Source organism: Salvelinus namaycush, chromosome 27 (assembly GCF_016432855.1).
Source record: "Salvelinus namaycush isolate Seneca chromosome 27, SaNama_1.0, whole genome shotgun sequence".
In the NCBI taxonomy this organism is placed as follows: domain Eukaryota; kingdom Metazoa; phylum Chordata; class Actinopteri; order Salmoniformes; family Salmonidae; genus Salvelinus; species Salvelinus namaycush.
This window is the reverse complement of record NC_052333.1, coordinates 23,734,578-23,804,512: the sequence shown is the minus strand read 5'-3', so window position 1 is coordinate 23,804,512 and position 69,935 is coordinate 23,734,578. Positions and strand designations below refer to the sequence as shown.

The window sequence follows — 69,935 nt, the reverse complement described above, 5'->3', positions numbered from 1 at the left end:
TAGATAGTGAGTGTAGAGAGAGAGTAGAGAGAGTGTAGAGAGAGATTAATGAGAGAGTAGAGAGAGTAGAGAGAGTGTAGAGAGAGTAGAGAGAAAGAGAGTACAGAGCGAGAAAGTGAGGTAGAGAGATAGTAGAGAGAGGGAGAGAGAGAGGGAGAGATAGTAGAGAGAGAGAGAGGGAGAGAGAGAGTAGAGAGAGTAGAGAGACAGTAGAGATGAAAGAGTACAAAAAGAGAGAAAGAAAGAAAGAAAGAGAGTAGAGAGAGTAGAGAGACAGGGAGAGAGTAGATAGAGAGTAGAGAGAGGGGAGAGAGATTAGATAGAGAGTAGAGAGAGTAGAGAGAGAGTAGAGCAAGAGAGAGAGTAGAGAGAGAGCAGATAGAGAGCAGAGAGAGAGTAGAGCAAGAGAGAGAGTAGAGAGAGAATAGAGAGAGAGTAGAGAGAATAGAGAGAGTAGAGAGAGAGTAGAGAGAGAGTAGAGCAAGAGAGAAAGTAGAGAGAAAATAGATAGAGAGCAGAGATAGAGTAGAGAGAGTAGAGATAGAGTAGAGAGTAGATCGAGAGTAGATCGAGAATAGAGAGAGAGTAGAGAGAGAGTATAGAGAATAGAGAGAGTAGATAGAGAGTAGAGAGATTATATAGAGAGTAGAGAGAGAGTAGAGAGAGGAGAGAGAGAGTAGAGAGAGAGTGGAGAGATGGAGAGAGTAGAGCGAGTGAGAGAGTAGAGTAGAGAGAGAGTAGATAGAGAGCAGAGATAGAGTAAAGAGAGAAGAGATAGAGTAGAGCGTAGATCGAGAGTAGAGAGAGAAAAGAGAGAGAGTAATTAGACAGTAGAGAGAGAGTAATTAGACAGTAGAGAGACAGTATAAAGAGAGTAGAGAGAGAGAGTAGAGAGAGAGAGTAGATAGAGAGTAGAGATGGAGTAGAGAGAGGAGATAGAGAGTAGAGAGATTATATAGAGAGTAGAGAGAGTAGAGAGAGTAGATAGAGAGTAGAGTAGAGAGAGAGTAGAGAGAGTAGAGAGAGGAGAGAGAGAGAGTAAAGTGAGAGAGCGAGAGTAGAGAGACAGAGAGAGTAGATATAGAGTAGACAGAGTAGATAGAGAGTAGAGATGGAGTAGAGAGATTATATAGACAGTAGAGCGAGAGTAGAGAGAGTAGAGAGTAGAGAGACAGAGAGAGTAGATATAGAGTAGACAGAGAGTAGAGAGAGAGTAGAGATGGAGTAGAGAGATTATATAGACAGTAGAGCGAGAGTAGAGAGAGTAGAGAGTAGAGAGACAGAGAGAGTAGATATAGAGTAGACAGAGTAGATAGAGAGTAGAGATGGAGTAGAGAGATTATATAGACAGTAGAGCGAGAGTAGAGAGAGTAGAGAGTAGAGAGACAGAGAGAGTAGATATAGAGTAGACAGAGAGTAGATAGAGAGTAGAGATGAGTAGAGAGATTATATAGACAGTAGAGAGAGAGTAGATAGAGAGTAGAGAGAGTAGATAGAGAGTAGAGAGAGTAGATAGAGTAGAGAGAGTAGGGAGTAGAGAGAGAGAGTGCGAGAGTGGAGAGATTAGAGAGAGAGTAGAAAGTGTAGATAGAGAGTAGATAAAGAGCTGAGATAGATTAGAGAGTGTAGAGAGAAAGTAGAGAGTAGAGATAGTAGAGAGAGAGCCGAGAGAGAGTAGAGAGAGCGAGAGTAGAGAGAGTGGAGAGAAAGAGAGATAGCGTAGAGAGCGTAGAGCGAGAGTAGAGAGACAGAGTAGCAAGAGAGAGTAGAGAGAGTGGATAGAGAGAGCAGAGAGAGAGTAGAGAAAGAGTACAGAGAGTAGCTAGAGAGTAGAGAGATTACATAGAGAGTAGAGAGAGAGTAGAGAGAGATTAATTAGAGAGTACAGAGAGAGTACAGAAAGAGTAGAGCGAGAGGGAGAGAGTAGAGAGAGAGTAGATAGAGAGCAGAGATAGAGTAGAGAGAATAGATAGAACATAGAGAGAGAGTAGTTAGAGAGTGGAGAAAGAGTAGAGAGAGAGAGTACAGAGAGAGTAGAGCGAGAGGGAGAGAGTAGAGAGAGAGTAGATAGAGAGCAGAGATAGAGTAGAGAGAGTAGAGAGAGAGTAGAGAGTGGATAGAGAGTAGAGAGTGGATAGAGAGTAGAGAGTGGATAGAGAGTGGAGAGAGAGTAGAGAGAGAAGAGAGAGATTAGAGAGAATTGATAGAACATAGAGAGAGAGAGTAGAGAGAGCAGAGAGAGAGTAGAGAGAGTAGATAGAGAGCAGAGATAGAGTAGAGAGAGTAGAGAGAGAGTAGAGCGTGGATAGAGAGTAGAGAGTGGATAGAGAGTGGAGAGAGAGTAGAGAGTGGATAGAGAGTGGAGAGAGAGTAGAGAGAGAAGAGAGAGATTAGAGAGAATTGATAGAACATAGAGAGAGAGAGTAGAGAGAGAAGAGAGAGATTAGAGAGAATAGATAGAACATAGAGAGAGAGAGTAGAGAGGGTAGAGAGAGAGTAGAGAGAGAGTAGGGAGAATAGATAGTGAGTAGAGAAAGTAGACAGAGAGTAGAGAGGGTAGAGAGAGAGTAGAGAAAGATTAGAGGGAGTAGATAGAGAGTAGAGAGAGAGTGGAGAGAGAGAGAGTAGAGAGACATTAGATAGAGAGCGAGAGTAGAGAGAGTAGAGAGAGTACAGAGAGTAGATAGAGAATAGATAGAGAGTAGATAGACAGCTGAGATAGAGTAGAGAGAGTAGAGAGAATAGATATTAGATAGAGAGTAGAGAGAGGAGAGAGATTAGAGAGAATAGATAGAGCGTAGAGAGAGAGTAGAGAGTAGAGAGAGAGTAGAGAGATTAGAGAGAATAGATAGAATGTAGAGAGAGAGAGAGTAGAGAGAGTAGATAGTGAGTGTAGAGAGAGTGGAGAGAGTAGATAGAGAGTAGAGATAGAGTAGAGAGATTAGAGAGAATAGATAGAACGTAGAGAGAGAGAGAGTAGAGAGAGTAGATAGTGAGTGTAGAGAGAGAGTAGAGAGAGTGTAGAGAGAGATTAATGAGAGAGTAGAGAGAGTAGAGAGAGTGTAGAGAGAGTAGAGAGAAAGAGAGTACAGAGCGAGAAAGTGAGGTAGAGAGATAGTAGAGAGAGGGAGAGAGAGAGGGAGAGATAGTAGAGAGAGAGAGAGGGAGAGAGAGAGTAGAGAGAGATCGTGATAGAAAGAATGAGAGAGTAGAGAGAGAGAGTGAGAGAGGGAGAGAGAGTAGAAAGAGAGTAAACTGTCCTTTGGATCCCATTGAGCCACGTCAGATAATTGTCTCCTGTCAGCGTGACGGATCAGCCATTTATCACCGTGGTAACTAACCTGGGACTGAGTAGCTAGGCTATACTGTCGTCACAGAGCCTTTGTCCTGGTTGGCTGGTATAGGGCTGTTCTCCTTTCATCCATTTCAGTTAACACAGTGGAGAGGAGGATGATACTGTAAACCTGTCTTGAATATTGTATAACACATAGTAATAAAGTTACTAGAAGAGGCGTCCCCATTCAAGTCAATGAGGCTCTCATTCTATTCTGCGGTTTTCTAACAGAAAGGCTCAGTGCAACATGGCAGTTGCCATCGTTTATAAAAGTTTTTCTCTAAAAGGTCCAAATAAACATGTCTCCAACCCCCATATCACACACTGAAAATATACACTGAGTGCACAAAACATTAGGAACACCTTCCTAATTTTGAGTTGCCCTCAGAACAGCCTCAATTCGTTGGGGCATGACCTCTACAAGGTCTCTAAAGCGTTCCACAGGGATACCGGCCCATGTTGACTCCAACGCTTCCCACAGTTGTGTTGAGTTGGCTGGATGTCCTTTGGGTGGTGGACCATTCTTGATACACATGGGAAACTGTTGAGCATGAAAAACCCAGCAGCGTTGCAGTTCTTGACACTCAAACCAGTGCCCCTGGCACCTACTACCATACCCCGTTCAAAGACACTTAAATATTTTGTCTTGCCCATTCACCCTCTGAATTGCACACATACACCTACACTGATTGAAGTGGATTTAACAGGTGACTTCAATAAGGGATCATAGCTTTCACCTGGATTCCCCTAGTCAGTCTATGTTAAGGAAAGTGTTCCTAATTGTGTTCCTAATGTTTTGTACACTCAGTGCATGTGTACATTGTACAATCAATTGGCGAGAGAGAGAGGGTCTTAAATATTACATTCATTTGTACATATGCACTGCATACATGAATTGCAGCAAAGTTGGTTCCTGTTTCAGTCATGTCTTTGGTTACGTTCGCGTGTGTCAAACAATAACACCCCAAATGATTGGTTGCCAATAGAGCAATGCAGACGATGGTTGCAGGATGATGTTAGTGAAGAGCAACTGTAGAAACTGTTCAACCTGCAGCCATCACCTGCATTGTGGGAGGATCTATTGTCAACCAATCATTAAGGTGTTTTTGTTTGACCCACCTAAACGTGACCAAAGACATGACTGATACAGGAACCAACTTTGCCACAATTCAGGGATACAGTGGATATGTACAAATTAATGTGATATTTGAGCCTCTCTCTCTCTCAGTAATTGATTGAACAATGTTCAGTTTGCAAGTGATGTGTGATTTGGGGTTGGAGACTGCCAAGTTACACTGAGCCTTGCTGTAGGAAAACCACATCAGTGTCCGACTTTCGGCTGTTGCAGATGCACCTCCCCCGACTTCACTCCTCAACTTGTCTACAGTCTGTTGCTTTCGCCAACATCTCTCTCTCTCTCTCTCTCTCTCTCTCAGCTCCTACATGTGTGGGTCAATACTTAGTAGATTTCGAGGTCACTGCGATGGATGCTTCCCTCGGATATGATTTAAAAGGGCAAAAGTGATTTTAGTCCATCACACTACAAAACCAAAATATAAAATAGGACCCCCACTGACCATGCTTGGGTTGAAATATGTTCAAACATGTACTGCCCTTCAAAACGACTCTGAATCCTCAACCTCAGACTAGATATGGTATACTATCAAACCAGCTTGTGGTCACCTTCCTCATGGTCATACATGTCATATACAGCCAGGGGAAGGGAGGAGGAAAGGGAGGAGGAGGGAGGGCTATTATTGTGCCAAACCCATCCCTCTCACACCACATGATTCAGAGAGATAGCCAGGGAGAGAAAGAGAGAGAGTGGAAAAGAGAGGGAAAGACAGAGGGACAGTGACAGAAAAAAGAGAGAGCTCAGCCACCCATGAGTTATTCATATTCTAATTAAACTAGTCAATGAAGGCATGTTGGGCACGCAAGGAGAGGAGAGGGGAGGCTGTCTTCCACCCTGAAACAACATTCATGGTCATGTAGCACAATGGGCTTAGCCCCCGCCAGATAACTCTCTCTCTCTCCTGCCTCCCTCTCTCCCTTGCATGTCTCTCGGTGGTGAGAGCGAGCTCCAGGGCTGTGTGTGTGTGCATTCTGTTAAAAGGTCCTTGCTGGATGAATGATCAGAGATCGTCACCTTCTAGTTAGTACATTCACTTTCCTGTTCAGGGTTTCTGCCCTCGTCACTGAGCATCAGGGATGAACTGGTACCAGACATAAGCCGGGGTATTTCACACACACCGGACCATTGTTTTTCCTTAAAAACCTTCATTATTAGCCAAATAATGGACATTTTGTGCAAAACCCTACATTTTGACAGGCACACTGGGCTAAAAATGGACCAGCCTATCTAGCAGTTGCCAGAACTGCCCTGTGGCCAGTCCGCCGCTGCTGGGCGTTAAAAAGAACAACTCGAGCACACTGGTAATCTGAATGCTTCCAACAATTTAATGGATGGTATTTAGCAACATTTCGGTAAAACGACCTTCATCAGGGTGTTTTATTACTGAGCATGCCGACATCTCACGTTCTGGAGGGAGATTATCACTGTATAAAGAATGTTACAGGTAATCAATAAAGCATGGCAGAGATATTCAGTCTCTTTGAAAGCCACTGATTCTCCAGAGGGAGGAATGTCTAATCTACTCCTCAGAAGAATGCATGCATCCTGGGATAGCTGATCCCAATGCATCTTGGGGTGGCTGATCCCAATGGACCACGACGAGGGTTGTCTATCTGGAAATGAATATGAATAGTTTTTAATGTATTCATTTCTGAACTACGGTTTTAAATGCATGCAATATAATCACATGAAAGTAGTTATGATGTTTAGAACAGCGGCTAAGTAGCATCTTTGTGTCCATCGAGCGACGGAGCCTGTATCTGACAGCCTATGGAAGAACAGTCAAACACACACACACACACACACACACAAACACACACACACACAAACACACTCCGACACCAGTGAATGGCAGCCCTGTCATGGTAAGTGGACTGTCAGTACAGTCTCTCCTTTCTTCTTCTGCCCTCTAGCTATATAGCCTACTGTCTGCCTCTTGACTGTCATCTGGTCATGGCACACAGGGCAGCTCAGCTCAGACACACAGCAGGTGGTCTATACATACACGCATACTACACTCCATGGCAGAGGATGGAGGACCACTTGACTCAGGAGAGTCTATGTCCGCGTCCCAAAAGGCATCCTATTCCCTACAGGAATGGGCCCTGGTATAAGGAAGTGCCCTATAGAGGCTATATGTTGTCAGGAGGGCAGTTTACATGTCTGTGATGGGATGGACAGTCACAAGGCTGTGGAGTATGGGTACACACAATGGATCTGTATGTTAAGCCATGATCTACACCATCAGCGGTTATTTCAAGAACAGATGGGGTTTTTGTCCCCTTTCTTTGTCTCTTCTGTTGTGAGTGGGAAAGTCCCCTGTGTTCCTCTGAACTGATAACTAGGAACTATGAAACAGACACGGAACTGCCAGCTGCAGTGTCCTAATAAAGAAAACACATTTGGTTTTGGTTTTCAGTTCTCAGACCAAATGGAGAGCTTTGATTTCACAAGTGCCCTACTGTTAGCATGTTGTTATTCAACAACAATTCTCTGTCCATGACTGCCGTTATGTATAGTCAGAAGGTTAGAATTACAAGAACAAACAAAGCTCCTCAGATCATGGCTGTGTCCCAAATGGCACTCTATTCCCTATTGAGTGCACTACTTTTGACCAGGGCCCATAGGGAATAAGGTGCAATTTGGGACATATCCCACAGCTAAGCATCTCAGTAGAGCTCTCCAGATTTGGTATGCGTCTGTTATCTGCTGTAGTAGAGTGCTATTTCTGACGCTCAGATGGTGAGCAGCTTCAAGCTGTCTCATGGAATTCATTCTTCAATACAACTCGAATTCTTCCCTCCCCTCCTTGGGTGTTCTCTGGACAAGTGTGTGGAATGAGAGAACGGTCAGCTGCCTCATTGGGAAACGCCATAGAATAGAAACAACATAGCCTCGCAATGTATGTAAATGATAGGAATTTCCTGTCTGTCTGTCTGCTTTGGTCTGGTCTGGCCTAGTGTAGCATAGGGGAGCCTAGCCATATATATGAATGATAGGAATTGAATTCCCTCAGTCTGTACAATATAGTCACACAAAAGAATGCTCACGTCTGTCTGATATCTACAACTGTGTTATGTGGTTGTCTCACCTAGCTATCTTAAGATGAGTGCACTAACCGTAACCGTATGAGTGCACTAACTCGGCATAAGAGCGTCTGCTAAATTTCAAAACTGTAAATGCTGGTCTGGAGGTTGGGGTCGATTTGGATGTCATTCCTTCTCCCTCCCTCTCCCTCCCTCCCTCCCTCCCTCCCTCCCTTTGTCTGTGCATCCAGCTGGGAGCCTGGCCAGGCTGTGGGGGGAACATCACTCTTCTCTCTCTGTGATTATTGTGTTGTTATAGCAGGGTGGAGGGAGGTGACAGGGGCAGACAGAGGAGGTAGAGGAAAACACAATAGGCTGGCTGACGTTGGCCTACGCCGTGTGTGTGTGTATGTGTGTGTGTGGGGGTGCATGCTTACGTCCATGCATCTGTGTGTGTCTGTGTGTGGGTGCATCTGTAGAGGGTGGCAGCGTATGTGTGTGCATCCTGTCCCCTCCCTTGAATCCCTCATATTGTTGTGATGGGGCTGTCCTGAGCAGTGTACCGTTACTGTAGACCCACTCTTAATCACTTCCCTGCATTGTGTGTCCCTGCTGAAGGAAGGGGATGGAGAAAGACTGCACTTCCTTTCAAAGCAACACAACTGTCGCCTGGTGGCTTTCTGTTTAGGAGAAGTGTATTTTTTGAGGCAGCTGCTGGGGGTGTGTTTTGTACTGTATGGATGTAGAAGTGGTGAGGGAGGGAGGTTTAGTAACAGGAGGAGGAGGAGGAGGAGGAGAGGAGCGGTGGAACATCCCAAGGGTGTTCGATTTGGAGAGAGGACAGACAACAAGATGGAGAGAGACAAAAAGGAGTAGGAGGTAGAATGTAAAGAGGGAGAGGGCGGAGAGGAAAGAGAGAGGGAGAGTGGGGAGAGGAGAGAGAGAGGGAGAGAGAAGAGAGAGGGAGAGAGGAGAGAGGGAAGGAGAGAGGGGGAGAGAGGGGGAGAGGGGTAAGAGGGGGAGAGGAAGAAGAGGGAGAGAGGAGGAAAGTGGTGAGAGGGGGAAGAGACGGTCAATAACTTCAAATTCCTCAGCGTACACATCTCAGAGGATCTGAAATGGTCAAACCACACAGACACCGTGGTGAAGTAGGCACGACAGCGACTCTTCAACCTCAGGATGCTGAAGAAATTCGGGCCCTCACAGTGTTCTACAGAAGAACCATCAAGAGCATACTGTCGGGCTGCATCATAGACTGGTACGGCAACTCCACGGCCGTGAACTGCAAGGGGCTTCAGAGGGTAAAACCCACAGCCGAACGCACCATTGGGTGCCCACTACCTGCCCTCCAGAACAGATTCAGATTCAGAGTGTTTAATAGTCACATGTACAGGGTTGCAGGTGTGATTGCAAGGTACAGTGGAAGTCTATTGATTTACTCTGCCTCCACCCACCCCAACGGAAATGTGTTTATTCATACTACTACGGTTGTTATTGTGTATATAGAGCTATTTTTATTTCTATTGTTGTTGTTGTTTTATTACATTTACATTTACATTTAAGTCATTTAGCAGACGCTCTTATCCAGAGCGACTTACAAGTTGGTGCATTCACCTTATGATATCCAGTGGAACACTGTTATTACCACTGTTATTACCACTGTTATTGCTTTATTTCACATAGTCCTGCATGTTGGAGCTCGGAGGATAAGAGTTTCACTGTACCCTGCAAACACACCTGCAACCCTGTACATGTGAATCTGAGTGTGAAAAGAGGGGGAGATGAAAACAGTTAGAAGCAGGAAGTTGTTTGAGGAAGATAAAGTTTAAATAGAGATACCAAATGAAAAGCTGCTTGTTGAAATGCTATCTGGGTAGCATCTTCACTCAATAATTACCACTCAGCCTCTCTCTCTTTCTCTTGTCTTTCCCCCTCTGTCTCCCTCTCCTTTTTCTCTCTCTGTCATTGTTTCTGTCTCTCTCTTTCACACACGCACGTACCACACACACACACACACCAAACACACAGATCATCGCCCTTTGCCTGCACGTCCTCACAGTAACGCTACCCTCACAGAAGCACGTGTGGCACACTCTCCATGAATCATTAACCATCTGCTGGCTAGGAGGAACAAGGGAGGGGAGGGGAGGAGAGAGATGAGGAGAGAGAGACAGGGAAGGAGAAGATAGTAACGAGAACAAAGTCTTCCTTTTGTTTGGCATGTCTTGACCCAAAACAAAGGATCTGTTTCGTTGCCTGCAGGAGGACAGCACAGGGTGGCTGGGAGGGGAGGGATGGAGGGACGGAGAAGGGGGAGAGAGGGAAAAAACTGCAACACAATTAGACCCAACCAAATCATGTGAAAACAAAAAAAGAATTACTTGACACATTGGAAAGAATTAACAAAAAAACTGCACAAACTAGAATGCTATTTGGCCCTAAACAGAGAGTACACAGTGGCAGAATACCTGACGACTGTGACTGACCCAAACTTAAGGAAAGCTTTGACTATGTACAGACTCAGTGAGCATAGCCTTGCTATTGAGAAAGGCAGCCGAAGGCAGACCTGGCTCTCAAGAGATGACAGGCTATGTGCACACTGCTCACATAATGAGGTGGAAACTGAGCTGCACTTCCTAACCTCCTGCCCAATGTATGACCATATTAGAGACACATATTTCCCTCAGATTACACAGATCCACAAAGAATTCGAAAACAAATCCAATTTTGATAAACTCCCATATCTACTGGGTGAAATACCAGTGTGCCATCACAGCAGCAATATTTATGACCTGTTGCCACAAGAAAATGGCAACCAGTGAAGAACAAACACCACTGTAAATACAACCCATATTTATGTTATTTATTTTCCCTTTTGTACTTTAACCATTTGTACACCGTTACAACACTGTATATAGACATAATATGACATATGTAATGTCTTTATTCTTTAGGAACATCTGTGAGTGTAATGTTTACTGTTCATTTTTATTGTTTATTTCACTTTTGTATATTATCTACTTCACTTGCTTTGGCAATGTTAACATATGTTTCCCATGCCAATAAAGCCCCTTGAATTGAATTGCACAGTAAGCACATCCTTCCAGTGGATACAGCTGCTCTCCTTGGCCTGGCCACTCGTCCTTGCCATCAGGGATCCTTGGGACACCCAAGTCTGACGTCACCCCATTGAAGTGGACATTTAAAATGGTTAAGGTAAGGGTTAAGGTAAGGGTTAAGGTTAGGGTTAGGTAAGGGTTATGGTTAGGTTAGGTAAGGGTTAGGGTTAGGTTAGGGGTTAAGGTTAGGGATTAGGGTAAGGATGTCCCAAGGATACTCAATAGCACTAACCCTGGCCACTCCCCACTGACCACCCAAGGCCTGGCCCTCACAATCTGCCAAACAGCTGTTTCAATTACCCACCAGGTTAGTCAGCACAACCAGCACACACACACACGCACACACACACACCAGTGGTGGTGGTCAGTGCCGTTTAAGAGAAGGGAGGACAATTTTCTGTTAATGAGCATGGCCTTATTTCTATTACAGCATATTGGATGACTGTCATTCATATTCCATTTACCCAGTTCAATGTAACATTGATAGGTTTAGGCTACAACATGATACTCTAATTTTCCCTATACCCATCATGAGGTTGCTACAACCTAGCCTATGAAGGAAAGTTTACAACTTAGGTGCACACAGGTCGAGACGAATTTGAGGTGACAGTGACACATGGACAGACAGTGACATTCAATACTGTCTTGCATGCTCTTGCCTGCATCTAGCTGATATAGGGTGTAATCATTAGTCCAACAGTGGCAAACGAGAGTTTCTATTGTACAAATTCAGGTATGTTCATCCCCATTTTGTTCCGTTTGCCCTCCGTTTAAGAAACGTTTTTCAACAGATTCGGCGGAATGAATACACCCCTGATCACGCGTAAACACAGTTCACTTTCATAGCAGCCACATTGTATTAATTCTCGCATCTATGCGTCTCCTCCTCTCACCTCTTCCCTTCACTTGTGGACTTCAATGCACAACACATCAGCTGTATGTGACCAGGCGAAAACAATCTTTCCAAGCCAAACCTCTACAAACAACCTACATCGTTGTCACCATATTAGCTAAAGTAATGCCATACTAATGCATAGCTAATAAAACTAACTCGTTAGTAAACCCACTGCCATCATACAGTAACGTTACAGGGTACAGTCAGTAAGTGGTTACACCGCGGGCCCCGGTGGCATTAAATTAGTAAAATCAAAAGCTTACCTTGACATGGAAGAGTTCCAGTGTTATGTTGGAAAGTCATAGCCAGCTAGCTAACTGTTTGACCAGGGTGTTCCAGTAGGCTAAACTAGCTCGCTGCATTTGCTAGCTAAGTAACGTTAAGTGAAACTGAAGGTGAAAAAAAGAGGGAATCTATCTCTCTATTTCTCTCTTGCTTCTCTTTCATTTTGGAAGAAATTAATTTGTTAAAAACTGTTCAACTACTGTCTTTCTCTCTCTTTGAGTCAACTGCTCACAACATTTTATGCACTACTGCAGTGCTAGCTAGCTGTAGCTTATGCTTTCAGTACTAGATTCATTCTCTGATCCTTTGATTGGGTGGACAACTGTCAGTTGAGAGTAGAGAGCGCTGCTGAGACTACTGTTGACGTTCTTTGCAAAATAGTGTGTTTTAATCAATTATTTGGTGATTTGTGATTATATTTAGCATAGTTTTATCTAAAAATAATAACTTTTTAAATGTTTTACCATAAGGAGAATGGTCCTCCCCTTCCTCCTCTGAGGAGCATCCACTGACACACACACAAGAAGGCTGGCTGGCGGTCAAACCCAGCCTCAGGTATTTATATTTAGTCCTGACTAAATGCCAAAGTTGGTTGACCACCAGCATAGTTCACTATGGCTTGCCACAGGCAAGTTATATTCTGGTCAATTGTTGGCTATAACCGAGAGTCTAATGAATGGTGTTTTAAACAATTATTCTATGCATGTGTGCTGGTGTTATTATACCTTCGAATATTATCTAAGGATTTATCTAAACTCTTGAGGAGTCCATGGCGAGTCTATGGCAATGTGTTACAATGTGTCATTGTGAACCCGCAAATAAAGCTTTGAGCTGAGTGTGTGATGCAGTGTGTGACAGTGTGTGGCAGTATGTTTAGTGGTGGGGGGTAGAGGGTGGTGCATAGCTGCAAGCTGTTACACTCCTGGCTTAAAGAAGCAGCCTGCGGACTCCTTCCAACAGCACACAGCGGCACACACTCACACACACTCACACACTCACACACTCTTACATGCTCACACACATACTCACACACACAGCGGCTGAAGGAGCCTATTGTTGCAGCAGGCAGCCAGTCTGGGTGGAAGGAAAAGCACACACACACACACACACATCCTCCAATGGAGTCCATTGTCGAGGGAAGAGAGACAAACACAACAAAGAAAGACGGGGACAAAGAGAGGAGCGGAGAGGGCCACTGAGAAAGCAGGAGAAAAGAGAAATGAGAGAATTAGAAAGCGAGAGATGAGAAAGAGAACAGAGGGGGTGTTGTGATGGACAGGTGGAAGGATGCAGGGAGGGAGGGAGGGAGGGAGGGAGGGAGGGAGGGAGGGAGGGAGGGAGGGAGGGAGGGAGGGAGGGAGGGAGGGAGGGAGGGAGGGAGGGGTGAAGCAGTCTGTGTACTATGTGTACTGTGTACTGGTATATTGAATGAATGTCTGGCTATGTGTCTTTCTCTGCTTTATAAGTGGAGAGGGCTTTCATATGTTGTCATTTAGCATGTATGTAATGGACCACTGATCCTTACTAATGTGATGTATTGACTGTCTATGGATTGATCACTTGCAGCTTGGGTTCAGGGTTAAGAAATGGTTCTACACCTATATCCTCCCCCATGACACCCCCCAGAACAGTATTGCGGATGGCTAATACTTCACCATGCACTGTCAGATACCTAGGCTGGCCTATGGGCGCTGGTCAAAGTAGCTGACTAATAGAATAGGGTGTTGTTTGACACACAGCCCTATTGTAGTCATAGGAAAGAAGCAGCTGGGGGTAGCACAGGATTAGAGCTATTTAAGGACCTGCACGTCTGGCTATCTGACTCCAGGCCCAGGCACTTTGTAAAGCACACCCACACGCATGCACGCACGCACGCAAGCACGCACGCACTCATAAACACAAACGACAAACACACACAAACGACAAACACACACACACACGTACACACCCGTACACAAGCACACGACACACACACACACACACACATCCCCCCTCCTGTAGCTGTAGTGTTCTTAGAAGAAGAGGTCAGTGAGTGCAGTAGCCCGAGGCCCAGACGGTTCTACTTTCCTCTACCATGGAGGATGATGTTATATAACCTAGCCCAGAAGACCAGGCCTGTCTGCCTTCCTGCCTAGCCTAGATAGAGAATAGAAAGTGAAGGACAGAGAGAGAGAGAGACTGCAAGAGAGAGAACAAGACAGAGAGAGATTTAATTCCATAAGTGTTTCAGTCTCACAAATCACCAGTAAGCGATGATGAGGTAGAAGTGCTGGACATGTTCTCACAAAATATCCCAAATCCTGTTTAACTACAGGAATTCTCCTCAGCACATCTGGTTGGGGTGGGGAGAGGAGGAGAGGGAGAGAGGGGAAGAGGGAAAGAGGGGGATGGGTACTATTGAGTAATGGAGGGATGACAGTCTGATGTGTGTCCTTGTATCAAGGTTAACACAATGTCTGTTGGACATAAGCTGTAGTCCTGACTGAAGCATGCGGAATGGAGATGTCTGTCTGTCTGTCTGCTTCTCTCTGTTTAAAGGTAAAGGAAACACACTGCACAGCAGACACGTACACTGTGCTTGATTTAGCTTGTCTGGCCCAATGGAGCCACTGGAATAGTACCAAAAGTGCAAACCCAGCTCATCGAGCTCACCAGGGCAGGTTCAAGCAAACTCGCAGTATTTGAAAGAGTTGGAATAGGGAACTCAGGTCTGCCGCACAGCCTTCCTCCCATGGGACCCTGCATCTTCCTTTCCCTGACACCCAAGTTAATTATGTAGCTTAGAGGGTTTCTCCCTTTGGGGATTCAAACCTCTTTCAACATGCTTTTAAAAAGACTTCACTTGCAGAACTTCACTTGCAGGATGAGAAGCAGACTGTGTGTGTGTCTCTCCATCTTTCAATTTATCTCTGTTACATCTGAGCTGGGGTTTGACAGTTTGACAGGTCTGATCTGTGAAAGGGGTCACGGCCTAGCCTTGCTGTGTTTTGATGCTGTCGTCCTGCCTGCCGCCTCACGCTGCTACAGCTTCAGACCATCACCAGTGAGACTCCTGCTGTGTTTCTATAGCAGGCAGCTTTTCTGTTGGGGCCATTGAGCACCTAAAGCTGGAGAGCTGCTGGTAGGAAAATAGCCTTGTAGAAAGCAGTGTGAGTGCAAAGGACTCTTCATTTGTGCCTTCCAGTCCTGTCTCTCCCAGTAATTACCTCACCCCAACGCCACAGAGACTGGGGCTGAGACTGTGCATTATGCAAAACGTTTTGCTACATTTTAATTTTTGCTACAATATTTGCTTGCCCTACTGAACACAACCATGCTCTGTTTGGTAGCAGGACTCAGGCAGAACACATTCAGCCTGACCCAGGGCTGAGGCCCATCATTAATGACCTCCCTCCCTTCTTCAGCCTGGCCGAGGCCTGGCCCAGGGGAAGGGAGCTGGGAGCTGACTCTGAGGCAATCTGTCGCTTGTTTGTGCCTGTGACATCTGCTCCCATGGGGACCAGGATTAGTTCTCTCCCTGAGACAGAGAGAGAGAGAGAGAGAGAGAGAGAGAGAGAGGAGGAGGAGAAGAGTGAGTTCCACAGGCAGGGGAGTGAAAAAAGGCAGAGGAGTGAAAAAAGATAGCGTGCATATTGTTTTTTCAGTATTCATCACACGTCGACACAGCAGTTCTATGTCCTTAATCACGACTTACACACAGTCAGCTATATAACACTGTCATGGCTACCCATCCATAGAGAGACAGAGACCGAGAGAGAGAGCACCTTACCACCCTCCTGAAGCACCTTACCACCCTCCTGAAGCACGTGACCACCCTCCTGAAGCACCTTACCACTCTCCTGAAGCACCTTACCACCCTCCTGAAGCACGTGACCACCCTCCTGAAGCACGTGACCACCCTCCTGAAGCACCTTACCACCCTCCTGAAGCACGTGACCACCCTCCTGAAGCACCTTACCACTCTCCTGAAGCACCTTACCACCCTCCTGAAGCACGTGACCACCCTCCTGAAGCACGTGACCACCCTCCTGAAGCGCTTTACCACCATCCTGAAGCACCTTACCACCCTCCTGAAGCACGTGACCACCCTCCTGAAGCACCTTACCACCCTCCTGAAGCACCTTACCACCCTCCTGAAGCACCTTACCACCCTCCTGAAGCACCTTACCACCCTCCTGAAGCACGTGACCACCCTCCTGAAGCGCTTTACCACCATCCTGAAGCACCTTACCACCCTCCTGAAGCACCTTACCAGTCACGCCACGTGAAAAGCTAGCGACTCACTGGCGCAAGTGGTGCCACTTCAGGCTGAGGAGTATGTTTTACATCTCCACATGTACTACACACACACTTATCTCTCTTTCTCTGTCTTGTTTTTCCTAGCAAGCAGAAAACATTTTGTTCCACAGTGTTGTGCTACGTTCGTATGACTTGCCACTAGTTCTTAGAACCGAAACAAACAGACTACGGACACAGATATTGTGTTCTCCCTTCTTCCTCTCTTCCTGCCCTGCTCTCGCTCTGTTTTCTCTTGCTGTGAGCTCTGAGAGAAACAGAACATTCTCAACATTCCAGACGTTCTGATTGGACAGTGTGGATGCAGCTGGCCTCATTCACAACTATCCCAATCTTCATCACGATCATCATCATCGTCATCATCATTTCTAAAACATGATACCCTGAACTCAAAACACAACTGAATACACCCTACTAATTGTAATGGGTCTGGAAGTATAAACAATATCAGGTCATTGTGTGTTGCAAAGTCCTGAGTAACCTTCACTGAACTCCAGTTATATTCCAGCTATTTGAATTGGCATATTGCGTTCTCGACTGCTGGGCGACAAAAAAGTGAGTTACTGCATCTTTATTCGGTGTACACAAAGGTCCATAGAAGGTTTACTTTTTTTTGTCACAAACAAGATTGAAGTTCGGCAACATGGCAGTGTACCCGTGAAGTGTTGAGTCTACATGGTTACTACATACTACACCCCTGTCCCACACAGCCAACCGATTACTGTAGAAAGACACAGATCATATGGGTTGTGAACTGTAGATGTAGCTTAGACCTTATGCAAGAGTACAATTTTACCTCATTCAATGAAACGTTTTGTGTTGTTAAGCATGTACTATGGCGCAAAGTGTTAATGAATCTGTCAGATAGCTTATGTTTCATGAGGCTTCTAAGGATTCATGTCACTTGTTCTTCAGTACAGCTGTGACTCATTGTTACCATTGTGCCTATGCAAACATCCTTCTCCGTCTCTCTTGCCCACTCTCTTTCACACACACACACACACACACACACACACACACACACACACACACACACACACACACACACACACACACACACACACACACACACACACACACACACACACACACACACACACACACACACACAGAGTGCAGCTAGAACACTCCCCCCACTGCTGCCCTTGTTTGAAACATATATCCTGCCTAATTCACTGTTATATAAGACACAATTATACAAGCAATTCACGGGGCTCCTCAAAGACCCCGCCCGCCTAGCGTCACAAGGACACTTCAAACACATCGCAGGGAAAGGGAGGGGGCAGGGGAGAGAGAGATATATAGGAGATAGAGTGTGGGGGGGAGAGAGAGAGAGAGAGAGGATAAACTACATTGAGAAAAAAAATGGGGGGAAAAGGTAGGGATTCAAACCATTAAAGAAGAAGAATAGAGCTGGAGATCCCTCACAGAGAAAAGGGGAACAAGGGAGGAGAGAGAGGGGGGGAGGAGGAGATATAGGGTGCTAGACTAGTAACCATTAATCCTTAGTTTATGGAATATTTTTCTTCTCTATATAGCTGCACTCTTCCATTCCTTTCCTGCTCCTCCAGATATGAGTGTCTACATAGTGGCAAGGCAGCAATGCTGTGTCCAAAAGGCTTTTGCTTCCTCTTTGCAATTCTGTACACTGATGACTGTGTGTCCGGCCTTCTCACACCAGACTAACATTCCAGTAAACATGTGACTGATCCTCCTCTCCCTAGTACCTTCCCTACCCCCGACCATGTGACCGCAAGCCTCAGCTAGCCATCGACAAAGTTGATAAGGAATCGGATATAAGCAAATGAGTTAGGGCAGTCCCAAAACTATTATTATGAATCATAGCTACCACCGCGCACACACACACACACACACACACACACACACACACACACACACACACACACACACACACACACACACACACACACACACACACACACACACACACACACACACACACACACACACACACACACACACACACACACACACACACACACACACACACACAATCCCCATATGGACAGACTTATTGGTTTGCATGTCCGTCTCCTTGCCACTAAAGACAGCAAATCAAACAGCTGTTGAAGACTGCAGTGATGTCCAATCATCTGGCCTGACCATCATGTCTAGGAAGGTCACTAATACAGCCAGCGGTTGTAATTTACCCACACACACATCTGCCTCTCACAGAGAAATAGTAGTCCTGTGTGGGTCAATTGGTAAAAGCGTGATGCTAGCAACGCCAAGGTCGTGGGTTTGATTCCTGCAAGAGTCATATACAAAATGGATGCACATACTGTAGCCTACTATAAGACCTCTATACCAGGCGGTGTTAGAGGAAGGCCATAAAAATTGTCAAAGACTACAGCCACCCAAGTCATAGACGGTTCTCTCTGGTACTGAGGCGCCAAGTCTTGGACAAAAAGGCTTCTTATCAGCTTCTAGACATAAGACTGCTGAACAGTTCATCAAATGGCCACCTGGACTATTTGCATTGACCCCCTTATTTTTTTTTGCACTGACTCTCTTGCACAGGCTGGATGTACACTCACTAGACCCACACACTCATAAATACTACACTGACACTCCAACACACACACACGCTCACATTCCTTCACACTCTTCACATACACTGCTGCTACTCTCTGTTTATTAGCTATGCATAGTCACTACCCCTACCTACATGTACATATTACCTCAATTACCTGGACTAACCCGTACCCCTGCACATTGACTCAGTACCGGTACCCCCTGTATATCGCCTCGTTACTGTTCTTTAAGGTGTTACTATTTTTCCTTTAGTTTAGCAACATTTTCTTACTTTTTTAAACTCTGCATTGTTGGTTAGGGGCTCGTAAGTAAGCATTTCACTGTAAGGTCTACACCTATTGTATTCGGCGAATGTGACAAATACAATTTGATTTGTACGTTGCTTTGAATAAATGTCTGCTAAATGGCATATATCAGGAAGATACATCAACCAACCAGTAGATTTACAGTAGAACCAATTGGATTTACACTATGTAAGTTCAACAGGGAATGATATAAAGGATACCTTGGGATAGTATAATACATTATGTGAAACCTGCAGCTCGTGTATGCACCATTATACTGTACTGCCAAGATCATAGAGGAATATATAGGTTAGGAAGACCTCACACAATGTAACATCCTAGAAGATTTTATGGGATTTGTTTTTCAGCATGAATATGTTTTTGTCCCTCTCTCTTTTCCTTTCCCCTCACCAGCTGCATCACGTTGTTCTGTTGGGCCAGGAAGACACCCAACCAGCTGCATCATGTTGTTCTGTTGGGCCAGGAAGACACCCAACCAGCTGTATCATGTTGTTCTGTTGGGCCAGGAAGACACCCAACCAGCTGTATCATGTTGTTCTGTTGGGCCAGGAAGACACCCAACCAGCTGCATCATGTTGTTCTGTTGGGCCAGGAAGACACCCAACCAGCTGTATCATGTTGTTCTGTTGGGCCAGGAAGACACCCAACCAGCTGTATCATGTTGTTCTGTTGGGCCAGGAAGACACCCAACCAGCTGTATCATGTTGTTCTGTTGGGCCAGGAAGACACCCAACCAGCTGCATCATGTTGTTCTGTTGGGCCAGGAAGACACCCAACCAGCTGTATCACGTTGTTCTGTTGGGCCAGGAAGACACCCAACCAGCTGTATCACGTTGTTCTGTTGGGCCAGGAAGACACCCAACCAGCTGTATCACGTTGTTCTGTTGGGCCAGGAAGACACCCAACCAGCTGCATCATGTTGTTCTGTTGGGCCAGGAAGACACCCAACCAGCTGTATCACGTTGTTCTGTTGGGCCAGGAAGACACCCAACCAGCTGTATCACGTTGTTCTGTTGGGCCAGGAAGACACCCAACCAGCTGTATCATGTTGTTCTGTTGGGCCAGGAAGACACCCAACCAGCTGTATCACGTTGTTCTGTTGGGCCAGGAAGACACCCAACCAGCTACATCATGTCATTCTGTTGGACCAGGAAGACACCCAACCAGCTGTATCACGTTGTTCTGTTGGGCCAGGAAGACACTCAACCAGCTGCATCATGTTGTTCTGTTGGGCCAGGAAGACACCCAACCAGCTGCATCACATTGTTCTGTTGGGCCAGGAAGACACCCAACCAGCTGCATCATGTTGTTCTGTTGGGCCAGGAAGACACCCAACCAGCTGCATCACGTTGTTCTGTTGGGCCAGGAAGACACCCAACCAGCTGTATCACGATGTTCTGTTGGGCCAGGAAGACACCCAACCAGCTGTATCATGTTGTTCTGTTGGGCCAGGAAGACACCCAACCAGCTGTATCATGTTGTTCTGTTGGGCCAGGAAGACACTCAACCAGCTGCATCATGTTGTTCTGTTGGGCCAGGAAGACACCCAACCAGCTACATCATGTTGTTCTGTTGGGCCAGGAAGACACCCAACCAGCTACATCACGTTGTTCTGTTGGGCCAGGAAGACACCCAACCAGCTGCATCACGTTGTTCTGTTGGGCCAGGAAGACACCCAACCAGCTGCATCACGTTGTTCTGTTGGGCCAGGAAGACACCCAACCAGCTACATCATGTTGTTCTGTTGGGCCAGGAAGACACCCAACCAGCTGCATCACGTTGTTCTGTTGGGCCAGGAAGACACCCAACCAGCTGCATCATGTTATTCTGTTGGACCAGGAAGACAACCAACCAGCTACATCACGTTGTTCTGTTGGGCCAGGAAGACACCCAACCAGCTGTATCACGCTGTTCTGTTGGGCCAGGAAGACACCCAACCAGCTGTATCACAATGTTCTGTTGGGCCAGGAAGACACCCAACCAGCTGTATCACGATGTTCTGTTGGGCCAGGAAGACACCCAACCAGCTGCATCATGTTATTCTGTTGGACCAGGAAGACAACCAACCAGCTACATCACGCTGTTCTGTTGGGCCAGGAAGACACCCAACCAGCTGTATCACGATGTTCTGTTCGGCCAGGAAGACACCCAACCAGCTGTATCACAATGTTCTGTTGGGCCAGGAAGACACCCAACCAGCTGTATCACGACGTTCTGTTGGGCCAGGAAGACACCCAACCAGCTGTATCACGATGTTCTGTTGGGCCAGGAAGACACCCAACCAGCTGCATCATGTTATTCTGTTGGACCAGGAAGACAACCAACCAACTACATCACGCTGTTCTGTTGGGCCAGGGAAATGAAACAGTCATATGCTGGCCTTTCCCTCCCCCTCTTTTCAGCCTGTGATATAGATATGAATGAGATATGTGGGGGATGAGGCTTTAAATATTATCACTGTGTCCTTGTCCTCTCTCTCTCTCCCCACTCCTCTCCCTCTCATCGCTCCCCACCCTCACTGCCTCTCTCTCCATGGCAGCAACAGTAGTTTGATTCATGATTTGTGTTATCTGTTCTCCAGGAACCACCAAGCCCAGCTGTTCCAACAGTCACCGTGGAGCAGAAGGCTAAATGTAATTAGCCAATGGATGGGAGAGTGGGAGATGGGGCCTGGGTTTGGCTGTGTGTGTGTGTGTGTGTGTGTGTGTGTGTGTGTGTGTGTGTGTGTGTGTGTGTGTGTGTGTGTGTGTGTGTGTGTGTGTGTGTGTGTGTGTGTGTGTGTGTGTGTGTGTGTGTGTCACTCCAATATGACAGTGCGATATCGCACCATGTATAAACCCCCTGGTCGAATGTCATCCTCTCAGAATAATCAAATGAGATAAAAGTCACAGTGGGTGGAAGAGAACAGCCCAACACACCCACACACACACCCTTCACACACACGCACACACTGCCATGACTATTAGCTGGGTTTTGGTTGTTCTGATGTTGATGAGATAACATGTGTGGATACATGTGGCCGTCCTCCTGACTTGGGACCCTAGGGAGATAGCTGTAGATTAGAAAGTGAGAGAGAGATGGAAAGAGAGAGAAAGAAAGACAGTGAGAGAGAGCAAGAACACACAGTCCTCACTACCCATCCCCCCTCACACACATACTCACTCTATCAGCCTGGTCAGTGGTATGCTCTGAGCATGTCAAGGTAATCCACACCACCATTAAAGAGCCTCCACTAGGTATGGCCCCTACCTTTATTACAACCCAGCCTGACCCGAAGTTACTACTCTCTTTTCCCACCCCCTATGTTGTTACCTGCACTTCCCAGTCTCCAGCCTCACAGATCAGGGAGGTTTTCATGAAAAAGATTGAGAAAGGGATGAAACCCTGTTCTTTTCTTTTATCACACAGGGCATATGGGACTTAGGCCTAGTACACCATGTGGTTAATCAGCTGCCATGCTACGTTTCCATTTCTAACCAGAGGAAATGGCTTGTGGAGGAGGCAGGCAGCCAATCAGCCAGTCACACTGTGGGAGTTTAATGAGATCATTGCCATGGTCAGATTCCATATTAAAATGGACTCATTAAGCGTTACTTCCCAGAGACAGGGGCCTGATGATAATATTCACTAGCGTGGAATGACTGTTTCTGGACTAAAGGAATCATTTAGCCCTAGGAAGTGCTGTGGTCGTCAGCCCTCTGGTCCAGTCGTCAGTCAGACACTCCAATACTCAATGCCCAGGGTTGTGTTCAATATAGATTAACGTTCTGAAACGGGGAGGTATTACCTGAACACATATTTTCATTGTCTGTTGCTAAATGTTTTCCTACTGTGTGCCATATTGGAATAATGAAGATAACCCTGCTCTCCTGTATATTGGCCAGTGGCGACCCGTCATTCAGGGCAGGTGGGACAGAGCCCCACCTGTTTTGAGCTCCACCTGTTTAGCAAAAAAATAAATGGAAATGTCATGTAATTTTGGCATTATTACGTGTCACATATCAGTTTGCAAACAACGTAAAACATTTTAATAATAATTGAGTTAATAAAGCCGCATAACAACATGGTCTCTTTTTTGCTTTCTTCAATAAGGCAGCTCCAAAATGCAGGTATTTCAGCCTAGCTCAGTGCTTTCTGTGGTAGTGGGGCAGCCAGCGGAAAATACAGCGCGTAGGGGTTGGTAATGTTCTCTAGTTGCGCCATGATTGGCTCAGTGTTCTGTCACTCATGGGGACGCTACGTCACCGCAAATTCTACGAGGAGAGCTAAAAAATTCAAGCACCTTTGGTGCTGCCATAGAAGTGCCCATCCAAGAAGGCTCAAGGTCATTGTCCACAGATAAAATGATGTCAAATCACGTTATATCTACCATAGCTTTGATTGGTCTGATCATGTCAACATCATACCTTCAAAATCTTAGCTAGCAAGCATGCAGTCATCATCATGAATCAAGTCAGCTATCTACTGGCAAATTCTTTTCAATCCTTGTCATTTGAAGATAAATAATGAAGAGAAATTATAGATCAAACATATCGGTGCTCATCGGCAATTGGACATAAACATTACACAACAAGTTAGAAATCACAAATTCAACAATGAGTGGTTTGGAAGGAATCAGTGACTAACTGCAAGTATTGCAAAACAATCACTAGCCTGCTATTCAGTGGAGTGGCTGTGTGGTCCAAATCTGGTTTTAAAGGTTTCTTTTCAATCCAGCATGACTTCCGCCACGTTTTTAAAAAATGGAAACTTCAAACTGGTAAATCTCAGACTTCAATGAGTTCAAGACAACTGGGAACTCTGAAAAAACTAGCTCTGACTGGGAAAATACGTTTTCAATAGTCATCCAACTTGGAATTGCAAGTTGGGAACTCGGGACTCTTTCTAGAGCTCTGACCTGAAGATCACTGACGTCATGATTCAACCTTGTTTTTTTCAGAGTTGTTTTGAAAGCACCATAATTCCAGAGAATGCCAGACTTTGATGACAAAGTTCGATGACAAAATTTGCCCATGAAGGACCGCCGTACCACCTTCCTGTTCAAGTGAGCACAGCACAACAAGGTGAGTCCAAAAATGTATCGTATGTTGCTGCATAAATTATATGCTGTACCTAGGAAAGTAATACTAAGTGTATGTTGTGTAAGCTGTTGGTAGCCCATGTGCCTCACCCTAATAATTTGGTCCTAACAGCCCATGTGCCTCACCCTTATAATTTTGTCCCTTTTCCTTTCATAATTTAGCCTACTGTTCTGACTTGGTGGTGGACATGTAGCCTTTAGCCTGTTTTAGAGAAATGTCATCAAATATTGAAGGAGCTTTCATTGTCAGCTTATATGCCCCCTTTATTTATCCTAACGTTCTGACTTGGTGTACAGGGAAAATACTGTAAGAATGGCTCATGTTCTGAATTCTGGCTGTACATTTCAAAAGAGCTGAACAAATAGTTACAATGCATTCGGAAAGTATTCAGACCCCTTGACTTTTTCCACACTTTGTTGATTAGCCATATTTTAAAATTGATTTAAAAAAAAAATCCTCATCAATCTACACACAATACCCCGTAATGACAAAGTGAAAACATGTTTTTAGAAATGTTTGCAAATAAAGCCCTAAGCCTAATTTATTTACTTCAATTGACTGATTTGTAACTCAGTTAAGTCTTTGAAATTGTTACATGTTTATATCTTTGTTCAGTATAATATCCCTCATAGTAGAAAAGTGTACATATTCTATTGGTCAGCTTGTCGAGAAAGAACTAGCTCAAACAGACTCTGGGACAGTTGTGGGAGGATAGATACCAAATTAATATAACCAGTAGGCCTAGGCTACATAAAAAGATGTTTAAAATGATTGAATCTGATGCGACAGACCAGAACGTTTAGCTTAACATTTTGAGAAACTATTATTTCTTAACATTATTAGCACATCAATGCGCACAAGGCAGTAGGCTACGCGCAAATCTGCATTTGGCTACCGGACAATGAAAGAAAGTTGAAAACCAAAAAACATGAGAGAAATAGGCTACTGGTTTCAATGCATGTGGAAGTCTTATAAAATAATTGCCTCTTCTGATATGGTCGAATTTTGCCTAGGCTACTTTGAAGCAAGGTAAAACATGCCTCATAATTTGTAGTAAAACATTCAGGTTTCAAACAATTCAGTAGCTATATGTTTTCAAAATGCGTACTGCCTCTAGATCATTGCAAAGTGGTGTGTGAAGCGCTGATGAAGTCTGCCTTCCGTTGTCTATTAATTTGAACGGCGAATGGGAAGCTTGCTTCAATTACCAGTTGAGAAATAAAAAGAGTAGCTCTTTTTAATCTTGCATTTAGAACTGTTGCGCAATGATTGGGCTTATAAAAGCGCTGTCTGACAGGCTCTGTATCTGTATGCTGTGCAAGTGTGATAAATAAGATACATAACGAATATACAAACGCACCAATTGAATTCCACTAAATTATGCAAATTAACTCATAGACCGATAAGCATGACCACTCAAATGTATTTACATCAACTTCTATTTCCATCAATGAATAGGCTGAAAAGCATTATTTCTAAATTGTAATTTTTTTTCCTTCTCCCAGTGTGAATTTTATTTATCTGCATTTCAACAACAAAAAATGTACCTGCTAATGGAAATGCACACACACACACACACACACACACACACACACACACACACACACACACACACACACACACACACACACACACACACACACACACACACACACACACACACACACACACACACACACACACATGGAGCCAGTGTGTTGGAGTGGAGGACATCATGTCAGTGTAGTGCTCCTATGAATTACTATGAGTCAAAAGGAGATCATGTAAGATGCACCACTCTGTCCTGCCCAGGGAGCTCTATAAGGGGATGGTTTGTTTTGGAGTTTGCTACATAAGAGAGGGTGACCTTTGTCTGTTCAACTACACTGAACTGAAACTCACCCTAAAACATGTGCTTTTACTCCCCCCACAAATGATATTAGCCGACTCCTGCTGTACCCTGATAAACTGCCTGCATGCTTGGAAGCACATCAACATGTCACTGGCAAGAAACCATATTGATATACTGTAGCAATGCTCCAAGAAACACACAAACTCCAAATGGACTCACATAGAATAGAGAACCATTTGTACAAATTGGCTGCTTGTTCATCAGCCGCATACAAAACTAAGGGTGTAATCATAATGATACATAAGAAACTCAAAATCACCATCCTTGGCAAAGGTGAAGACCAAGAAGGCAGAATCACTTTCCTTAAATATATCCAAAATGGAACGAAAATTGCCTTTATTAATAACCTGTTTGGGCTGCAGGGGCAGTATTGAGTAGCCAGATAAAAGGTGCCCATTTCAAACGGCCTCGTACTCAATTCTTGCTCGTACAATATGCATATTATTATTACTATTGGATAGAAAACACTCTCTAGTTTCTAAAACCGTTTGAATTATATCTGTGAGTAAAACAGAACTCATTTGGCACAAACTTCCTGACCAGGAAGTGGAAAATCTGAAATCGATGCTCTCTTCTAGGTCCTGCCTATAAATGGGCATGATACGTATTAGTATACATGCACGTCATACACCTTCCCCTGGATGTCAAGAGGCTGTGAGAGAAGAAATTGAGTGTTTATCTTGGTCTGAGTTGGAATAAATCGTCTTGGAATGACGTGTCACCCATTTCCTGTTTTCAGGAAGGCGCGAGGTTGGACCCGGAATTGCCTTCTGAAAAGCTTTCGTTATAGGCGACTACTATCTCCGGCTTTGATTTTATTTGATACATGTGACAATATCATCGTAAAGTATGTTTTTTCAATATAGTTTTATTAGATTTTTGAAATTTATTCGGGACGTTAGGCGTGTTGCGTTGTGTGCCTTTGTTCAGAAAGGAGAGCTTCGCGCCACTTGGCTAGTGCGCTTGCTAATTCAAGAGGGAAAAAGGACGTTCTAAATCCAAACAACGATTGTTCTTGACAAAGGACACCTTGTACAACATTCTGATGGAAGATCAGCAAAAGTAGGACCCATTTTATGATGTTATTTCATATATCTGTCGAACTGTGTACTATTAGTTTTGCGCCCAGGTTTTGGGCACTCGGTCGCCATAACGTAAGCCTTATGTGGTAATGAAGTTATTTTTAGAATTCTAACACGGCAATTGCATTAAGAACTAGTGGATCTATCATTTCCTATACAACATGTATTTTTTTGTTATGTTTATGAATAGCTATTTGGTCAGAATATGTGTGTCAGAAAAAGTGTCAGAAAAAAATCCGGACGTTGTGGGAAAAAGTAGCTACGTTAGCACAATGTATAACCACTGATTTCAGCTCTAAATATGCACATTTTCGAACAAAACATAAGTGTATGTATAACCTGATGTTATAGGACTGTCATCTGATGAAGAATATCAAGGTTAGTCAAAAATTATATATATTTTACTGGTTTGTTACGATCACTAACTTTTGCTGCTGGGAAATGGCTTGTGTTTCTGGCTATTGTGGTAAGCTAATATAACGCTATATTGTGTTTTCGCTGTAAAACACTTAATAAATCGGAAATATTGGCTGGAATCACAAGATGCCTGTCTTTCATTTGCTGTACACTATGTATTTTTCAGAAATGTTTTATGATGAGTATTTAGGTATTTGGCGTTGGTGTCTGTAATTATTCTGTCTGCTTTCGGTGCAATTTCTGATTGTAGCTGCAATGTAAACTATGATTTATACCTGAAATATGCACATTTTTCGAACAAAACATAGATTTATTGAATAACATGTTATAAGACTGTCATCTGATGAAGTTGTTTGTTGGTTAGTTTGGTTGGTTCTTGGTTAGTTAGGTTGGCTTTGTGCATGCTACCTGTGCTGTGAAAAATGTCTGTCCTTTTTTGTATTTGGTGGTGAGCTAACATAAATATACGTGCTGTTTTCGCTGTAAAACATTTAAAAAATCGGACATGTTGGCTGGATTCACAAGATGTGTACCTTTCATTTGCTGTATTGGACTTGTTAATGTGTGAAAGTTAAATATTTCAAAAATATATATTTTGAATTTCGCGCCCTGCACTTGAAGTGGCTGTTGTCATATTGTGGGCGGCCTCAGGCTTGCAGCCAGAAGAAGTTTTAATGTGTATGCTCCAAGTTTTTTGATTCTCTGAAGAGCATATTGTTAGAATTAATTGAATTCCAACTGGATATTGGGACAGACATGAATGCTATTTTGGACATGTGGGACAAATCTAATAAGACCAACAACAATCCACAGGCAACTAAGGCTCTCCAACATATACTCTCTGATTACAACCTCATTGATGCCAGGCGAGCTCATAACCCTAAAGCCAAAGAGTACACTTTCCATTCAAACAGGCACAAACCATTCTCCAGAACCCATTTAAATACGATTATCTACTACTCTATTTTCTTCAATCACGAAAATAGAAATTTGTCATATGAGCCTATCTGATCATTGCTTACTACTGCCTGTTACACATTTCAGAATTTCCTAAAAGAGCCACAATATGGTGCTTTAATGTTTCCTTACTACAAAATCATGACTTTCTGTGAAGAATTTTAAACTGAATTGAATGAATTCATAATAATTAACAAAAATTCAGTCGATGACCCCTGGATTCTATGGGATGCCACCAAAGGCTTTATTAAAAAATAGTGCAACTGCATTTGCATCTGGGTTGAATAAATCACAATTAAAGAAGATTTCAGAATTTGAAATGTTGTTAACTGTGATAGAGCGTTCTCAACAAACACTAATTTCAGACCTTGGTAGCTGATACTCTTTCCAAAGGCAAGACAAAAGAATTAAGAACTCCACTTTCAACAGAGGTAGCCACCTCGCTGGGAGACCAAATCACTCTCAATGAACTCAAAAGGACATTGGATAGCATGAATAAAGGCAAATCACCTGGATGGGACAGTATTCCTCCTGAGGTCTATTTAAAAAAAAAAAAGTTAATAAAGGTTAAATTAAAATAAATAACGTTTTTAAATCAATTAGGTCCACTATTGCACGAAATGATTAACAAAGCCATTCACAAAAAAGGTAAAGATGCCACCCAGTGTTCTCACTATCTTCCCTTATCTGTGATGAACTGTTTTACAAAATGTTGTGGTTCTGTCTAGACACTTACTTACCCAAATTGTTCCACACGGACCAAAGCTGGTTTGTTAAAAAAAATAGTTTTATCCCCGGATTACCTCAATTGACTATTACATATCTTAAATGCTTCATCAGAAACAACAGCTTATTTCTCAATACAGAAAAAGGTTTTGACAGACAAGAATGGCCATATCTCTGGTCTGTCTTGGAACATATGGGAATTGGCTCCAATTTCATGAATATGATTAAAATGCGTTATGCCAATCCCTCAGCCATAGTTATAAGAGAACATTTCTTCTCTACTCCGTTCAGAATCACTAGAAGCAGCATACAAGGCGATCCAAAATTCATAATGCCGTTTTCTAAATGTATATGGCAAGGTAGGCTAAAGGATCCCGGGAAAAAATTAACAAACCTACAAAAAGGGAAAGACGTAGGAGGACTATCCGTACCAAACATAAATAGTATTTCCAGGCAATAGCATTTCACCCAATCCTAAATTGGTTTAGACATGGTTTACCCCCTGGCTGAGTATAGAGAGAAATATGATGTCTCCTATTGCCCTGCAAGAGGTGGTCTTTACTGATATATCCCTTAAACAATGCAAACTATGCTTTGGTCCTATTATTGCTCCCAGAATTTCTATTTGGCGCAACATTTTAAAACAATGTAACTGGGAATCAAAATGGCATGCTCCTACTCCAATATTTCACAATAATGACTTGCGATCTGGAGTGCCGCCTTTTGTATCCCCCCAATGTTCCAAATGTGTAATCCATACCCTTGTCAATATCATGGACAGTAATGGTTTGAGAACATTCCAAGATTTGAAAGATACATACACATTACCAGGCAAATCCTTTTTTCTATATTTACAATTTATGTCTGCTATGCTGCCTATGGAGTCCCTTGGGAAACCCAACTACCGAACCATCTAATGATGGTATTTATAAATAAATGATCTGGTCAACTTTTGGAAAGCTCATAGTCTCAGGTAGCCATTATAAAAGTATGGTCCACAGATCTATATTGAATCTGAACAACCCTTTATCTGGAACAGAATATGGAAAAATATGTCCTTGGCATCCCGTAAACAGAACCATCAACAGTTTGCTCACAAACTGTTTTTAACACCAAAGAAACAGTTTATGATGAAATTGGCCCCAACTCCCATCTTTTCATTTAGTTTTTATTTAACTAGGCAAGTAAGTTAAGAACAAGTTCTTATTTACAATGACAGCCTACCCCAGCCAAACCCAGATGAAGCTGGGCCAATTGTGCACCGCCCTATGTGACTCCCAATCACTGACAGATGTGATACAGCCTGGACTTGAACCAGGGACTGTAGTGACACTTCTTGCACTGAGAAGCAGTGCTTTTAGACCTCTGCACCACACAGGAGCCCTGAATTATGTATGTACATTCGTCCATTTGATGTGGGAGTGCCCTGCAGTTAAATACTTATAGGGTAAAGTTTATTTTAGTGCATGAATGTAAATATTCAATTATTTGCATCTATTATGTTACTTAACGATGATAGCTCCTTGAATCTCTCCATAAATCAGAGACGATTACTGCTGGCAGGCAGCACTGCAGTAAAAAAATATGTTGGCTCTTAGAAGGCAATCACCTCACTCTCTCCCCATTCGCCAGCGGATAAAGTTACTATTAGAAGTTATAAAATTCGACAGTGAGAAGGAATGGTGCTAGTCATAGAACAATTGAGGCCTGGACAAATATACTTGACTTTAAAGTCAAGAATATTCAGTTCCTGAGTGTCGCAGCGGTCTAAGGCACTACATCTCAGTGCAAGAGGCATCATTACAGTACCTGGTTAAAATCCAGGCTGTATCACATCCAGCTGTGATTGGGAGTCCCATAGGGCGGTGCACAATTGGCACAGCGTTGGCTGGGGATGGCTGTCATTGTAACTAAGAATTTGTTCATAACTGACTTGCCTAGTTAAAGAATTAGCTCAGCAAAAGCCCAACACTTACAAATGAACAATTCATAAAGCCCAACACAAACATGTAAGGGATCATGGATTCACCTGGTCAGTCTATGTCATGGAAAGAGCATGTGTTTCTAATATTTTAGACACTCAGTATATATACATATTTTAATATTTTTTACTTTCTTTGCTTTCAGGCCCACGAGAAAGGGTTGATATGGGGAAGGTTTTCTCTGGTCTCAGGGAGGGGTGGCGGGAGGGTGAGGGTTGCCTGATGAGCAACCATAGTTGCTAGGTGGTGGGAAGGTTTCCGGGAGAGGGGGGTGGGGGAGTTGGGTGGAGACACGGGAGGTTGGGGGTTGAGGCCCATTTCTTTTTGTTTTCTTTTCCTGTTTGTACTGAATGTATTATTACTTAAACTCTGTAAGTTTTTTTCTTCTTCTTCTTTTGAGTGGCAGCCTACTAGTACATATTTTATAAACATGTAATTTTAAATCAATAATGTACCTGTAACCCCCCCAACAAAAAATAAGAAAACAAATAAAAATGTGGTAAAAAAAAACAGCTAAAATCTGTCAACCTGCCCCCAGGTAGAACAGATGAGTTTGAAAGTGGATGTGATCTTGTGTGTTTACATGTAAACATAATTATAAAGGCCTTAGGTACCAGGGGTAGAGCGAAGAGGCATTGCACCACTATTGTACTCCCTCCATTGCAGAATATATCATATACTTTTCAAAAGATGTATATGCATTAAAGACAACGTTTATTGTTGCCTCATTTATTTATTGCGTTTTTCTGCCATGTACAGCGCGTCAAAGCAACCACCAAGGATTTTAGATGGAGCAATACTGTCACCTGCCGGTTGCCCCACTAATTATCAGCTGTAAACACTTACCTCCACCATCATGTGGACTGTTCGGCGTATTTTAAATTTTTTATTTAACCTTTATTTAACTAGGCAAGTCAGTTAAAGAACATATTCTTGTTTACAATGACGGCCTACCAAAAGGCAAAATACCTCCTGTGGGGACGGGGGCTGGGATTAAAAAGAAATAACATAAATATAGGACAAAACACACATCACCACAAGAGACAACCTAAGACAACAACATAGCAAGACAGCAACACATGACAACACAGCATGGTAGCAACACAACATGACAACAACATGGTAGGAACACAACATGGGAGCAGGACAAAACATGGTACAAACATTATTGTCGTTTGCTGGTTTGTATCGGACATCATTTGACTATTTTACTCACAATCATGCAATTATTATAAAAATGTAGACATAACAAAAATAACAATATGAAATAACGATTGGCATATTGATATAGCTCAAACCCTGAAAAAAAAATACAATAGTTACATTTCCAGCGTGGTGCATGCGCAGATCCTACGCAACCTTGGCGTCCTCGACCACAAGGACACTCTTGCTTAGTCGCGGGTCTTTTTCTGTACTGCTCTGGTAGAAGATTTGGCCAGTGAACACGTGTTGGAATTTGGAGTGGATGGATAGTCAATTCTAATTAAGTAACTTTTTTTTTTTTATTATTCAAGATTTGAAGGAAGAATTGAAATGTATATACATTGATAATTTAAAATGAATAATGTCCAAATATTTACCATTTGACCGCCTTACACTATTTAGTTTTGGTGAGTTGAAAAACATGCTTCCTTTGTGAACACCGCAGCGCTGAGGTAGCCTAGCCTGCTGTTCGCGTGTTAGCTCAATTGACGCGATGGAGTCAAATATTTGTAGAGCTCGTTGTTCTATCTATGATGGAATCCTCGGGCCTGGTTCCCTTGGAGTCCGCATTTTATATATCCCCTGTACTGTATTATGACAGGTTTGGGCGCGTGGTACATCAATGCATTGTCCTAGGTTAGGATTCAGTTTAGCTAGCTATCCGGCTAGTGTGGCTCATAGTTATTGACAATAGAATAGGATATCAAGCTAACTGTTCTGTAGATAACGTTACTTTATATGTTGCAAGTCCTTTACTGTTAGGTAACTTGTGTTACAACCTTTGCACCTGGCTAACTGCAATGTTTATTAACGAGCTCAGTTGTTGTACATTGTTGCATTTACTTGGTGGTTGTAACCACTGAGAGTAGATATTTTAGATTTCCGATTTTAGCGTTGATGCCTTCGATGCGCGCGCCCTCTTTGTCCTTTATTTCTCTGACCAATGTAACGTTAGCCACCACGCAGGTATCGCTGTACGGTCTTTGCATGTACTGTACTATCGAACGATAGGAATCAGCAAGACACCCCCCCCCATCCTGAGGGGAAGGAATGTTGATTACAAAAAACTCTTGTGCGATTTTTCCAATTGTTCCACTATCTCAGAGGGGTAGACTTGCTTGGTTGAGCAACACTAAATGAAAAAGAAAATGCTAAAGTTTCTTGCTTAAGGGCACAACGGCAGGAGATGGCATCTAGGTGTAGGATACCTAGAATCCTCCCGGTTGGACTTGGGATTCGAAACAGAAATGTTCCAGTTGTTGGTGCACCTCTCCAGCTTCCAGCCGCCTCAAGTAGCTACTAGAATCAATTAACTACATTACTGTAATCCGTATTATTTTGTCTCCTACCCAGTGCCACAATGAAGTACATCCTGGTCACTGGTGGCGTCATTTCAGGCATCGGGAAGGGCATCATCGCCTCCAGTGTGGGAACCATCCTCAAGTCATGTGGTCTGCGTGTCACCGCCATCAAGGTTGACCCCTACATCAATATAGATGCAGGGACCTTCTCTCCATACGAGCATGGTGAGTTCAGGAAATGTTCTGTATTATAGAAATAGGGATTTTAAGATCTGTCTTGTGTGTATGCTGTGTAACTTGGTTCACAATGGTGAGTCCAGGGTCATGAAACAGAAGAAAATGCTAACAAACTATTATAGGTTGAAACGACACTGTCAATGCAATTATATGCCATGATGAGGCCTCCTAAGTACTATTCTCTGTTTGTTATGGAATTACTTTCTTTGCTCAAGCACAGTTGTCGGAATCAGAAAATGTTATTGCCATACAATAAATGTTACTAGGAATGTGTGTTGGTGTCCTGTGTACACAGAAGGGTACCTCAACATCAATAGTCTAGATTAGAGGTCGACCGATTAATTGGAATGGCCGATTAATTGGAATGGCCGATAACTTGAAATGGGCCACAATTATTCATAACAATCAGAAATTGGTATTTTTGGACACCTTTATTTCACTAGGCAAGTCAGTTAAGAACACATTCTTATTTTCAATGACGGCCTAGGAACGGTGGGTTAACTGCCTTGTTCAGGTGCAGAACGACAGATTTTTACCTTGTCAGCTCAGGGATTCGTTTTTTGCAACCTTCCCGTTACTAGTCCAACGCTCTAACCACCTGCCTTATATTGCACTCCATGAGGAGCCTGCGTGGCAGGCTGACTACCTGTTATGCAAGGGCAGCAACAAGTTAAGTTGCTAGTTAGCATTAAACTTATAAAAAACAATCAATCTTCACATAATCACTAGTTAACTACACATGGTTGATGATATTACTAGTTTATCTAGCGTGTCCTACGTTGCAAATAATCGATGCGGTGCCTGTTAATTTCTCATCGAATCACAGCCTACTTCGCCAAACGGGTGATGATTTAGCACGGTCGTTGCACCAAACCTAACCATAAACATCAATGCCTTTCTTTAAGGTCAATACACAAGTATATATTTTTAAACCTGCATATTTAGTTAATATTGCTTGTTAACATGAATTTATTATAATTAGGGAAATTGTGTCACTTCTCTTGCATTCCTTGCAAGCAGTCAGGGTATATGCAGCAGTTTGGGCCGCCTGGCTCGTTGCGAACTGTGTGAAGTCCATTTATTCCTAACAAAGACCGTAATTAATTTGCCAGAATTTTACATAATTATGACATAACATTGAAGGTTGTACAATGTAACAGCAATATTTAGACTTAGGGATGCCATCCGTTAGATAAAATACGGAACGGTTCCGTATTTCACAAAGAATAAACGTTTTGTTTTCGAGATGATAGTTTCCGGATTCGACCATTTTAATGACCTACTTTCTGTGTATTATTATGTTATAATTAAGTCTATGATTTGATAGAGCAGTCTGACTGAGCGATGGTAGGCAGCAGCAGGCTCGTAAGCATTCATTCAAACAGCACTTTTGTGCGTTTGCCAGCAGCTCTTCGCAATGCTTCAAGCATTCAGCTGTTTATGACTTCAAGCCTATCAACTCCCGAGATTAGGCTGGTGTAACCGATGTGAAATGGCTAGCTAGTTAGCGGGGTGCGCGCTAATAGCGTTTCAATCGGTGACGTCACTCGCTCTGAGACTTGAAGTAGTTGTTCCCCTTGCTCTGCAAGGGCCACGGCCTTTGTGGAGCAATGGGTAACGATGCTTCGAGGGTGGCTGTTGTCGATGTGTTCCTGGTTCGAGCCCAGGTAGGGGTGAGGAGAGGGACGGAAGCTATACTGTTACACTGGCAATACTAAAGGGCCTATAAGAACATCCAATAGTCAAAGGTTAATGAAATACAAATGGTATAGAGAGAAGTAGTCCTATAATTCCTATAATAACTACAACCTAAAACTTCTTACCTGGGAATATTGAAGACTCATGTTAAAAGGAACCACCAGCTTTCATGTGTTCTGAGCAAGGAACTTAAACGTTAGCTTTTTTACATGGCACATATTGCACTTTTACTTTCTTCTCCAACACTTTGTTTTTGCATTATTTAAACCAAATTGAACATGTTTCATTATGTCTTTGAAGCTAAATTGATTTTATTGATGTATTATATTAAGTTAAAATAAGTGTTAATTCAGTATTGTTGTAATTGTCATTATTACAAATACATTTAAAAAATCGTCCGATTTAATCGGTATCGGATTTTTTTTGGTCCTCCAATAATCGGTATCGGCGTTGAAAAATCCTAATCGGTCGACCTCTAGTCTAGATCCCTCAAACTCAACTCTGGACCTTGAAGTCAGTTCCACCCCTCCCTCCCCTCTAATCAGGGACTGATTTTGACATGGGGCTCCAGGTGTGTGTAATTAATTATCAGGTCAAACAGAAAACCAGCAGGCTCTGGACCTCGTAGGGTAAGAGTTTAATACCCCTGGTCTAGATCAACATCGATACAGATGGAGACATGGACATCTATTCAAATATACAGAATCCTGTCCCTCGCTCTGTGTCTACGTGACATGTTTGCGTGTTGACTAGGGTTTTAACCATACCACTCGACTTCTTCCGGGTGAGGTGTTTTACCGCTGTTCCTCTGCTCTCCCTCCAGGTGAGGTGTTTGTGCTGGACGATGGGGGTGAGGTGGATCTGGACCTGGGGAACTACGAGAGGTTCCTGGACATCAGACTGACCAAAGACAACAACCTGACCACCGGCAAGATCTACCAGTCTGTCATCAACAAGGAGAGGAAAGGAGACTACCTGGGAAAGACCGTACAGGGTAAGACTACCTATAAGACGGTGCGGGACAAGGGCTGGGATGACTTGTAGAAACTGTGTATATACAGGGGTTAAAGGAAGAGCTACTAATCTGTCATCAACAGGAAGAGGAGACTACCTGGGAAAGACTGTACATAGTCATGCTGGGAGAGAGACTGGGTATACAGGAGTTCAGACCCTTGTTGAATAGTTGATGTGCATTTGATTTAGCTTGTGTGACATGGCAGTTCTGACCTCAGTCCAATATCCTATGAAGAACCAATGACAAAAAGGAAGGATATGAGCTATCAAGTTCTCTTGTCACTTTCTCTGCATCTCCAGACTAACTGTCCCTGTTTGGTATATCCTTGCAGTGGTGCCCCACATCACTGATGCGATCCAGGAGTGGGTGATGCGTCAGGCCAGAGTACCTGTTGACGATGACGGTGTGGAGCCTCAGATCTGTGTCATCGAGGTAAAAGATTATGGTTAACACTGGTAGATCAATGACTTCCAGAGAACCTTTATTGGTTTGATAATAGTGTGACATATGTACTTGGAGTCATTTCAGGCTGGCTAGTTACTAGTTGTATTCCTGTGTAATTGTGTATCCCGGTATGTCTGTTTTATGTGTGCAGCTAGGAGGCACTGTGGGAGACATCGAGAGCATGCCTTTCATCGAAGCCTTCAGGCAGTTCCAGTTCAAGGTGAAGAGGGAGAACTTCTGTAACATCCACGTCAGCCTGGTCCCACAGCCCAGTGCCACAGGAGAGCAGAAGACCAAACCCACTCAGAACAGTGTCAGAGAGCTCAGAGGACTCGGCCTGTCTCCTGATCTGGTGAGTTTAAATTAACCCAAGTTTTTCTAGTCCTAGCAAGCCGTCATAACCACTTTTCTGTCCATTTGTACATTTAGTGCAAGGATTGTTTGTGTTGTCAATTCCCTCCAGATCATGTGTCGCTGCTCCACTCCCCTGGAGAACTCTGTCAAAGAGAAGATCTCCATGTTCTGTCATGTAGAACCTGAACAGGTAAGACCTGATCGTACAGTCACACACTAGAATGAAACGACACTGGCTCAATAAATCTTCCCAGTGATTCCTCACATCCTACCTTGTCATCTCCTTCTCTACTGTACTAGAGAAGGTCCAATAAATCTCCCCTTGGAGGATGTGAGGAATCAAGGAAAGATGAATAAAGAACCACTGAAGCCTTTAGTTGTGACTGAGTGTTAGCTCTCCCCTCCTCTCCCAGGTGATCTGCGTGGCAGACGTGTCGTCCATCTACAGAGTGCCTCTGCTACTGGAGAACCAGGGGGTGGTGGGCTACTTCTGTCAGAGACTAGACCTTCCTATAGAGACACGCCCCAGGAAGATGCTCACCAAGTGGAAGGAGATGTCTGACAGGTGGGTGTGGCGGGCAGGCTGGTAGCGCTCGATTATTTAGACCGGGGCTCAGTTTCCCATGCTTAAGATGCTTTTGGGAAACCGGGCCCTGGGCTGTTAATTGTCAGTCCTAATAAAGGACCAATTCAGACCTGGGACACCAGGTGAGTGCAATTAACTACCAGGTAGAAACAAAAAACAAGTGTCGTCCCTCCAGGACCAGAATTGAACAGTCCTGATTTAGACCCACCACGTTTGAGTTTGACCTCTGGATAAAGAACTACAGAGAAATGTAATGATGCTGTTTGGTTGCTCTGCCTATTCACCTGTTGTATTGCAGCACTATGGAGTGACCGGTATTCAGATGATTGGTGCTTTAGACAACTGGGAACTCTGAAAAAGGGGGTCAAATCATGACGGCGGTTATCTCCAAGTCGGGAGCTCTCGAAAGATGTCAGTGTTTCTGAGTTCCCAGTTGTCTTGAATGCACTGAAGTTGGAGATTTCAGAGTTCTCAGTTTTGAACGAGGCATATAACTTTGCCTATGGTGTTTTTGAATCCCAGGTCAGACAGGCTCCTAGAGCAGTGTTCTATAGCCCTGGTGGGGAAATACACCAAGTTCACAGACTCCTACGCGTCAGTCATCAAAGCGCTAGAACACTCTGCCTTAGCCATCTGCCACAAACTGGATATCAAGGTAAAACACACACAGCCAGGCTAAAACACATGTACAAACTACACACTTGGAAAGGCACTACTGGCTGGTTTCCTGGACATATAATAAGACTAGTCCTGGACTAAGAAACACTTTCAATGTAGAAAGCACATTCTAGTCCAGGATTACGCTTAATCGGTGTCTGGAAAACCAGCCCTACATCCAAAAGCATCTTAACCTGTGCATGACAGTGCATCTTTTTCTATTTAGTTTCTTACACAGCAAGGTTAAATTATACTGTTCCTCTGGCTTGGATGTCCTTAGGAAAAGGTTTTATTTTGAAGAAGATTGCTGCTATAAAGTGTGATTTCATGTTTAAGTCTTACTTGTTTGTGCAGTCATGTCAACTATACTGAACAAAAATATAAATGCAACATTTAGTGTTGGTCCCATTTTTCAAGAACTGAAATAAAAGATCCCAGTAATGTTTCATATGCACAAAAAGCTTATTTTGCTCAAATTTGTTTACATTCCTGTTAGTGAGCATTTATCCTTTGCCAAGATAATCAATCCACCTTGACAGGTGTGGCATATCAAGAAGCTGATTAAACAGCATGATCATTACACAGGTAGACCTTGTGCAGGGGACAATAAAAGGTCACTCAAATGTGCAGTTGTCACAACCCAATGTCACAGATGTCAAGTTTTGGGGGAGTGTGCAATTGGCATGCTGACAGCTGGAATGTCCAACAGAGCTGTTGCCAGATAATTGAAGGGTAATTTCTCTACTATAAGCTGCCTCCAATGTTGTTTTAGAGAATTTGGCAGTACATCCAACCGGCTTCAACTGCATACCACATGTAACCACGCCAGTCCAGAAACTCCTTATCCGGACTCTTCACCGGGGGGGGGGCTGCTGAGGAGTGTTCTGTCTTTAAAGCCTTTTGTGGGGGGAAAACTCATTCTGATAGGCTTGGCCTGGCTCCCTAGTGGATGACCCTATGACCGCCCCTGCCCAGTTATGTGAAATTCATAGATTGGGGCTGAATGAATTTGATTTAAATTGACTGATTTCCTTCTATGAACTGTAACTCAGTAAAATCGTTTGTGTTAAGTATTTGTTCAGTATTGGATAAGCTACGTCCTATCGGGTCAATAGCAAACCATTCTCATGTCTCCCCCTCCCGTCATCTATTTTTTTCTCAGTATATTGACTCAGCAGACCTGGAGCCAAACACACTGAAGGAGGAGCCTGTGAAGTACCATGAGGCGTGGCAAAAACTCTGCAGTGCTGAGTAAGTATGGTAGGGTCTGGAGTAGAAGGTCTAGCAGTGGGATGTGGCATCTTGTATTCTCCAATCCTCTTGTACCCCCAGCCAGTTCTACTTATTTTATGTACGGTAGTCTAGTACCAGCACAGCTGATTCATCCAGTTGAATAGGGTATGCCTGAACTTAAACACATCAATTAAGTAGAAGTGGCTGGGGGGGGACACGGGGAGAAACACTGAGATATGGCATCACAGGGGGTCAGTTGGACTGGTAGAGAACAGGGTCAGTATTGTGACTATGTTCATGATGATGGTGTTTCCCTCCCTCCACAGTGGCATCCTGGTACCTGGGGGGTTTGGAGTCAGAGGGACAGAGGGGAAGATCCACGCCATCAACTGGGCACGCAAACAGAAGAAACCCTTCCTAGGTACAGAATTGTCTATCGGTGGCAGGCAGCCATGAGGATGCAGTCTTTAGATCAAGGAACAAATTACACCTAAGGATGGAATTAAAGTTTTCCATTCACATTCCTTCATGTATGTGCAGCGTTAACCTGACTCCTATGGGTTTGCAGGTGTGTGTCTAGGGATGCAGCTGGCTGTGTGTGAATTTGCCAGGAATGTGCTAGAATGGGAAGATGCCAACTCTACAGAGTTTCATCCCGAATCAAAGCATCCTGTTGTAGGTTCCACCTTCATAAGATCTCCCCTCCCCTTTACTGGTTGTGAAGGCCAACAAAAAGAGAGCTGATTCCTTACTGGTTCTTTCTAGGTGATTGACATGCCAGAACACAATCCTGGGCAGATGGGTGGGACCATGAGGTTGGGAAAGAGACGGACCATTTTCAAGACCACCAACAGTATACTAAGTAAGAGACCAAACTTTGAGAGTAAAGTCAGTCATAATCACACACTATAAAGTGCATTCGGAAAGTATTCAGACCCCTTGACTTTTTCTTATGTTAGACTTGTTTTAAAATTGATTAAATAAAACATTTCTCAATCTACACACAATACCTCATATTGATAAAGCGAAAGCTGTTTTTTTTGTTGCACATTTATATTTTAAAAAGATACCTTATTTACAGAACTATTCAGACCCTTTGCTATGAGACTTGAAATTGAACTCAGGTGCATCCTGTTTCCATTGATCTTCCTTGGAGTCCACCCGTGGTAAATAAAATTATTTGGAAAGGCTCACACCTGTCTTTATAAGGTCACACAGTTAAGTGCATGTCAGGTCGAAGGAATTGTCCATAGAGCGCCGAGGCACACATCTCGGGAAGGGTACCAAAACATTTCTGCAGCATTGAAAGGTACCCAACAACAGTGGCATCCATCAATCTTAAATGGAAGAAGTTTGGAACCGCCACGACTCCAGAGCTGGCCTCCCGGTCAAGCTGGGGAGAAGGGCTTAGGTCAGGGAGGTGACCAAGAACACAATGGTCACTGGCAGACCTTCTCTGTGGAGATGGGAGAACCTTCCAGAAGGACCACCATCTCTGTAGCACTCCATCAATCAGGCCTTTATGGTAGTGGCCAGACGGAAGCCACTCTTCAGTAAACGGTACATTACAGCCCGCTTGGAATTTGCCAAAAGGCCCCTAAAGAATCTGACCATGATCAACAAGATTCTTTGGCTTGAATGCCAAGCACCATCCCTACGTTAAAAGCATGGTGGGGCAGCATCATGCTGTGGGGATGTTTTTCAGCGGCAGGGACTGGAAGACTAGTCAGGATCAAGTATAGAGATCCTTGATGAAAACCTGCTCCAGAGTGCTCAGGACCTCAGACTGGGGGCTAAGGTTCACCTTCCAACAGGACAACGCCAAGAGGAATGGAATGGCTTCGGGACAAGTCTGTGACCCAGCCAGAGCACGGACTCGAACCGGCAATCGCTGCCGGATGTGATTCAACGAAGTACGGCGTAAAGAGTCTGAATAGTTATGTAAATATATTTCAGTTTAATTTTTAATGAATTTGCTTCATTATGGGGGGGGAACTATTTCATCCATTTTACAATGTGGAAAAAGTCAAGGGGTCTGAACTTTCCAAATGTGTTGTACCTGCTGTGTTTCATTGCAGGAAGACTTTACGGAGATGCTGAGTACGTGGATGAGAGACACCGACATCGCTTTGAGGTTGATGTTCACATCACTTTATATACCTTCTCTACATGTCACTAGTGTTTCAGTGTGCTTACCTTGTTTCTGGTCTCAGGTGAACCCAGAGCTGAAGGATCACTTTGAGGGGAAAGGCTTTCACTTCGTGGGTCAAGATGTAGAAGGAGAGCGAATGGAAGTCATTGAGCTAGACGGTAAGAGTGTCTGGGATCATGTGTAGACAAAATGGTTTGTCTGGTTTGCATGTACCTTTTATACTCACACATATCTGCTTTTATTTCTAGATCATCCGTATTTCGTAGGGGTGCAGTATCACCCTGAGTTCACCTCTCGCCCCATCAAACCATCGCCTCCCTACTTTGGCCTCCTGCTGGCATCAGCCGGGAAACTACAGAGCTACCTACAGAAGGGTTGCTGTCTGTCTCCACGGTAACTCAGTATGAGTCCTAAACCTGTGTTAAATTTCGCAGTGGGGCAATGAATGTTATAGGTACGAGAACTGTACGAGAAATATTGTCGTTTGAATACCATCTCTGTAGGGACACGTACAGTGATCAGAGCGGCGGCAGCTCCCCAGACCCGGAAATAACTGAGTCCTCACAGGAATTTGTGTGACTGGTAAGCAACACTAATATTTAATTCTGACTTTCTATAGCATGTCAGTTTGGATTCTAGGCTACCCAACTGCTAGCCATTTAACTGCCCACTATTTTCCTTTCTTGCAGAGGGAAAGGAACAATGAAGAGTTGTAACAGGAAATCCATTTCTAAATGGAGGATCAAGGGCTAAATTAGCTCTTAAAGATGTTTATGTATATGCTGTGAAATGTAACCCATTTTGGGTCAAACATGCCTCAATACACTTACGCAGTACTAAAGATGTGACTTTCTTTACCTGGGACAAATCCCTTAAGAAACATATGGATTGGTCGAGCTTCTCATTTCATTGAAACACTTATGACAAGAAATGAGGTCTGTACATTTCAGGGTTAATTAATTTTATTTTACTGAAAGGATGCACATGACAAGATTTTTTTGCAGTGAAGAGCAAATATTTTTCCATCAATACTTGAGCTCTTATAGCACAAATTATTTAGTCATAGTGAAGGATGTGAGCAGCAGCTACATACCGTTAGTGGAATTCCCACTAGAGCATAACAGCTGATGTTATGCTGGCAAGAGAAAGCCCTTGTGTAGGACATTCTTTTCACAAGACCTGAGAATAAAAGTAATGTTTTAGTGGCTGGAGACAATTTGTATCGTACACACTTAAGGTACCGTTCTGATCTCAGTCCCATATCCGCATGTTTCATCCATCAGTCACATTTTAAAAGGTATCAATCATTGATCAGAACACACCAGAGCCTGCACAGATGATGCAGTGATTAGCATGAGGCAAAGTAGAAGTACCTTAAAACCCTGTTTACGGTATATCAACGCTGAAGTGTAATTGGTCAATGCCAGTCATTCCACCCAGAGGCAGTTGCAAGACCTGCAAATGAAATAAGTTCAGCATCTTGATATATACACATACATTACGGCCAAGGAATTACTCTGATCTAAGTCCCATATCCGCATGTTTCATCCAGCAGTCACATAAAAGGTATCAGCATTGATCTGAAGATTAATCACAAGCACTTAACCCCCCAAAATGATAGTTCAGTATATACCTACAGATGGACATTCCCATCAAGGGACCTGGATTGGGCCATCATCTCAAGTGTTGAGGCACACTTTTACCTCCATACCTGCAGAAAGACCCAGTCAGACATTAGAAATTCAGCAGTGCACAAATTAAGCGCTAATGGCAGAATTTACATTGGTGGAACCATCGAAGCTACATTACTATGGTTCAAAGATGCAGCTAAACATCTGTAGGACAGTTGAGTGACTACCTCAGACAGAGAGGCTAGGACAGTCAAAGACTCCCCATTTCTCTGGCATGCACTTGGAGAACCAGAGGCTACAGACAGAGCCCGGGTCCTTAGGATAGCATGCTACCATGGGGACCAGACAACACTTAAAAAATCCTTACCAGCTGTTCAATCTCTAGGCGATTGGGTCGTCACCTCTGCCATTTCAGTTGGTACGAGACCTAATGAGAAACAAAGTGACCTTATTGGGATGATCAATCTAGGCTCATTTCCATTAAACAGGCTCAGAAGTTGAATAGTGGAATGTCCTCATTTATCCAGGTAGGTTAAATTATCAAGACAATGAGGGCAAGTGTCAGACAGAATGAAAGGCAGACATTTTGAATTACCTCCAGAATATTAAGTGGTTAATTCTCAAGGCATCTGAGGTTATAAGCCTATAGAGAAAATTGTGAGTCAGGTTAGACAGCTACATGTTTATTTACATAGTAAAAACACCACAATTTGCTCTCATTGCAATATCTTGGCTCAGACGAGTACTATAAATTCTCATCAAAGAGGTACTCCTCTAAGTGAGGGCAAGTTTGTCATCACAGCCAAAACATAGATGTAATTCTTTTCTTCTTTTTTTACCTCCAATTAGAACGTCCACTGGTTCATTCTAATCCCATTCTATAGGGTCTTCAGATTGACTAATCCTGTAGAGCATTAGAAGATTAGGATCAGGTAAAGAGATACTTTGTTGTATAGCCAAAACAAAACAGTTTACATTCAGTTAAGTAAATGATATATCTGGGCTCAGACGAGTACTAAGAAGTTCTCAGCATCGAGGCACTCCTCTAAGTGAGGGCAAGTGTCTCATCACAGCCAGAATGAAGGATGGTGAAACGTCTTGAAATCATCCTGCATAAACGTACCTTCTGCATATCCATTTGTTAATCCACCGTCGGGGGACTGCTCAGAAGATACCATTGGGCTTCGAGCGCATAGGGAAGAATCCAATTAGAAAACGTAATCCATCATATGACCAATACATCCACATTTTCTAAGTACAATGGTGCATGGACTGTCCTTCCCCTTAATGTTGCTGCGTCAGTTACTTTCGAACTGGACAGCGACCGTCGGTGAAAGTATTGTTTTTGGCATCATGTTGACCATGTCTGCTACAAGAATGCAGGAACGGCTTCGATAGGTGCCTGGGTTTTAGAATGGGTTGTACAGAGATCATAGTTCATTGACACTGCTCACCTATTCTGCAGTAGCAATGCAGCCATATTGGGTTGGGCAGGGTTCATCGTATGGCGTTTGTCCACCTAGAAGCAGAGATCAATGAGGTACTCAGTAGGGCTAACCTTAAGCCCACACAGCTAGTTAGCTACACTCACTGCACAAAATGTAACAATTGCTTGTATAACCATCTACTCAATGTTTGACATCGTTTGCCATAGTTGCTGGCTCACTAAAATTGTCACCGTTCTTTCCCAAATTGTTGCTGATAAGTTAGACCTTCACAGCAACCGTCGGTAAAACCATGGCTCTTGTCGACCGATTCAGCGGGAAGAATGGACTGAATCGGCATCGATAAAGGCCGCGAGCAGCAGCGGCCACGTGGAAATCACAGGCCAAAGTAGTTAGTTAACAATGAGTATTGAACTAGCGTAGGTAAGCATGTTCGAAACGGTACATGTAACTTCACGATTAACATAAGCTTGCCCACAAGGTTCACAGAAACTACTTTAGTTGCTAACTTAACTGGCTATAGCAAACTAGGTCACAATAACGTGCAGGTCCCGCCGGAAGTTAGTCTACCAGTCCTAGGAACCGATAACAAAACGCCAGAAAACCCATTCTAACATTAAAGTAAATGCTTTTCCCAAGACATGTAATATTGGCAAATAAGTTAAACAGCTTTCACTTGAATATAAAAGGTGCTGTCAAGCGATAACTATTTTGCTGGTAACTCACCTTTGCATTTAGCTTGAACTGAAGAGAGCGAAAACCCGCCGTCTATTGGTTTATATAGTGTGGGACAACCTGGCGATTGGTCCACATGTGTCACATGGACGAGATGTATGACGGTATATGACGTTCGCCATAAATCATAGACCGCTATCAACATAGCTACCAATGCTAGAATGTGGCAGAAATTATATAGCTAATGGCTACTGATAAGACTAACTATAAATAATGAACAAATAATACAACGAAAATAGACGGGGTAAAAACATGAAAACCCAAACAGAAATACCTGTTTGAAGAGAGGCAAACAAAAACATTTTCACTTGAAGCTATTGCTAATTTATTACGCCTGGTCAATGTAGTTCTGACCAAGACAAATCAATGGATTGCTGCCAGTGCCAACACTTGTGATTTTTGGATTAAGGCATCTGAGGTTGATAAAGGCCACACACTAGTATTTATTGCAGACGTCCTATGCCTATACGAGTAGGCAACAATGGGAAATTACACTTCCGGATTTGAAAATAGATGTGTAGGTCTGTAGGTGATAGAATAATTTTTATGTTTAAGATAATGACTAAAGTATTCCACCCTGAAACCATATAATTGTATGAAATGTGTTAGAGTCATAATCCAATAACGTGTGTGACTAGACCTTTTAAGACTAGGCCATTGTGTTACTATTTCGCAATATGAGCAGGGTATAGTTGAGACATTCAAGGACAACTGAACTGTCGACTTGTGATAACGGTGAAACTAATAACTGGAAAGAGGCCTCCCCAGCCTAGGGAGGAGAGCAACTGTTAGAAACGGCTTGCAGAAGATAATGAAACATGTTGCAGAAGTGTGATAAACAATGTATGTGAACTGTGGGAAAATACAGCCCACCTAAAGCGAGGTGGAGTTTCTACTGATGTGAGTTTATTTGTGTGTGTGCTATAAAAAGACTGTGTTCTCATTTTGAAGATAGAGCGCTCTCTGAATAAAGAATTAATCTATTGCAGGTTGAGACTGTCTATATATTTGAACTGGAGCTTTACAACCTTCAGGAATTAGACAGAGATATAAAATAGTTCAGTTAGAACATTGAGATAGAAATTCTCGTGATAGTAGAACATCTATGCAATCGAGGTGAATATATTTAGTAGGCCAATAGTGTTGAAAGTGATTACTATAATCAATGCTGTTAGGCAAGCCTAAGTGAGAACTAGATTTCAACTGAGCAAAGTCAACAACCCAACAAACGCACACACTGACTGACGCCAAAAACCGGTCTCAACATTTCAGCACCAGGGACAGTTCCATGACTGCTGCGACTAAAGTTTAATTGAAAAGCCAGAATTGAATTGCCTTACGAACGGACATAACAAAACAAATACAAGAATATCATGCAATGCATATCACAATTCGTGTACAGCGCAGGAAATAGTTTCGCCTACAGCTCATGCTATGCCGTCATGGCCATGTCAAGTCAATAAGCAATTTATAGACGGACCAGGCATAGGCTCCATTGAATTTCACACCAATTTGAGAGTCGGATAACAGCTTGCCTTATCATCTGCTATCTAACTATATTTTCACACTGTATAGGCCTCACGTACGATTCATATTTTCATTATCGAAATTACGCTTCGTGGCCTTGGCCCATAGGCTAGAATACAATACAATAAAGCTATAGAGTTGTCATAACATAAATGTGACGTTATATTCTTTTTATGGTGATGTTCTGAAGCAATAGGCCCTATAATAAAGCCCGTGCATGGACCTGGGTAGGTAGCCTATCACATGACTGCAGCACTATCGCTCTTTGCTCGCTGGCGCTCCCATCTCTGTCTGACCAGAAGGCAATAGGCAGCAGCAGTCACTGGCTTTGTAAACACAACGTGCTGCGCAGCTTTGTTTCAAAACCACCACCATTGTGGGTCTCTCTCTAGCCATGTCATGGATATTTTGTGGCAATATCAGTTCAGGATAATTTTGCTCGGAGACTCGACCGTAGGGAAATCGTCTTTGCTGAAGCGGTTTACAGATGGAATTTACAGCGATGTAGCGGATCCAACGGTCGGTGTGGATTTTTATGCCCGTTCGTTAGACATTGAGCAAGGGATTAAAATCAAGCTTCAACTGTGGGACACGGCTGGGCAGGAACGATTCAGGTGAGATGTAGACAATAAATGTTATCCTAGGCCTATATCTGTTATCAATAATCTGTTGACAATATCATGTAATTCATTATTTCCATCAGTATAAATTAACCGAATTGTATCAAATAAGTAACACGCACAAGCCCTCACGATATCTATTGTGATCGGTTTACAATTTTTGGTGAATAACAGTGGAGAAAAATATTCGTTTTTATTGTCTCTCTATTCTCTCTAGAGAAACGAGTCAGTCATCGTCAGTCATGTTTTACCCTATGACTGTAATAACGGAGGCCCCTTACTCCAATCTCCATCATAAAAACAGTCACCAAAGTGTGGCGCATCATCAGTTACATTCATTCACGGATGATGGGCAACAACCTCGCCTTGATATTGTTTTGTGTAATACACAAATTAAATATCCCTTTATAATACAATGATAAGAAGGTTTTGTCTTTGGATGGAGTACACTCAAATCCAGTTATTCTGTAAGTGTCTGTTGCTGCTGAGATGGCCTGTAAATCCGCAGGCATGTCTCTCTCTCTCTACATACATGTTGTAATGTGCCTCGTTGAAGCCTAGTCTGCAATGCCCAGACATATACAGTAGCCATCCAGGAGCCAGTATATTGTAGTTGAAAAAAACATGTAAACAACATAATTCATTCCCCACTGATGCCTGAAGTCTTAGATACAATTCCTCTAAGATCATTATAACTGTGTTTGCAGACTCTGATCTCAGATCTCCCTTTCCTCTTGAAGCCAAACCTGCATGTCTCTGACAGAATATTATGGAAGAAAGACTGTTTTCCCCTAGGAGGTTCACAGTACACACCTAAAATAGATTCTCAGTGGCATGAATGAAATGTCTCTACAGGTCTGTACTGTTATCGTTCCTTTGTAAGCCACAAGTGATGTTTTTCCCTGGACCTGCAAGGAGTCACGGATCTTGTTATGCTGTTTCGCCAACTCCTATATGGCTGTTGTCATGCTATGAGTGTAGTTTGGTTCCGAGTTACACTGAGATTCAAGTCAGCATTGTTGAAATTCACGTTTCACTATGGGTCAGAGCTGAATTGTAACATCTCCTACTCCATCTTCCAGGTCCATCACTACTTCCTACTACCGTAACTCAGTGGGCGGGCTCCTCGTGTTCGACCTGACCAATCGCAAGACCTTCGACCACGTGAGGGAGTGGCACAAGGAAGTAAGCGAGCACATTCTGCCGCACCACATGGTCTACATTCTGATTGGCCACAAAAGCGACCTAAACAAGGACCGGAAGGTGACGCGGGACGAGGCTGAGCAGCTGGCGGCGGAGATGGGGATCCGCTATGTGGAGACGTCGGCTAAGTGCAACAGCAACGTGGACCGGGCCTTCCAGCTGCTCAGCAGGGACATCTATGAGCTGATGAAGATGGGGGAGATCACAACGAGGGACGGATGGGATGGGGTGAAGAGCGGCCTCACCACCGGGGTCCTGTACCCGGGCGAAGAGGACATTGAGGTGGAGCCAAGGGAGAAGAGCTGCAACTGCTGAAAGACTGAGCCTCGATCTCTGACCCCTGACCTCATCCATGGTCATGTTCATTAGGCACCAAATGGAAGAAAACGGACTGAAAAAGAGAGGGACTACTTGGAATTGTCCAATAAGAAACGCACATTTTTATTTTCCGTTGCGAAACGTTTTAGAAAACGTGTTCCGATATGTGCCCTAATAAACACGACTCGTGTCTCCACTGTTGTTCCCCCTCTCTTATCTCCACAAGTATCTCACATCGTCTCACAATTTAGTCAGTTTCCCATCGAAATTAAGCCACAGTCTAAAGTGAGGCCCTTGTCCTATGACATCATCATCATGCGTCCACGTGTCACCCAATGCTTAGTGTAGATAGGATGCCAGTCCCCTCTGTATCAGTTCCTACAGAGGTAAGGATGGGCCTGTTTTCTGATGGGAGTACACAATACACATCCTGTGTATACATCTTGATGTGACAAAAGCTTCTCTACAAACACAAAAGTCTGAGTCTTTAGGAGTCTGAGTCAAACACCAGTGTAAATCCTTGCAGTGGAAAAGCATCATACATGTACATGCTAAACGTACAAAAATTAGCATCACCTGGGTAGCTTTGGGCCCAGTTAGGTAAGGCAGACACAGAGGCTGCATTTTCACAGGCAGACAATTCTGATATTTTGCCCAATTATTGTTCATTTGACCAATGAGAAAAGGCCTTTTGCCAATAATTGGGCAAAAGATCCGAATTGGGCTGCAGCCAGAGACACCTGTATGAGAGAGATCAGGCCTTGAGTTATTCCAGTACATATCCTATTCATTCCTGGATGCCCTTTGCTGCCGCAGGAGTTACTGGAGTCTCAAGCAGGCAAGGTCTGGACTTGCGGACAATGCATTATTGCGGTCTGGCATCACTCCTATTACGTTGTTGTTGGTTGGCTCCTGTTTGGCTGTGCGTGTGTGTGTGCATATGTCGTTGCTCTGCCTGCAGTCCCCTGAGACTGTACATCATGTTCGGTATGGTTAGCTCTGGTGTTAAAAGGTCACTGATAATAGGCAGGGAGAATAAACTGTACTCTATATGTGTCACCACGACCCCCCGTTCCCTGCTAATCAATATGGTCCTGTAGACTACTAATCTATGTAAGTGCACATAAGCCAAATCATTTTCATGTTGCATCATGTTGTGGACTTCCTACTTCAGAGCAGACGAGTAATGTTTTCAACATTTTAAAAAACATATCTATCATTTGTTGTGCATTGCTGAAGCCACAAACCATTTGGTAGCCACTCTTTGTATTTGTATACTATATGGCATATTAAAAAACAAAACAAACCTTCCAAAGTGGGTCTTCAAGGGGGAAAACCACACCAAACAATTTTCCTTTAACTGGAGAGAGGTATTGGCTGACTTTAAGACTGCTCACATGGGGCTTTTGTAGCCATAATAGCAATTTATTGGCATTATTACATTATCTGGTTGAGAACATGACATTTCGGCCCTAATGGCTTCCATGCTCCATCAGAATGGTTCCGATATCAAGACAGCCAGAATGTTGCACTGCTCTGACTATAAGCCCTTTCTACTTGCAGAGAGGCATAGGAAGATAACTCTAGTTTTCTTTGGTTACTACCTCTATACAGCAAACCCCAGTGCAGATAACAGTTGAGCTGAGACTTGGCTGTAGATTCTGGTGTTACCATAGGAGTGTACAGCCATGGCTCAGGGCCTAGATAACAGCTCACTTCGCCTGGTCCCTCCTACCTCCCTCCTTCCTTCCTTCCTTCCCCTCAGCTCACCTTGTCCACCTCTCACCAGCACCACACCTCACCAGACACTTCACACACTGTAGATGACAGGAGAGACATTGTGCATTCAGCAACAGTGACTTTATAATATTGTGTTCTATGTTGGTTTTGTGTTTCAGTGGTCATTGGGCAAGGTCCAGGAGCATACGGGCTGTATCATGGTCATGCGACTTGACTTGTTGAAAGGAATGTCTAACTAACTAATCTTTTGGAAGCCTTTATATACATTCTGGCAAACAACTTACAAAGCCTCAGCAAACAATTTCTTGACAACAGTATGTGTTTGTCTACATACAGTCCGTATGGTTTTGCCTCTTGCTTTACAAAGTCTGATGCAAACATAGTTTAGTTGTTCCCACACTCATGGGTTTAACCGGGTTTATAGTTATGCCGTGGTCAGTTTTTCAGCTCTAGTGAACATTCACAGACTTTATTTAAACCTCTGTTATCACAGGTCATAACCCATGTCTCATTTCTTTAAAAGTTAAATCAGTTGGCTAACTAATATCTATGACAATCTGTATTGATCCATGTTCTTGTTATGGTAAGGAAGGACACATCTACAAAGAGAAGGCAATACCCGAGGCCTAGGGAGAAGAGACATGCCCTTTAAATGAACAAAAACAGTCTTGCCTGGGAATGTATGGAAATTGAGAATTATATTTTTCAGACATGGTTTCAGAGGTATGATAATCTAGGCTGCTGTCTGTTTGGTCATCGCAATTCAACTCCTTTTGAAAAGCAGCAAATATTTCCATTCTAATCCACAAAGGAAGTTAAAGTCAAATCATGTTCCTTATGGTATGTACCTCTTCCATTTTTCAGCTTTGTGTGTAATTTATAACAGGGTTTCTTTTGTACAGCTGTATTTTTAATGCTTACAATAATGATAATATGTGCTGTAATACAGCTGCTTGTCAGTGAATGCAGTCAGTGAATATTCCCGTTCACTGAATTTGATAAGGATTCTTATTGGTTGTATTGTTACATGAGATATGAAGAAAACAGGAAATAGCAAGCTGTGGTGATGATGCCGATGACGGTCTATGAAAAAGTTGTATCTGGAGAAAGTCCCATGTCACTGAGATGGAGCACCAGCTATATTCAACAGCCTAATCAGGCTCAAGGACTTGAAAGAAGAGATTGAGCTTGGTTCTTGGATCTTGACACGTTGCCAGTCGAACTAGAAACGTTTAGATTTTAGAGCAGAAAAATGCTAAATAATTGATATTTTAGAAAGTGTTTAGTTGATTATAAGTAATAAGTGGCAATTTTCATTGTGATGATAGTTATATCATAATACTGTAACTCGAATATCAATTGACAAAACAATCTATTTAAATCTGTAGTATCCAACAGGTCCTTGATAGTACAACAACATATGACAAATCACTAATGCATTTTTCTTGCAAATTCTGTTTTTTGGCAAGCTTGGAACTAGACATAGCATCACAGCAGTGCAGTTGATGCCTCTATTTTGCCTCTGACTAAGTCTGATCACAGTTCACAGCTTGACGGAATACATGTTATTTATTTCCTATTCTAAATGTTCTGGGCAAGGTACTCTACTGTTAAAGGGGTATTCAGTCAATAAACAACATTATGTCCATGGTGCCATATTATGATTGACCATCTCCATCCCAGGGTTGTGGCGTCCCCCTTTGGTAACAACCGAACTGCATACCTGACCTACTTAGCTGAATCACAGTGCAAATAAAATACTAAACTTCAACTAATAAACATAAAACTGTGTATGGTAATAATAGTGATGTTGTGTTTTAATTTTCATCAGCCTCTGTTGAAAATCACAACTGTTAATTGGTATAACTAATCAATAACAACAATAACGAATTAATACCACTTGTGGAAATGAAGCTGTTCACTGATATTGCTTTCACTTGCACCCTCCACTGCTGTCCAAGCTCACCTTTAGAAACCATGTATAGACTTATGGTAGAAACAACCGTGGTTCTCAATGAAACATCTGGAGTGAGGAAATGCAGACACACACAAGCTAAAGGTGCAAATTCATTAAAATGACAGTGCAAATCACTCTGTGCAATTTCTAATGTACATTTAGTTTAGCTGAGCTGTATCATATGGTTTTGTAAGCTGTCAAAATGTGTGATTATTTGATATGTGGTGAAAGATAAAATAAACGTTATGTTAAATTAAAGAAAGACTTGATGCATTTATATGATCATATCTTTTTAAAGTTAATTATTTTATGAAAGTGACAGTAAAGGTATTTTGTAAGCCTACTGAGCATGGATTTTGGCCTGGTACCGAGTCTAGATTGGTCTAGATCAGGGATGGGCAATCCGCGGACCAATAATAATACAATTAAATAAACTGATGAGATCCGTTTTTTTGTGGACCCCAATCAAAGTTGCCCATTCCGGAATGATTAACCCCTAGAGGTGTGTCCCAACAATCTCACATTTCTTCTGAAGTGTGCATTTGTTCCCTTCATGGATTTGAAAATAAATGAATGGTATATGGATGGAAACGCCATTACACCGATCCAATATTTGTACATTTGCGGGGGAGTCGTGAACAAGTACACACTTCAGGAGGAATGGGACGTAAGAGGGTCGGTGGTAGTGTCGATTTGATATAAAATTGCAAGGTCAGCCTATTTATCCCATGATGCTTTGCGGCAGGAAAAATTACAGATAAATTCAATTAATTCTGTTTGATTCAATGCTCTCTTGTTTTGGCATCTAATATATGATTTAAATGCTTAACCCAACTGAAAATCACAAACAGAACATGTTTCGTAAAATAAAGGTAATTATATTCTCTACCCTGACTGAAGTCCCTGTGTTCCGAGACCAGATTGTAGAACTGTGAGTTATAACGTAAAAAGGGCTTCTGCTATGTATAGCACAGGGAAGGTAGTGATACTCCACCTTTCCTGCGGAATCTATATCAAGAGATTTCGGAAGCATAATTTTTACCTTCTGGGGTTGCGAATGATCGTGAATCTTTGCGGCCCAATATGTTGTACAATAAAGTAGAGATCAATTGTTGTGCGGCGCCTGTACGAACAGACAGGCCTGTGTCACTGGTCCACAAAATTAAATATTCAATTGCTAAAGCAGGTCGTAACCCGAACGTCAGTGAAATAAGTGATGATTGCTGTCAATTTTTTTTTTTACAGCGACTGATTGTCAACAGGCTTGTATTTTATGTTTGACCTATTTTGGGGGAAGCAGCATGCATGACTGGCGAGCCGCGCTATATCTCAGGAAGTGTAACTACACGAAGTGCGCATGCCCAGCAGCTTGTAGGGATGTATTCGACTTCGTAAAAACGGTAAGGAAATTCAGAACGATGGCTTTGTAATTTTAGGTTTATTCGGGTTATAAAGGCGAACTTATTTATATGCTAGGTAATGTCTATCTCCACGTAGAGTTTGGTATTTGTAAAGGGGCAACACCCCGGGCTCGCTCCGAATGGCGGGGCAACGCCGTCGCCGCGTTGTTGTTTTCGTGTACGTGCTGCCGCACAGGGACGTAATTTTCAGAGCGGAGAAAAGGAAAAAGTTGAACGAACGGGCGCACGCTTGTTCAGAAAAAAGCGTCACGTAACCGCCGTCACTATGTAAATATCCAAGGTGGCTAGTAACAACCCAGCCTTAGGTTGCTTAAGCTCCAAACCTCTGCCCAGAGTCTATTATTTTAGTTAGCCTAGCCATCTTGCTAGTTACAAGCCGCCACCTTGCTAGCAAGATAGTACATTGTCATTGCATGGGTGTAAGCCGTTCATATATACCTCACTGGTGTAGGCTATTCGGGCAAATGGTGCATTAGCAGCTAGCTATCAATGTTAGACCTGATCTTATGACTAACTAATGCACTGCCCTGCCCATACCCATAGAAACGTTGTCAGTAGAAAAATAGTGAAAACTTGCTGTGCATAAAATTGAACTAGTAGCTAGCTAACGCAACGTTTCTGTGGGTATGGGCAGTGCAGTACACTAGTTTCAGTTTGGAGATCCGGTGTAACAATAGCTAGCTACTAGTTAAAAGTTATGCACAGCAAGTTTTGTAGAGATCAAGTAAAAAAGGAAACTAGCTAGTAACCATGTTGTGCCCCCTTTTCTAAATATGACAGAATAACTGAGTAACACTTTGGAGATTAAAATGCTGAAAAACCACACTGTCATTGGCTGAAACTTTGAGGCAATTGAATCTGTTTACGAGCATGGTCTGCCCTAAGAACATCTTATCCAGATTTTGCCTTGTCCAGTCTGTCCTCCTGTAGTCTTTGTCTCATTCACTCTCTCACACACACACACACACACACACACACACACACACACACACATTATTCTAATCTACTTTATTTGTAACCATTGTGCTCTTCTTCCCTATACTCACCTGGGCCTTCAGTAGGCTACACTGGGAGGATGGCACAAACCGAGGTGACAACGGTCTCCATGGGGGACCTGGTGGTGATGAAGGCTACTGATGAAGAGAATGGTGATGATGAGGACAGCAACACACAGGTCATCCTCCAGCTACAGCCAATCACAGCAGGGTAGGTACAGACTGATGTTTACTTGGGCCTGATAGGGGAAAAGGGGACAAGACTAGTGTAACAGAGTTGGTTCGGTGAACCATGCTCACATGATGGCTCCCCAAGCTAATTGCCCAGGCTTTAGGTTAGTGAGCTAACATAGTCAGACCCTGCTTTGTTTTTTGCCAACATTTTCATTTGTTGTGTTTCACTTTCCCTTGCAGTATGGATGAGTCAGGAGAGACAGACACAGCTGTGGAGGCATACCCAGGTAAGGAACATATACACATATATAAATAAACACACACATAAATAAACACAAACAAAGTATATCATAAAAAATGTTCCTTCAGAAGAAGCCACAGTTGATGGGGAGGAGGTAGAGCTGGGTTATCCCATCACATGTGGAGAGTGTAAAGCTGTGCTGCTGGTCAAGAAGTTTGTCTGTCCTGGAATAAACGTCAAATGTGTCAAGGTTAGTATTGTCATGGTCATTGTATTTTCTACAGAAATCATCAAGTTTTTCAAATGTTAGTATGCAGAGAAGGAACAGCTCAGCCTGCCAGCTATTGATATACTTATAATCCTGTTTGTACAATGTCAGCAGAAGAGATTGTCACATACCATTTAATATATGCCATTTAGCAGACGTTTTCATCCAAAGCCACTTAGTCATGTGGGCTTACATTTTACTTATGAGTGGCCCCAGGAATCGAACCCACAACCCTGGCATTGCTAACACCATGCTCTAACAACTGAGCCATACAGGACCAGTTGTTTGCTTTAACAATGCCTTAGACATCGGTTGAATGTTTCTCATTGGCCAGTTGGTTCTTTGCTGTCTCCTTTCTAATAAGGTGGTATAGGTATATGTTTGTAATCCCAGTGAACAGGTATGGTTCCTTTCTAAACTCTCTCTCAATAACGTCTGCCCCATACAGTATGAAGACCAACTGATCAGTCCCAAGCAGTTTGTCCACATGTCTGGGAAGGCTACACTGAAGGACTGGAAAAGAGCTATCCGGATGGGAGGGGTCATGCTCAGGTGAGGAGTAGAGTCGACCAGTCCCAAATCAACCGCTAGACTCTAGCCCCTAAGCACCTGTGTAGAGATCTGAGATCATTTGATAGACAGACATAATCTAGAGGTAGTTTGAATTTAGAGAGGTGGGCCAGAAACTGGAGGGTTGCCAGTTAGGATCCCAGGTCTGAGGGGAAAATCAACTTGAGGTGATTGATGTAGATGGTGTTTCCCTTCTCTTCCCTCTGTCTTTCCTCACTCTTGTCCTTTATCTAATAATCTCTCCTTCAGGAAGATGATGGACTCGGGGCAGCTAGACTTCTATGAACACAGCACTCTGTGCACCAACACGTGTCGTAGTACCAAGTTTGACCTACTGATCAACAACACACGCTTCCCCCCTGATGGCAGCGGACTCACCACACCCATCTCCTCACAAGGTGAGACCAGACCCACCCCTCACTGAGGGCTGTAAAGATCTCAGGTTGTCTGTGGCAAAACAATTTAAAAGTTTGTCAGGCAGTTATTTTCTGTAAGGAACCTTTTAATCCTATTTTCTCCCATTTTAACTTATTTTTAATTGGTGATATCGTACACATGTACATTAACTTGACATTTTCATTGGGATATATACACAAGTTTGGAATACAGTATCAGTCAATAAACATCCAGGCCCAGAACCATCCGTGTTATTTTGTGCATTGAATATTGTAAGTAGTGTAGCTGACCATGTCTCTCCCCTGTTGGACATGTAGCCCAGGTGGTGATAGGTAATGGTGGCCAGGTTGCCATGACAACAGAGGAGCGGTCAGAGATTCTGACCGGAACAGTGGAGTGGAGTTCAGGGGCTGTAGCCATGGAGACAGAGAAGAAGGAAACCAGTGAGATATCAGGTGTGTTCTTCACCCAGACAGCTCCCACTAGTGACTATTTCCTGTAGTTGCACTCACAACTCTGATGTCAAATATATTGAACAAAAATATAAATGCGACATGCAACAATTTCATTGATTTTACTGAGTTACAGTTCATATGAGGACATCAGTCAGTTTAAATAAATAAATTCGGCCCTAATCTGGCTCCCGAGTTGCGCAGCGGTGTAAGACACTGCATCTCAGTGCTACAGGCGTCACTACCGGCCGTGATCGGGAGTCCCATAGGCCGGCGCACAATCGCACCCAGTGTCGTCCGGGTTAGGGGAGAGTTTGGACGGGGTAGGCCGTCATTGTAAAATAATAATTTGTTCTTAACTGACTTGCCTAGTTAAATAAAGGTTAAATATATAAAAAAATATATGGATTTCACATGACTGAGAACACAGTTATGCATCTGTTGGTCACATATACCTTTTTAAAAATGGGCCTCAAAATGGTCCTCAGGATCTCATCACAGTATTTTTGTGTATTCAAATTGCCATTGATAAAATACAATTGTGTTTGTTGTTCGTAACTTATGCCTGCCCATACCATAACTCCACCGCCACCATGGGGCACTCTGTTCACGACGTTGACAATAGCAAACTCCTCGCACACACCAGGGGTCTGCGCTTTGAAGCCGGTTGGCCGTACTGCCAAATTCTCTAAAACGATGTTGGTGGCTTATGGTAGAGAAATAAACATAAAATTATTTGGCAACAGCTCTGGTGGACATTCCTGCAGTCAGCATTTATTGTCCCCAGCACAAAGGGCACCTGTGTAATGATTATGCTGTTTAATCAGCTTCTTGATATGCCACACCTGTTAGGTGGATGGATTATCTTGGCAAAGGAGAAATGCTCATTAACAGGTATGTAAACAAATTTGTGCTCAACTTGAGAGAAATTTTTGCATATGGAACATTTCTGGGATCTTTTATTTCAGCTCATGAAACATGGGACCAACACTTTACATGTTGCATTTATATTTTTGTTCATTGTAGTTTTCTGGTCATTAGTCTTGTATCAATCTAAGGTTCATACCTGGGTCAAATACATTATGTCAGATACTTGCTATTGGGTGCCATTGGTTTAGCTCGACCGGTAAAATGGAACCAATAGAATAATCCCCAAAGTGCAAACTCCGCCCATCCTATATGCCGGTCAAGCTAAACCAACCACATCTCAAGTATTTGAAAGTATGTGACACATGTAATTGACTTAAGGTCTTTCTCATCTCTCTCTACCTCGTTACTCAAATGGCATAGAAACTACTTTGAACTCTGCTGTGTCCTTTGTTCCCCCAGAGGAGACGTTGAACTTCTGGAAAGGCATAGCTGACGTGGGCCTGATGGGGGAGGTGGTAGACAACATCAGGACAGAGCTGTTGGAGATGCTGAGAGGAGTGCAGCTACGCAGCGAGCAGGCTGCCCTGCAGGACGCGGGTGGGTACTGGCACCTAAGACACAGGGAATAGGGTACAGGGTACAGGTACTTTCTAAGGGTATATGGTGTCACACAGGTGCAATGTTGGTTTCTGTAGATGAAGTCTGGGGATTAAATAATGTAAAGTCTACATTATGGGTCTTTTGTGGGGCATCCCCACAAATAGGGGACACATTTTATGTCTTGTTGAATTGTCTTACTTTAGTAAGTGAATAAAGTTTACACTTCTTTGCTTTGATTAATTGATTGAGTGATGGATGTGTTGTTACAGATGATATGAGGGAGTGAGGGGGGGGTGGATGGATGTGTTGTAAGTGACCCTGTGATGGGTTGATGGATGTGTTGTTACTGACCGTGTGATTGGTTGCCCACTGATGGATCTCAGATTCCTGTCTGGTAGAGGTGGCAGTGTTGAGTAACCTGGCCCAGGTGTTTGGCCTGCTGGACTCGGTCAAACACATCCTGAACGTAAGGAGAGAACAGACTGACCCTGGAGAGGAGCAGGTCATTAGCACACTGACCAGTGAGTAATGTTTAATTCAGTAACTTCAGGCAGAGGAAGGGAGATTGAGATATGTATATAAATATTCCTATGATGTTTTGTTCCGGATCATTTCCATTTTAGTCATATTATTTAATGTCAATGGAATGGAAACAAAAAAGCCAAGTCTACATTCAATAGCAAAGATGGACCTGTTTTGGATCTTGCCTCAAACTTGCTAATTGATACGGTTGATTACTTTAGGGCACCACCTGAGTAATTTCTGACCTCTGACTGATCTCCACAGACCTGGAGCTGCAGCTGGAGGAACAGAGACGACAGCAGCACTTCAGAGCTCAGCTCTGCCACCCCCAGCCCCACAACAACATCAGTCACACCCCAGGAGGCAAACCCACCAAGCCCAAGGCCAAACGACCTCGCTTGCAGCGGCCAGCCTCCACCACCCTCCTCTCCTCTTCCCTCTACCAGCCCCAGACAGCCACCCTGCAGCCCCAGCAGTTCACTGTACTTTCCCCCATTTCATTCTCTTCCATGGGCCAGCCCTTCTCCCTGTCCGGCTTGTCTGGCCTGTCAGGCCTCCCCATGGCCACGCTGGGTCAACAGAACAACACGGTGACCCTCCACACCCTACCCGCTGGCGCCCAGACCTTCACCCAATACATCACCACCATGGTTGGGGCCGACGGCAAGACAGAGACCCTGACCCTCCAACCGTCCCAAGGGCTGACGCTGGTGGGCACCACCCTCCAGGACCCAAGTCAGCTGGGAGGAACCATGATGAGTCCCTTGGAGCTGGTCCAACTCACCCAGGGAGAGGTGACCGTCAGTGGGGAGATGATGGTTGAGCAGCCCATGGGCCAAGTTGTGGAGAGTGGGACAATGGTACTCCACCAGGAGGGGATGGTACAGGAGGGATTGGTGGAGGGAGTAGAGGACAAGAGCCAGGCACAAACGACCGTGACCGAGATCGACCCTGCACCGGGTGACCAGACCATGGGGGCGGTGATGGAGCTACAGCTGGCCCAAGAAGGAAAGGCTGAGGTTGGGGAGGAGGGTTTCGCCATGGTCGTCCATGGTGGGATGGATGTGACCATGGTCTCGGAGGAGGGGAGGGGAGGGAATGGTGGTTCAGGGGGAGTCAGAGAATGCCCAGGGGGATGTTCTCGAAGCTGGGCAGCAGAGCCAGGTAGAGGGGGTAGAGCTGGATGCTAACAGGCAGATCTCATGCCTAAGGATAATGGTGATCGAGGAGGAGACTCAGGAAGAGGACAAGGCTAAATGACCCAGCTCTGCTCTGCAGACAGAGACAATACCCTCTCCTCTCCATGTTGCCATGTGAGACAGTAGGGATGGACTAGCCTGGTTCCAGATATGTTTGTGCTGTCTTGCCAACTCTCTGTGACTGATCATAAGAGCTGGCAAAACAGCACATACAGAGGGTGGACTCATAGATAGAACATAAAAGAGCATGCAGGCATACTTGTGGTGTGAGTAAGTGTTTGGAGTATGCTATTTACACAGAGAGCTGCCAAAGACCTAGCCTTCTTAAGCTGTGGTCCTTAGCAGCTAGGCCAGGGTATCCATTATTTTCATTGTTGTTTCGGTCATTTGTATCAAAATGACAACACAGCCAGGCACGGTATCTGATGTTGTTTGTTTTGTAACATGTGTGTTACCCTTTTGGTGTGTGTGTGTGTGTGGCTAGAGGTCTACTGTGGGATGACAGCAACAGTTCTAAAACAATAAAGTCTGCTCTATATTTTTTTCATTAAATAGAAAGGATACCACTCTTCCGCTGTGCAGCTTTTGGGATGAAGTCTTTTCTGCAGTTTTTGTAAAACAAAACAAAGATAATATGTTGAGCTCACTGTTGTCAGTTCTGTGAATCGACACTTATTGTACTCTTCACTGGAAGCATTTTCTTTTCAAGATTTGCATAATTTTTCACGTGATTGTCTGTATGGTGAGAAATGCAGTAGATGTACAGTATCAGTCAAAAGTTTGGACACACCTACTCATTCAAAGGTTTTTCTTTATTTTTACTATTTTCTACATTGTAGAATAATAGTGAAGACATCAAAACTATGAAATAACACATATGGAATCATGTAGTAACCAAAAAAGTGTTAAACAAATCAAAATATATTTGAGATTCTTCCAAGTAGCCACCCTTTGCCTTGATGACAGCTTTGCACACTCTTGACATTCTCTCAACCAGCTTCACCTCGAATGCTTTTCCAAAGGAGTTTCCACATATGCTGAGCACTTGTTAACTGCTTTTCCTTCACTCTGCGGTCCAACTCATCCCAAACCATCTCAATTGGGTTGAGGTCGGGTGATTGTGGAGGCCAGGTCATCTGATGCAGCACTCCATCACTCTCTTTCTTGATCAAATAGTCATTACATGGCCTGGAGGTGTGTTGGGTCATTGTCCTGTTAAAAAGCAAATGATAGTCCCACTAAGCTTAAACCAGATGGGATGGCGTACCGCTGCAGAATGCTGTGGTAACCATGCTGGTTAAGTGTGCTTGTATTCTAAATAAATCAGTGATGGTGTCACCAGCAAAGCACCATCACACCTCCTCCATGCTTCATAGTGGGAACCACACATGCAGAGATCATCTGTTGACCTACTGTGCGTCTCACAAAGACACGTCGATTGGAACCAAAAATCTAAAGTCTGGACTCATCAGACCAAAGGACAGATTTCCACTGGTGTAATGTCAATTGTTTGTGTTTCTTGGCCCACGCAAGTCTCTTATTATTGGTGTCCTTTAGTAGTGGTTTCTTTGCAGCAAATCGACCATGAAGGCCTGATTCACACAGTCTCCTCTGAACAGTTGTTCTTGAGATGTGTCTGTTACTTGAACCTATCCTCTGCTGCAGAGGTAACTCTGGGTCTTCCTTTCCTGTGGCGGTCCTCATGAGAGCCAGTTTCATCATAGCTCTTGAGAGTTTTTGCAACTGCACGTGAAGAAACTTTCAAAGTTCTTTAAAATTTCCAGATTGACTGACCTTCATGTCTTAAAGTAATGATGGACTGTCGTTTCTCTTTACTTATTTGAACTGTTCTTGCCATAACATGGACTTGGTATTTTACCAAATAGCGCTATCTTCTGTATACCACCCCTACTTTGTCACAACACGACTGATTGGCTCAGACACATTAAGAAGGAAAGATATTCTACAATTAACTTTTAACAAGGCACACCTGTTAATTGAAATGCATTCCAGGTGACTACCTCATGAAGCTGGTTGAGAGAATACCAAGAGTGTGCAAAGCTGTCATCAAGGCAAAGGATGGCTACTTTGAAGAATTGTTAAACACTTTTTTGGTTAATACATGATTCCATATGTGTTATTTCAAAGTTATGATGTCTTCACTATTATTCTCTAATGTAGAAAATAGTAAAAAATAAAGAAAAACCCTTGAATGAGTAGGTGTGTCCAAACCTTTGACTGGTACTGTATATGCAAGTTCCATAGAGAACAACACATTTCTCTCCATTGCAATTTCTTTCTCTGTTTATGATGTTTAGTGTGTGGTTATTTTGCCTCACAAGTTTAATAGACAGAAATGGACCTAAAGTTAAAGTATGACTAAGATGGTTATTTATGTAAGTCAAAGTAGAATAACAGGGTCTCTAATGTCAAGCTGAACAAAATGCTGTTAACACTTTAGGAAGGTGGTATACATACGGCATTCATAACACCTTTACCCAAACCGCTGCCCAGCCTAGAACAAATAACAAAAGTTATTACTTTGTTTTCTTTACTCATAATAACATGCAGAGTTCCATTATCCTGATCGCTTTCAGACACAGAAGTGCGGTGTTGAGACAGAAATTAATAAATCCATTCAATTATTTTGGTCAATGAATGTGAACAAACTTGCAGGGTATTTAAAGTTAACTAATATATCTGTAATGACCTGTTCTATAGTTAACTTTTCAAGCCTTGAGTAAACAGGTTATTTCCATAATGACTTTGTAATGTGTTTTAATATTAAAATTAATATTGGTGGTTGGTAGTGGTGTGGGTGTGGTGTGGTGGTTGGTAGTGGTGTGGTGGTTGGTGTGGGTGTGGTGGTTGGTGGTGGTTGGTAGTGGTGTGGTGGTGGTTGGTAGTGGTGTGGTGGTTGGTAGTGGTGTGGGTGTGGTGGTTGGTAGTGGTGTGATGGTTGGTGTGGATGTGGTGGTTGGTAGTGGTGTGGTTGTGGGTGTGGTTGTTGGTTTGGTGGTTGGTAGTGGTGGTTGGTGGATGTGGTGGTTGGTAGTGGTGTGGTTGTGGGTGTGGTGGTTGGTGTGGGTGTGGTGGTTGGTAGTGGTGTGGTGGTTGGCAGTGGTGTGGTGTTTGGCGGTGGTTGGTAGTGGTGTGGTGGTTGGTAGTGGTGTGGTGGTTGGTAGTGGTGTGGTGGTTGGTGTGATGGTTGGTAGTGGTGATTGGTGTGGTGGTTGGTAGTGGTGTGGTGGTTGGCAGTGGTGTGTTGTTTGGCAGTGGTCTAAGTGGTGTGGTGGTTGGTGTTGTGTTTGGTAGTGGTGTTGTGGTTGGTAGTGGTGTGGTGGTTGGTGTGGGTGTTGTGGTTGGTAGTGGTGTGGTGGTTGGTGTGGGTGTGGTGGTTGGTAGTGGTGTGGCGGTTGGTGTGGGTGTGGTTGTTGGTGTGGTGATTGGTGTGGGTGTGGTGGTTGGTAGTGGTGTAGTTGGCAGTGGTGTGGTGGTTGGTGTGGGTGTGGTGGTTGGTAGTGGTGTGGTGGTGGGTGTGGTGGTTGGTAGTGGTGTGGTGGTTGGTGTGGGTGTGGTGGTTGGTAGTGGTGTGGTGGTTGGCAGTGGTGTGGTGGTTGGTGTGGCAGTTGGTAGTGGTGGGTGTGGTGGTTGATAGTGGTGTGGTGGTTGGCAGTGGTGTGGTGGTTGGTAGTGGTGTGGTGGTTGGTAGTGTTGTGGTGGTTGGTGTGGGTGTGGCAGTTGGTAGTGGTGGTTGGTGTGGATGTGGTGGTTGGTAGCGGTGTGGTGGTTGGTGTGGGTGTCGTGGTTGGTGTGGGTGTGGTGGTGTGGTGGTTGGCAGTGGTGTGGTGTTTGGCGGTGGTTGGTAGTGGTGTGGTGGTTGGTGTGGGTATGGAGGTTGGTAGTGGTGTGGCTGTTGGTGGTGGTTGGTAGTGGTGTGGTGGTTGGTAGTGTGGTGGTTGTTGGTGGTTGGTAGTGGTGTGGTGGTTGGTGTGGGTGTGGTGGTTGGTAGTGTGGTGGTTGTTGGTGTTTGGTAGTGGTGTGGTGGTTGATGTGGGTGTGGTGGTTGGTAGTGGTGTGGTGGTTGGCAGTGGTGTGGTGGTTGGTGTGGGTGTGGTGGTTGATAGTGGTGTGGTGGTTGGTAGTGGTATGGTGGTTGGTAGTGTTGTGGTGGTTGGTGTGGGTGTGGCAGTTGGTAGTGGTGGTTGGTGTGGATGTGGTGGTTGGTGTGGGTGTCGTGGGTGTGGTGGTTGGTAGTGGTGTGGTGGTTGGCAGTGGTGTGGTATTTGGCGGTGGTTGGTAGTGGTGTGGTGGTTGGTGTGGGTATGGAGGTTGGTAGTGGTGTGGTTGTTGGTGGTGGTTGGTGTGGGTATGGTGGTTGGAAATGTGGTGGTGGTTGGTAGTGGTGTGGGTGTGGTGGTTGGTAGTGTGCAGAGTTCCATTATCCTGATCGCTTTCAGACACAGAAGTGCGGTGTTGAGACAGAAATTAATAAATCCATTCAATTATTTTGGTCAATGAATGTGAACAAACTTGCAGGGTATTTAAAGTTAACTAATATATCTGTAATGACCTGTTCTATAGTTAACTTTTCAAGCCTTGAGTAAACAGGTTATTTCCATAATGACTTTGTAATGTGTTTTAATATTAAAATTAATATTGGTGGTTGGTAGTGGTGTGGGTGTGGTGTGGTGGTTGGTAGTGGTGTGGTGGTTGGTGTGGGTGTGGTGGTTGGTGGTGGTTGGTAGTGGTGTGGTGGTGGTTGGTAGTGGTGTGGTGGTTGGTAGTGGTGTGGGTGTGGTGGTTGGTAGTGGTGTGATGGTTGGTGTGGATGTGGTGGTTGGTAGTGGTGTGGTGGTTGGTGTGGGTGTGGTTGTTGGTTTGGTGGTTGGTAGTGGTGGTTGGTGTGGATGTGGTGGTTGGTAGTGGTGTGGTTGTGGGTGTGGTGGTTGGTGTGGGTGTGGTGGTTGGTAGTGGTGTGGTGGTTGGCAGTGGTGTGGTGTTTGGCGGTGGTTGGTAGTGGTGTGGTGGTTGGTAGTGGTGTGGTGGTTGGTGTGATGGTTGGTAGTGGTGATTGGTGTGGTGGTTGGTAGTGGTGTGGTGGTTGGCAGTGGTGTGTTGTTTGGCAGTGGTCTAAGTGGTGTGGTGGTTGGTGTTGTGTTTGGTAGTGGTGTTGTGGTTGGTAGTGGTGTGGTGGTTGGTGTGGGTGTTGTGGTTGGTAGTGGTGTGGTGGTTGGTGTGGGTGTGGTGGTTGGTAGTGGTGTGGCGGTTGGTGTGGGTGTGGTTGTTGGTGTGGTGATTGGTGTGGGTGTGGTGGTTGGTAGTGGTGTAGTTGGCAGTGGTGTGGTGGTTGGTGTGGGTGTGGTGGTTGGTAGTGGTGTGGTGGTGGGTGTGGTGGTTGGTAGTGGTGTGGTGGTTGGTGTGGGTGTGGTGGTTGGTAGTGGTGTGGTGGTTGGCAGTGGTGTGGTGGTTGGTGTGGCAGTTGGTAGTGGTGGGTGTGGTGGTTGATAGTGGTGTGGTGGTTGGCAGTGGTGTGGTGGTTGGTAGTGGTGTGGTGGTTGGTAGTGTTGTGGTGGTTGGTGTGGGTGTGGCAGTTGGTAGTGGTGGTTGGTGTGGATGTGGTTGGTAGCGGTGTGGTGGTTGGTGTGGGTGTCGTGGTTGGTGTGGGTGTGGTGGTGTGGTGGTTGGCAGTGGTGTGGTGTTTGGCGGTGGTTGGTAGTGGTGTGGTGGTTGGTGTGGGTATGGAGGTTGGTAGTGGTGTGGCTGTTGGTGGTGGTTGGTAGTGGTGTGGTGGTTGGTAGTGTGGTGGTTGTTGGTGGTTGGTAGTGGTGTGGTGGTTGGTGTGGGTGTGGTGGTTGGTAGTGTGGTGGTTGTTGGTGTTTGGTAGTGGTGTGGTGGTTGATGTGGGTGTGGTGGTTGGTAGTGGTGTGGTGGTTGGCAGTGGTGTGGGTGTGGTGGTTGATAGTGGTGTGGTGGTTGGCAGTGGTGTGGTGGTTGGTAGTGGTATGGTGGTTGGTAGTGTTGTGGTGGTTGGTGTGGGTGTGGCAGTTGGTAGTGGTGGTTGGTGTGGATGTGGTGGTTGGTGTGGGTGTCGTGGGTGTGGTGGTTGGTAGTGGTGTGGTGGTTGGCAGTGGTGTGGTATTTGGCGGTGGTTGGTAGTGGTGTGGTGGTTGGTGTGGGTATGGAGGTTGGTAGTGGTGTGGTTGTTGGTGGTGGTTGGTGTGGGTATGGTGGTTGGAAATGTGGTGGTGGTTGGTAGTGGTGTGGGTGTGGTGGTTGGTAGTGTTGTGGTGGTTGGCAGTGGTGTGGTGGTTGGTAGTGGTGTGGTGGTTGGTGTGGGTGTGGCAGTTGGTAGTGGTGGTTGGTGTGGGTGTGGTGGTTGGTAGTGGTGTGGTGGTTGATAGTGGTGTGGTGGTTGGCAGTGGTGGTGGTTGGTAGTGGTGTGGTGGTTGGTGTGGGTGTGGCGGTTGGTGTGGATGTGGTGGTTGGTAGTGGTGATGTGGTTGGTGTGGGTGTCTTGGTTGGTGTGGGTATGGTAGTTGGTAGTGGTGTGGTGGTTGGCAGTGGTGTGGTGGTTGGCAGTGGTTGGTAGTGGTGTGGTGGTTGATAGTGGTGTGGTGGTTGGTGTGGGTGTGGTGGTTGGTAGTGGTGTGGTGGTTGGTAGTAGTGTGGTGTTTGGCGGGGGTTGGTAGTGGTGTGGTGGTTGGTAGTGGTGTGGGTGTGGTGGTTGGTGTGGGTGTTGTGGTTGGTGTGGGTGTGGTGGTTGGTGTGGGTGTGGTGGTTGGTAGTGGTGTGGTGGTTGGCGGTGGTATGGTGTGTGGCAGTGGTCTTAGTGGTGGTTGGTAGTGGGTTGGTGGTTGGTGTGGGTGTGGCGGTTGGTAGTGGTGGTTGGTGTGGATGTGGTGGTTGGTAGTGGTGTGCTGGTTGGTGTGGGTGTCGTGGGTGTGGTGGTTGGTAATGATGTGGTGGTTGGCAGTGGTGTGGTGTTTGGCGGTGGTTGGTAGTGGTGTGGGTGTGGTGGTTGGTGTGGGTGTTGTGGTTGGTAGTGGTGTGGTGGTTGGTAGTGGTGTGGTGGTTGGCGGTGGTATGGTGTGTGGCAGTGGTCTTAGTGGTGGTTGGTGTGGGTGTGGCGGTTGGTAGTGGTGGTTGGTGTGGGTGTCGTGGTTGGTGTTGGTGTGGTGGTTGGTAATGGTGTGGTGGTTGGCAGTGGTGTGGTGTTTGGCGGTGGATGGTAGTGGTGTGGGGGTTGGTAGTGGTGTGGTGGTTGGTAGTGGTGTGGCAGTTGGTAGTGGTGGTTGGTGTGGGTGTGGTGGTTGGTAGTGGTGTGGTGGTTGGTGTGGATGTGGTGGTTGGTGTGGATGTGGTGTGGTGGTTGGCAGTGGTGTGGTGGTTGGTAGTGGTGTGGTGGTTGGTAGTTGTGTGGTGGTTGGTGTGGGTGTGGCGGTTGGTAGTGGTGTGGTGGTTGGCAGTGGTGTGGTGGTTGGTAGTGGTGTGGTGGTTGGTGTGGGTGTGGCAGTTGGTAGTGGTGGTTGGTGTGGGTGTGGTGGTTGGTAGTGGTTGGTAGTGGTGTGGTGGTTGGTAGTTGTGTGGTGGTTGGTGTGGGTGTGGATGTGGTGGTTGGTAGTGGTGATGTGGTTGGTGTGGGTGTCTTGGTTGGTGTGGGTATGGTAGTTGGTAGTGGTGTGGTGGTTGGTAGTAGTGTGGTGGTTGGTGGTGGTATGGTGTGTGGCAGTGGTCTTAGTGGTGGTTGGTAGTGGGTTGGTGTGGGTGTGGCGGTTGGTAGTGGTGGTTGGTGTGGATGTGGTGGTTGGTGTGGGTGTCGTGGGTGTGGTGGTTGGTAATGGTGTGGTGGTTGGCAGTGGTGTGGTGGTTGGTAGTGGTTGGTAGTGGTGGTTGGTGTGGGTGTTGTGGTTGGTAGTGGTGTGGTGGTTGGTGTGGGTGTGGTGGTTGGTAGTGGTGTGGTGGTTGGCGGTGGTATGGTGTGTGGCAGTGGTCTTAGTGGTGGTTGGTGTGGGTGTGGCGGTTGGTAGTGGTGGTTGGTGTGGGTGTGGTGGTTGGTGTGGGTGTCGTGGTTGGTGTTGGTGTGGTGGTTGGTAATGGTGTGGTGGTTGGCAGTGGTGTGGTGTTTGGCGGTGGATGGTAGTGGTGTGGGGGTTGGTAGTGGTGTGGTGGTTGGTAGTGGTGTGGTGGTTGGTGTGGGTGTGGCAGTTGGTAGTGGTGGTGGGTGTGGTGTGGTGGTTGATAGTGGTGTGGTGGTTGGCAGTGGTGTGGTGGTTGGTAGTGGTGTGGTGGTTGGTAGTTGTGTGGTGGTTGGTGTGGGTGTGGCGGTTGGTGTGGATGTGGTGGTTGGTAGTGGTGATGTGGTTGGCGTGGGTGTCTTGGTTGGTGTGGGTATGGTAGTTGGTAGTGGTGTGGTGGTTGGCGGTGGTTGGTGTGTGGCAGTGGTCTTAGTGGTGGTTGGTGTGGGTGTGGTGGTTGGTGTGGATGTGGTGGTTGGTGTGGATGTGGTGGTTGGTAGTGGTGTGGTGGTTGGCAGTGGTGTGGTGGTTGGTAGTGGTGTGGTGGTTGGTGTGGGTGTGGCGGTTGGTAGTGGTGTGGTGGTTGGCAGTGGTGTGGTGGTTGGTAGTGGTGTGGTGGTTGGTGTGGGTGTGGCAGTTGGTAGTGGTGGGTGTGGTGGTTGGTAGTGGTGTGGTGGTTGATAGTGGTGTGGTGGTTGGCAGTGGTGTGGTGGTTGGTAGTGGTGTGGTGGTTGGTAGTTGTGTGGTGGTTGGTGTGGGTGTGGATGTGGTGGTTGGTAGTGGTGATGTGGTTGGTGTGGGTGTGGTGGTTGATAGTGGTGTGGTGGTTGGTAGTGGTGTGGTGGTTGGTAGTAGTGTGGTGTTTGGCGGGGGTTGGTAGTGGTGTGGTGGTTGGTAGTGGTGTGGGTGTGGTGGTTGGTGTGGGTGTTGTGGTTGGTAGTGGTGTGGTGGTTGGTAGTAGTGTGCTGTTTGGCAGGGGTTGGTAGTGGTGTGGTGGTTGGTAGTGGTGTGGGTGTGGTGGTTGGTAGTGGTGATGTGGTTGGTGTGGGTGTCTTGGTTGGTGTGG

At 44.4% G+C, this 69,935-nt stretch overlaps 3 protein-coding genes, 1 long non-coding RNA gene and 6 other non-coding genes across 15 annotated transcripts; 4 read left to right on the top strand and 6 right to left on the bottom strand.

Annotated features, from left to right (window-relative positions):
- Positions 1-32,452: 32,452 nt before the first annotated feature.
- Positions 32,453-43,178, top strand: LOC120022239 (CTP synthase 1-like). Of its 2 annotated transcripts, none has more exons than XM_038966120.1 (17): positions 32,453-32,574; positions 33,644-33,816; positions 36,350-36,520; positions 36,873-36,973; positions 37,137-37,337; positions 37,449-37,529; positions 37,753-37,904; positions 38,448-38,580; positions 39,745-39,833; positions 40,142-40,236; positions 40,384-40,490; positions 40,581-40,677; positions 41,894-41,949; positions 42,029-42,125; positions 42,216-42,360; positions 42,471-42,549; positions 42,657-43,178. In XM_038966120.1, exons 2-16 carry the CDS (start codon positions 33,651-33,653, stop codon positions 42,544-42,546), a joined length of 1,767 nt encoding a protein of 588 aa, XP_038822048.1. In that variant the 5' UTR covers positions 32,453-32,574; positions 33,644-33,650; the 3' UTR covers positions 42,547-42,549; positions 42,657-43,178. The 2 variants fall into 2 exon arrangements, with proteins under 2 accessions (XP_038822048.1, XP_038822049.1); XM_038966121.1 differs by lacking the exon at positions 32,453-32,574 and adding an exon at positions 32,581-32,697.
- On the bottom strand, positions 42,916-45,798 carry LOC120022240. 2 transcript variants are annotated; one of them, XR_005472596.1, is made up of 9 exons: positions 45,770-45,798; positions 45,053-45,117; positions 44,722-44,780; positions 44,438-44,502; positions 44,194-44,241; positions 43,966-44,025; positions 43,601-43,678; positions 43,341-43,422; positions 42,916-43,146 (listed from the first exon to the last, which is right to left on the bottom strand). It is a non-coding gene; the product is annotated as an uncharacterized LOC120022240 (long non-coding RNA). The 2 variants fall into 2 exon arrangements; XR_005472595.1 differs by having other exon boundaries at positions 43,605-43,678.
- Positions 43,211-43,283, bottom strand: LOC120022886. Its single transcript, XR_005472659.1, has one exon. It is a non-coding gene; the product is annotated as a small nucleolar RNA SNORD99 (small nucleolar RNA).
- Positions 44,327-44,405, bottom strand: LOC120022871. The gene has a single exon (XR_005472645.1). It is a non-coding gene; the product is annotated as a small nucleolar RNA SNORD103/SNORD85 (small nucleolar RNA).
- LOC120022872 lies at positions 44,596-44,676 on the bottom strand. Its single transcript, XR_005472646.1, has one exon. It is a non-coding gene; the product is annotated as a small nucleolar RNA SNORD103/SNORD85 (small nucleolar RNA).
- On the bottom strand, positions 44,869-45,004 carry LOC120022873. Its single transcript, XR_005472647.1, has one exon. It is a non-coding gene; the product is annotated as a small nucleolar RNA SNORA16B/SNORA16A family (small nucleolar RNA).
- On the bottom strand, positions 45,274-45,397 carry LOC120022874. The gene has a single exon (XR_005472648.1). It is a non-coding gene; the product is annotated as a small nucleolar RNA SNORA16B/SNORA16A family (small nucleolar RNA).
- A 1,627-nt stretch (positions 45,799-47,425) lies between the features above and the next one.
- LOC120022710 (ras-related protein Rab-39B-like) lies at positions 47,426-49,877 on the top strand. The gene is made up of 2 exons (XM_038966694.1): positions 47,426-47,919; positions 49,008-49,877. The coding sequence occupies exons 1-2, from the start codon at positions 47,705-47,707 to the stop codon at positions 49,441-49,443; spliced, it is 651 nt and encodes a 216-aa protein (XP_038822622.1). The 5' UTR covers positions 47,426-47,704; the 3' UTR covers positions 49,444-49,877.
- A 4,211-nt stretch (positions 49,878-54,088) lies between these two features.
- Positions 54,089-54,224, top strand: LOC120022883. The gene has a single exon (XR_005472657.1). It is a non-coding gene; the product is annotated as a U11 spliceosomal RNA (small nuclear RNA).
- Positions 54,225-54,494: 270 nt separating this feature from the next.
- On the top strand, positions 54,495-61,403 carry LOC120022452 (glucocorticoid modulatory element-binding protein 1-like). Of its 4 annotated transcripts, XM_038966360.1 has the most exons (11): positions 54,495-54,543; positions 55,623-55,770; positions 55,974-56,020; positions 56,103-56,224; positions 56,691-56,794; positions 57,062-57,210; positions 57,526-57,663; positions 58,990-59,127; positions 59,529-59,651; positions 59,917-60,725; positions 60,784-61,403. In XM_038966360.1, exons 2-11 carry the CDS (start codon positions 55,640-55,642, stop codon positions 60,910-60,912), a joined length of 1,890 nt encoding a protein of 629 aa, XP_038822288.1. In that variant the 5' UTR covers positions 54,495-54,543; positions 55,623-55,639; the 3' UTR covers positions 60,913-61,403. The 4 variants fall into 4 exon arrangements, with proteins under 4 accessions (XP_038822288.1, XP_038822287.1, XP_038822285.1 ...); XM_038966359.1 differs by having other exon boundaries at positions 56,106-56,224; positions 59,514-59,651; positions 59,917-61,403; XM_038966357.1 differs by having other exon boundaries at positions 59,514-59,651; positions 59,917-61,403.
- The last annotated feature ends 8,532 nt before the right edge of the window (positions 61,404-69,935 follow it).

Excerpts from the sequence above, each read along its gene's own strand:
- LOC120022710 (XM_038966694.1), top strand. The coding sequence starts at position 47,705 with ATGGATATTTTGTGGCAATATCAGTTCAGGATAATTTTGCTCGGAGAC. Across the intron at positions 47,920-49,007 it reads GCTGGGCAGGAACGATTCAG|GTCCATCACTACTTCCTACT; the intron begins GTGAGATGTAGA and ends TCCATCTTCCAG.
- LOC120022452 (XM_038966357.1), top strand. The coding sequence starts at position 55,640 with ATGGCACAAACCGAGGTGACAACGGTCTCCATGGGGGACCTGGTGGTG. Across the intron at positions 55,771-55,973 it reads CTACAGCCAATCACAGCAGG|TATGGATGAGTCAGGAGAGA; the intron begins GTAGGTACAGAC and ends TTTCCCTTGCAG. Across the intron at positions 59,128-59,513 it reads GGCTGCCCTGCAGGACGCGG|ATTCCTGTCTGGTAGAGGTG; the intron begins GTGGGTACTGGC and ends GATGGATCTCAG.
- LOC120022239 (XM_038966120.1), top strand. The coding sequence starts at position 33,651 with ATGAAGTACATCCTGGTCACTGGTGGCGTCATTTCAGGCATCGGGAAG. Across the intron at positions 37,530-37,752 it reads GTCATGTAGAACCTGAACAG|GTGATCTGCGTGGCAGACGT; the intron begins GTAAGACCTGAT and ends CTCCTCTCCCAG. Across the intron at positions 37,905-38,447 it reads TGGAAGGAGATGTCTGACAG|GTCAGACAGGCTCCTAGAGC; the intron begins GTGGGTGTGGCG and ends TTTGAATCCCAG.